Raw genomic sequence first — 72089 nt, 5'->3', positions numbered from 1 at the left:
AAGTTCCCCCTTGCTGGTTCTTCTTGCTTTCCTGCTGACACCATTTGTCATCTGATGAGGATTTGTGCTGAACAGTGCAGAGGTTCAGATCTGGGGGAAGAAACAGTCACAATGATGGTGCATGTATTGCTATTTCTCCATCAGGGTGCATCCTGAACTTGAACTTCCTGATGCTCTCAGAATGACCTCAGGACTAACTAGCCTCTCCTGCCTTGAAATCAGCACCCTTTGTTTACCACTATTATACTTACTGAAGTAAACTCTCCTTTGTTTTTCTCTAGGTCCTTGGAGAGTCCCTTAGAGAACCTTCCAATCACTTGCTGTATGCTATCAGAATCAGATGTGATGTACCTGTCCCAGTGTGTAAGCATCAATCAGCTCACACACCTGGACCTGAGTGGTGTCAGCTTTTTAAATTTAAGTCATCAACTTCTAGGAAGACTGCTAGAGAGACTGCTAGATACACTGCAGACATTAAATCTGAAGGGTTGTATGCTAATGGATTTCCAAGTAGGTGTCCTCCTCCCTGTCCTGAGCCAGTGTTCCCATCTGGTTGAGGTGAATTTTGTGAGGAACTTCCTGTCTCTGTCCAGCCTTAAGAAGTTGCTGCAGAACACTGCCAACCTGAGACAGCTGGCTCTGGCGACATACCCTGCTCCTGAAGAAGTCTATGATGGCATCGGTAATGTCGAGCCAGACAGATTTGCCCAACATTGTTCAGCGCTCACAGAAACACTAAGGGTTGTAAGAGAGCCCAAAGAAGTCTACTTTGTGAGTAGGAGGTGTCTAGATTGCCATGGATTCTGTGTCTATGATCTGGAAGCCTCCCTATGTTTCTATTAGGAATGAATGAGGAGATTACTGCTGGGTTCTGAGAAATGAAAGCCAGGACTCAAGTGCCTTATTAGAGACATGAGTTTGTCTGTTCAAGGTGATTTGGATTTATCTGGAAGCAATATTGTCCCATTGACTCAGACTAGAGAGAGAAACTTTGACCTGGGGATTCAGAGACTCCTGCTCTGCTGAGTGAAGGCCCAGCCTGAGACAGGAAAAGAGATTGGAAAATCGTAGGGCCTGCTTCCCAGCACAGTCAGGGTAGGAGTGTCTAGACACCGGGAGGGATAAACACGGTGAGAGTACACAGAGCATAATGGACTGGATGACTTGTGCTCCAGGTCTCTATCTTTGTTTGGCCTCCATCTTCTCCCTTTCCACCTAACATAAATATTTCCAAAATCTGCACATATATTTCTTTTCTGAACTACAACGTTGACTGAAGGATGTACTGGTGCTGAGCATGCAGAATTCTCACTACTCAGGTGTGAACTCTCTTACTCGGGACATTACTTCCCCCTCCATCCTTAGCATTACAATTTCCAGCAAGTTCAACTAACACCGTTGCATGAGAGAATGTGTTTCATACTTTCAATTTATTGAGTCAGCTCATTGACCATCTCATACTTGTTCGCTGTGATTACTGTGTTTGCACACTCTTGTGTCTCCTTGTCTCTACACCTTCTGCATCCTAGAACCTTCAGAGAAAATAATGATCCAACATGCCATGCTCTTGGCTATTTTCTGCACCTCAGCTTCATGTAATCACAGACAGAAAGATAGACAAGAGTCTCTTGGAGAAATGGCTCGAGGTTAAGGGTACTTACTGGTCCTTCTGGGGACCAGTGTTTGATTTCAGCAGTTTACACTTGGAACAGTTCCAGGTTATCTGACATTTATTTCTGGTTTCTGGGAGCCCTTTAGGTCGTCTCTACCTCTACAGATAATGCCCACATGGCCTCTAATATATATAATTCAAAATGAGCTAGAATACAGTATGAAATAAATGTATAGAATTAAACCTGAAGCCCCTCTAGAGATTGATAAACCCACTGGGCTTGACACATCAAGTATGAAAAGGCAAAAGGCAGGAGTACTGATGTTGCCCATGTGTGATCTCCATAGCAGAGGATAAAGGCAGATTATGGCATGTTTGTGGTGAAGGCCTGTGGTTCCAACTATATGGGTAATACTTACCATGTATGAAGGAAAGCATTGATCCCAGCTCTTTGCCATCGAAACCTCCCTCAAGATACTAAAGCTTCACAGCCATGTTGTCAGGACACGTCTTTTCTTTCATTTATTATCATGGAGTGTGTCTGTGAGTCTGTTTGTAGTCCTTTGTGCCATTGTAACAATGTGGGGGTCACAAGACGCTCTTCTCTCCCTCCCTCCCTCTTCCCCCACCTTTCTCTCATTCTCTCCCCCTCCCTCTCTTTCTCTCTTTCTCTCTGTTTCCCCCTCAGTCCCTCCTTCTGCCCCTCCCACCCTCCCTCCCCCTCTGTCTCTCTGAACTGGCCTTACTACACAATTCAGGTTGTCCTTGAACTCACTATGTTCACCAGGATGGATTTGAACTCACAGAAATCCACATGCCCCTGCCTACCTTGAGCTAGAATTAAAGGTACTTGCCACCATTCTTGACCTCACAGGATAACCTTCAAGGTTCAGTTTCTCTTTGCACAGGATATTCTGGGGATCACAGTAAGGTTTTTGTACTTGTCTAGCAAATTCTCTTCCCTTGAGCCACCCCAGTGGCTCTGACTTTCTTTCTAAGCCCAAGGATAGAGGAAGCATCTCCCAGCCAGCACTCTGCATGCTGTGGCCACATGTCATTAATTCTCAGTCCAAGCTCATGCACTGGGTTATCACTGTGCTCCTGGATTCCCCATATCCCTAACACCCACCGCTTAATGATGGCACATTTGACACTGTCAGTTCCATGGGTCGTCTAGGTCTCCATGTGGATGACCAGGTGGAGACTGAGAAAACTTATCCCTTGCACCCTGGGACTGGAAAGCAGTGGATGAACAGGGTGACCATGCATCGCAAAGTCCAGGTCCAGTTAGTGTTAAGAGGCACCAACACTCTAGAGGCTGAGCTAGGGAGATCTAGATTTGGGGTACATGGTCAAACCTAGGATCAAAATCAAAATAGAAGGAACCCAAACCCAGGTCCTGGAAATTCCACAAACACTAGCAGAGTGAGCATATTCTACACAGGCCATTCCAACTGATTTTCTTATATAGTGGTAGCAGGCCGGGTGAGCATTGGAATTGAAGATTTGGAATGTGGCTGAGGAGGGTGAGCGCTTTCCTAATACACAGCAGGACTTGGTTGGATCCACAGAAAGGCAGGGACCAGGTGGTAGCCGTTTGGATGTAATTGGCCTCCATAAGCTCGTAAGGAGGAACACTTTTGGGAGGTTAGGCTTTGTTGAGGTAGGTGTGGCCTTGCTGAAGGAAGTGTGTCACTGTGGGGCTGGCTTTGGGTCTTCTTTGTTTAAGCATCACTCAGTGTCATAATTAACCTATTTCTAACACATACAGGACTGCCATCTACTTCTCCAACATCATGTCTGTTTGTCTGGTACCAAGTCCAGCCATGATGATTATGGAATGAACCAATGAAAATGAAAATGAGCCACCTCTATGAAAGGTTTTCCCTTATTAGAGTTGCCCTGAAGACAGGCATAGGACCTTTCGTCCCAGCACTCGACAGGCAGAGGCTAGTGGATCTCTGTGGGTTCAAGACCAGCCTGTTGCACAAGAGCTAGTTCCAGGACAGCCTCCAAACACACAGAGAAACCCTGTGTCTAAACTAAAAAAAAAAAAAAAAAAAAAGCAGATCCTGGCTGGGCTTTAGTACCATCTCAGGGTCTTTTCCCACTCTGAAATAATAACATACTTTCCTCCCAATTCTTCTTCCCAGCTCTATCATTCAACCAATAACTGCCATCTGATTGGATGCTTGAGTCCCAAAAGATGACTTTTTTATCACTGTCTAAATGGACATTATTCCTTTTGTGAAAAAAATCAGAAAACCCAAGACTAGCCTGAATGTCACTAGCTTTTATTTTACTTTTTTATGTTTCCATTTGTGTTCCTAGTTTGGATTAATTTGGTGTGTACATGTGCTCACAGATCTCTAGGAGTTTAAGCAGACACTCTAGCCTCTAGGATTCTGAGATTCGCTATTGTTTCTCTGAAATTTACTCCTGCTTGCTCGCCTACTTGATTTTGTGTGTATAGTTTCCCTATAGGACTGGCAGTCAAGTTTCTCAGGCTAGCAGTTAACAGACAATGTAACTGAAGGTGACCTTGAACATTAGGCTCCTCCTGCTCTCCCAAATGCAAGAATTGCAGGTTTTTACCACCATGACTCACAATGTCCAATAAACCTTTCTATGCCTTCCAGTCCTGATCAGATCCCTGAGTGGCCACCCAGCTCATCCTCCAGATTCCTGGATAGTATGGGACTGATGCATGCTACGTGTCATCATGAGGTGGAAGGAAGTGGAGACGGGGTGAAGGGAAGGAGAATGCAATGTCCTTATTCCTTAACCTGCCACATCGAACACCCCATCTTTTTAAATAATAAGTAGAGGTGGGAATGAAAGGTTCAGGCTTTGCTGATCCACTCTACTGCCTTCAGAGCAGGCCCCGCCCCCTGTCAACTGTCCGGGCAGGCAGTTTGCTGGGAAAACTTCTGTCAACTGTCAGGGCAGGAAAACTTCCGCATGCCCAGAGTCTTCAGCAGGCCATAATGCATGGTGGGTGATGTGGCGATGACTTAGCAAGTTTTCCAGTGCCTGCCCCGACTGTTGTCACTGGTCGGGGTACGTCTCTTAAGGCGGTAGAGCCATCAGCAAAGCCTGAACATTTCACATAACTCTTCCGGGAAAGAACTTAGACTAGAGCAACAGTTACACTGCCATTCATTTTTGTTTGTTTGTTTGTTTTGAGACAGGAGCTCACTATGTAGCTCTGGCTGTCCTGGAGTAGACTAGGTACCAGGCTGACTTGACCTCATTGAAACCTTCCAGCCCCTGGCTTGGAGTACTGGGCTCAAGTTCCTTTCCACCATGTCTGCTTAATTTAAGGCTTTAAAAGTACATGAATAGCTGGACATTGGTGGCTCATGCCTTTAATCTCAGAACTCTGAATTCATACCCAGCCTGATCTACAGAATGAGTTTCAGGTTGGTCAGGTCTACAGAGAGAAACTGTGTGAAAAACCAATGCATGCGTGTGGTGTGTGTGTGTGTCAGTAGCCTCCAGGTAGTAACCGATCTGGACATCATCATTATAACATGCCTCAAAGCAGGAAGAAAAGGCTGGTGTGAGTTCAGGTTAGTCCAGTTCCTGTGCAGCATATATGTATCTGGTCTGTGGATTGCTTCTAAGCCCGCCTTAAAACTGGAGCCTGGGGCTGGAGAGATGGCTCAGAGGTTAAGAGCACTGGCTGCTCTTCCAGTGTACCCGAGTTCAATTCCCTGCAACCACATGGTGGCTCACAACCATCTGTAATGAGATCAGGTGCCCACTTCTGGTGTGCAAGCATGCATGCAGATATAAAAAATTAAAATCTTAAAAAAAAAAACCAAAACTGGAGCCTGTCCTGGAAGCCTGTATGCCAGCACTAGGAGGCTTAGTGGATTGAAGCAGATGAGATGGATACTTGCTGGGTGATGCTGCAGTTCAAGACAACATGAGATCTTACAAAATGGAAAAAGAGACAGGATGCAGAAGAGCAGAAGAGGGGGAGGAGTAGGAATCAGGACAGTGTGTGACACACAAACCTGTAAGCCCAGAACTCTGGACACTGAAGACGGAAGAAGCTGTGCAGGTCGAGCATGGCTGGAGTTCATCTTGTCTTTAAAAGGCCAATAGAAGGGGCTGGGGTATTGCTCAGTGGTTGAGCACTTACCTGGCAAGTCCAAGGCCCAGATTCCCATTTCCAAACCACAAGTGCTCACTAAAGAAATAGAGATATGGCTGTAAAGAAGAGACTGAAGCCGGCAGTAGGCAGGCATAGGCAGGCAGATCTCTGTGAGTTTAAGATCAATGTCGTCCACAGAACGAGTTCCAAGACAACCTCCAAAGCAATACAGAGAAACCCTGTCTTGGGAAAGAAAGAATGGAAGAAAGGAAGCATAAGACCCCCGGAAAGCTCAGGCTTCCAGGATCTTAGTCCAGGACCCCAGCACTGCAATCACAGAATGGAGGGGAAAGCTTGATGAAAGTTGCATGAGGCTTTATTGTAGTTTAACGAGCTAACCCCATGTTACCTCAGGTCATGGATCCACCTGCCAGGTAGGATGGCTAGCAAAGACAGTTCTAAGCTGTTGGGTACAGATCATTATAGGGCAGCATTAGGGGAGTGTCTTGGGGTATGCACAGAATCAGGATCGGTGTGCCTCCAGGCTTGGAGGGTTTGCCTTGTGTTGATTGGTCAACTGGTTGTTATGACCCATAGGCCCTCCCAGGGTGGTTGTTATGCTCTGTGTGTCATTGCTGTGCGCTTGTCCATAAAGCACACCCAGAGCTGTAAAGCATAGCGCCACCAGCTAACTTCTGATTGGTTCCTTGCCAGGAGGCAGGCATCTGACCTCTAAGTGACCAAGGCAAGCATGGGTTCCGCTGTTATGGCTGCCGAAATGGGGAGCTGGCCCCTTCAAAAGAAAGGGAGAAAGAAGGAAAAGGGACTGAAAATACAAAGAGGAAAATGTAAAACCAGAATGAAGAATTCCCTTAAAACTTTGGGAGATTACACCCTGAATATGGCATTGCAAACTAGGAATTTAAAGTATTTGTGTTTTGTTGAGACAAGGTCTTCTTTTGATCCAAATGGCCATAACGATCCAAGGTGGCTGAAGGTGGCCATTCTTGCCTTAACTTGCCACATGTTAGAATAAAAGGTACAGCCAGGCAGTGATGGTGCATGCCCCTTTATTGCCACCACTCTGGAGCAGAGGAAGGCAGATCTCTGAGTTGAGGGCTAGCCTGATTTACTGAGTGAGTTCCCAAATAGCAGGACTACATAGAGAAATCCACTCTTGAAGAAACAACAACAGAAAAGAGAGTTATGGCTGGTGTTGGTGGTACATGTCTTTAATCTCAACACTCAAGAGGCTGAGATAGGTGGATCTCTGTGAGTTCAAGGCCAGCCTGGTCTACAGAGTGATTTCCAGGACTGCCTCCAAAACAATACAGAGAAACCCTGTCATGAAAAAAAAGACACTGGGTTCCTTCCTGGTCTGTCTCTTGGGTGGTCCCCACACCCTGCCACACCCCTGGTTCCATTCCTCTTCTCCACCCTGGTTGCAGTCTGATCTTTATCTAACATTCTTGCCCCCTGGGGAACTAAGGGTGGCTTCTACCTCAAGCCTCTGCTGTTTGTTTTTACTTAAGTTTAGATAAAAGAATTTTCATTAGCTCAGGCTGTCCTAAACTTGCTGGGTAGGGGAGGATGACCTTGAACTGTTCCTTCCCCAGTCTCAAACCTCCATCTTCCCCGACCTGCCACAGTAGATGACTGACAGAGAAAGCAGCTCAGCCTTGAACTCCAGAACACAGTCGGTTATGACAGTAAGAATTTCTCCTTGTTTTCTTACTTTTTGTCTATTATCAGACAAAGATAAATCCTGAGCTGACTCTTACTCAGAACAATGTGGGGCACACATGAATAAATTCAGCCAGCTGAAGGAAGGATGAGGCAGGAGGATTGTGTAGATTCCAACACAAGATCATCTGCAAAGTAAAAGTCCTTCTGAGAAGTAATTCATGAGCCAAGTGCATAAATAAGTAAATGAATGAATTTAAAAAGTAAGTGAACTGAGTGTTGTAAAGCAAATCCATACATGCACTCCTGATATTCATCCTAGGGTCTGAATTTTCCTTGTTTTCCTTTTTTTTTCTTCCCCCCTTGAAGCTTTAGTTAAAGAGCTTTAAGGCCGGACAGTGGCTCACGCCTTTAATCTCAGCACTCGGGAGGCAGTGGCACGGCAATCTCTGTCAGTTCAAAACAAGCCTGGTCTACAAGAGCTAGTTCCAGGATAGACTCCAAAGCCACAGAGAAACCCTGTCTCGAAAAACAAAAACAGGCCGGGCATTGGTGGCACACGCCTTTAATCCCAGCACTCGGGAGGCAGAGGCAGGTGGATCTCTGTTTCAAAACCAAAAAAACAAAAAAAAAAAAAAAAAAAGACAAAACAAAACAAAAAATAGAGCATTAAGAAGGAAGTTCCCTAGAAGATTAAATGGGTGGAGCAAAATCATCCAATCAGATGGCAGCTATTGGTGGAGGTGCAGCTGCTAAGGAGAAAGTCCTATAAAGGTGTCATTGGAGCCAGAGAAGACACTCCAGCTTCAGAGACTGTCATCAGTGACCAGATCAGGTAAGTCCTTTACCCCCATCAGGACACCCTTACTGCTTCAGAGACATTTTAGACACAAGAGAGCCCAGGGCATCCTGCAATCTGTCTCTTCATCAACAGACAGAAGACACTGGGCTTCAAAACCCAAGGTCTGCTTTCTTCTCCATGTCCTCTGTGTTTGTTTGGTTTGTTTTCATCTGTTGAGTCCAGGCTTCACTGTCCAGACTCTGCTAGACCTGGCTAGGCTGCTGCACTGGGTTGGGGATCAGGATCTGCCTGCCTCAGTCTTCTGAGTGCTGGAATGGCCGGCATGCTCTACCTTGTTCTGCTTCGTATCATGTAATTATCTTGTATGTGGTTCTTTTGAGACCAGGCCTCCTCACTCTGGAAACCATGAACCTCTGAATCCTTGGCATGGCTTCTGCTTCAGCCTCCCAACATCTGGGATTCCTGTTGGGAGATAATCTGTCTTCATTGATGCTTTGCTAGGTGCACATAGAAAACTTTGTCTTTGCTTTTGAAATAGTTTGGTTCTGTAGTCCATGTTAGACTCAGACCTGCGGCAAGTCACTGACCTGATCCTCCTGAGTGTGGAGATCAAAAGGCTGAATGTATTTTCAAATTCCTCTTAGTTTTTGGAGACAAGGTTACAATACAGAATAAATTGGCCTAGAGAGCATATGTGACACAGGATGGCCTTGAACTATCTTGCTGCCTCCACTTCCCAATTATGATCATGGAAGATAATGTGCTTTAGTTGCTGTCAGGGACACATGCCTTTAATCCCAGCATAATAGCAGGCAGAGGCAGGAGGATCTCCATGAGTTCAAGGTCAGCCTGCTGTACAGAACTATGTCGAGGACAGCAAAGGTAAACAAAGAGGCCCTGAGTCAAAAAGAAAAACAAGCAGGTGTTCATTTTTAAAAGATAACAATATTATTTGTGATAGAATTCTATTAGGTCATGAACTCTAACTCAGGCTACTGGAACTGGCAATCATCTTTAATGCACCTCACAAAAGGTGCAATATAGGTCCCAGACCTGTTTCTTCATATCCAGCTCTGAAAGTTTCATTTTTTGAGACATAACCTCAAGGATGACCTTCCATGTTTTCTTACCAAGTGAAAGTGTTCAGGTTCGGGTTCCAGGTGGTTTTTATTTATTTATTATTTTATTATTTTTTTTTTATGGTTTTTCGAGACTGGGTTTCTCTGTAGCTTTGGAGCCTATCCTGGCACTTGCTCTGGAGACCAGGCTGGCCTCGAACTCACAGAGATCTGCTTGCCTCTTTGTCCCGAGTGCTGGGATTAAAGGCTTGCGCCATCAACGCCGAGCTGGGTTCCAGGTGTTTTGCAGTTTAATCCAGCCTGGAATAGAACTCGGAGACCCTTGCATTCTAGGCAGGCACTCTGAGTAACTCAGCTACATGTACGACCGGGCTTTACAATTCTCTCCAGGGACTGGAGAGATAGCAAAGCTGATGGGACACCACTCTGGCTGTTCTTCTGTAACCTGGGTTCCATTCTCAGGACCCCCATGGCAGATCACAGACACTTGTAAGGCATCTAAAGCCCTCTGTTGAGCTGGGCACTTCATGCAAAAAATGCACATGCATACATATGTGCAGGCCCAGTAGCCATACACCAAAACCTATATTTTTTACACGTAAAATTCCTTCAAGAGGCTGGCTGGATAAATTTTGTTTATATGTTAGTCTTGATTTAGTTAGGTTTCTTGTTTGCTTGATTTTTAGAGACAGGGTTTTTCTGTTGCCCTGGCTGTCCTGGAACTCACACTGTAGACTAGGCTGGCCTTGAACTCACAGAGATCTACCTGCATTTGCCTCCAGAATGCTGGGATTAAAGGCGTGCACCACCATCCCCCAGTGATTTACGTGGGTTTCTACTGAGAAACAAATGACAGACTGTAATTTATGTTTAGGTTGTTCTGTTTTGTTCAGGGCCTTTGAGATGAGACACGGTTTCAGAGCTGGGCTGCTTTTATACCTATGCCTTTCTAGCTCTGTCTCTGCTTCCTCGATATGTTTTTTTCAGTGAAAGTCTCCTTTGGTTTTTCCAGGTAGGGTTTCAATGTCACAATCCTGGATGTTACTCTGGAGACCACGCTGGCCTTGAACTCATCTGCCTACCTCTGCCTTCCAAAGCTGAGATTAAAGGCATGTCCAACAGCTCCCTTGTGGTCTAATGGTTGTTATATGTGTTTGTAATACCAGGAATGATACTTCATGGACTGCAATTTAATGGTTGAATTGAAATAGAATTTTTTTTTTTTAAACATGGTTTCTCTGTTTAGCCCTGACTATCATAGAACTGACTCAGTAAACCAGGCTCGTTAGCCTCTGCTTCTCAAGCTTGGGGTTAAAGGCATGTGCCACCACTTCCATCTAATTGAAGGAATTTGTGTACATATCTTGCTTACATTTTTTTTTGTATGTAACTTGAAAACATACCTGGCGATGGTTTTGCTAAGAGGGGTCACAAGACACAGTGATTCTTGGGACAGTGTCTATTGAAAAACAATGGTTTAGGCCTGTTCAAGCTGACATAAAAAGAAACCAGGAGAAGCGAGGGAACAAGTCCCTGTTCTAGGACAGCCTGGGGTCCATGAGTGACTCTGACTCTGTCAAATAAAAGGCAATGATGGATTTGAGTGCAGCTCAGTGGTAGAGCACTTGTCTACCATGGGTGAGCATCAAATCAGAGCCCAGTGCCAAACAACCTCAGGCAAAACCAAAGGGATTTGTTGGCCCCCGCCTTTAATCCCTGCACTCTGAAGGCAGAGGCAGGCAGATCTCTGAGGATGATATCAGTCTGGTCTACAAGAACTAGTACCAGGTCAACCTCCAAAGCCACAGAGAATGGAGCTCAGATTTTTCCTTCCTGGATTCATCCTTCCAAAGGGGTATGAGATTCAGAGTAAAATGACTGTATTGAACAAACCCAAATCTCCAAGGCCAGAGAGATGAGAGATGCTCACTGTGAGGAGGAGAAAGCTTCCTAAGAAAGATTGTGACAATATGTTTTCTCCTAAATTCTGCCCAGCCAGGATCATCTGCCTAAACTCATCAGAATGAGTTTCAAAGAACCACTCACACTCCTTCAGCTGGCAGTGCAAAGCTTAATAAGGAATGATACTTTGGCGAACTCTACCCTGCAGGACCTGCCAAATGATCTCTTTCCCCCGCTGCTCAAGGAGGCCAACACTCAGAGAAAAGCAAATTTTATTAAGATCCTGGTGGCAGAGTGGCCCTACCCTCACCTTCCAGTTGGGTGGCTGATGAACAACCCCACCTTGGAGACCCACCAGGCTATGTTGGATGGAGTAGACACATGGCTTAGACGAAGGTTTTGCCCCAGGTAAGCAATAACCATACAATGCCAAATACCACACTCTGGGGTATATGGAAGGAACATCTGGGCTGAGTGAGTATGGGGCCAAAGGTGGATGTGGCTACAGAGACCTTGGCAGCTGTTGAGTCCAATGAGTAAATATCAATTAAGTATGAGATATCTCTTGAAGCAGATGTCCCGAAAAGATGATGAGCTTGTCCATGTGTCTACACCAGTTAATGGAAATAGGAGCTGACAGAAATCCAGAGCTACTGAATGTAGGGAAACAGGACAGGCCTTCAAATGCAGCTCAGGCTAAGAGCTCTACCGTGGCCCGCTTGAGGGTCTGGGTTGGAGAGCCAGCACTGAAAACCACAAATAGGAAGAAGACAGAGAGAGGAAAAACACCATCAGATTAGGAGAAAACAGTCTTGGGTCTCAACTTAACCTCCTGTCATTTCTCTTGTATCCACAGAGGGCAGAAGCTTCAAGTGGTTGACTTGAGGAAGGTTCCAGTGCAGAAGGGCCATTGTTTATCAACACTGAAGCATCGTTTAAAGATCATCACTGAATTTCGCCTCCCCCTGGATCAATGCCAGGCACAGCTGTTGGAGTGGGTGGAGGAGAGAAGGCCTTCCCTGGAGCTGTGCTGTGTGAAGCTGATGGTTGGGACATTACCAATCCACAGGGTCAAGAATGTCTTCAAAATTTTACAACCAGAGCTTATCGAAGAGTTGGAACTGTATCCAGTGTGGAGTCTCTCCACATTGGCAAAATTTGTACCTACCTTGAGAAGGATGAGGAATCTTCAAAAAATGGTGCTGATGCATGCCTTCCAAGGAAGGACTGCCACTGCTGGAGAGGTGAAGCATGTCACCTCAGTCATTTCTCTCTTTTCAAAACTCAGCTGTCTGCAGCATCTCATCATACAGGATATCTATTTCCTAAATGATCACATGAATCAGTTGCTTAGGTAAGAAGATGGAGAGCAGACCTTCTTTCCTACACCAGAGTAGAGGGCCCCTGGGTTCTGCAGACCGCCGTGCATTTCTTTCCCGAGGAATATGTGAGGATGGTCTTCTTCCCTGGGAAATGACTCAAGGGCGCTCATGACCTCACATCGCTGAGCAATGAAGTGTGATGGGTTGTGTGGAGGGAGCTGCCGTGGTTGAAGGACAACACTGTAGGTTAGATCTCGTGAGGGTGGAAATCTGTGCAGTTTCCTCCAGAGCAATCCTGTCACATCTAATGTGAGGAACAGGACAAAGAAGAGGGCACTGCATAGGGAGGGGAGGACTCAGACACGCACAGTTTCCCAGGCGAGCCCTGTGTTTAGATCTGGGAGAACCCGTCCCAGGCTGCCCCAAATTCCCAAACAGTGTGAGGCTCTATTGAGCAGGAGTGGGCTAAGTGGACAGCAAATGGAAAAGCTGAAGAGTGAACAAGTGTAGAGCCTGTGACAGGGAGGCAGTGATTCTTCAGGAGGCAGCCTGACATGTGACCATGTAGGTCCCTTCTTTCTCTTCCTGTGGGCCCTCTAGCCTAGTGGTATCCATCACAACTGTAGGTGGCTGCTTATCACTGAAGAATAGGAAAGGTAGCTGTGTAATGCGCCAGTCCTACCATGAAGGAGATGCCCCAGGGTGGAAGGGGTGTGACCTGAGTAAGCAGAGTCCAAAGGCTTGACTGCTCATTGCAAACCCATGGTCACACTCACCCTGGCTACATGGTCCCCTCTACCTCTACCATAAACCCACCAGTATGTTTCGAAATAACCCTTGGTCTCTCCTTAGGTGCCTGAAGACCCCCTTGGAGTGCCTGTCCATCTCTCTGTTCAAGTTCTCACAGTCAGACTTGGATTCCTTTGCCCGGTGGAGTCACTCTGGGCTGAAACATCTGTACTTGAGAGGAGTCATTTTACGTGATTTGGATTTTATTTCTCTCAGGATTTTCTTAGAGAGTGTTGCAGACACTCTGCAGACCCTGAAAATAAAAGACTGTGGGATGCAGGATGCTGATATCAGGATTCTTCTCCCTGCCCTGAGCCAATTCTCCCAGCTCACCATCATCAATCTCATAGACAATGATTTCTCCACAGACACTCTGAAAGAACTTCTGCGCCACACTGCCAACCTAAGGCAGCTGACCAAGGAGCGGTACCCTGCTCCCAAGGAGGTCTATGATCACTATGGGTACACCCAAGTAGAGGAATTTTCCCAACGTTGTGCTGAGCTCAAGGACACACTCATCTCTATAAGGGAGTTCAAGTCACTCCACTTTAAGAGCACGGCCTGCTATGACTGTCTCAAGCGTTATATCTATGGACTGTACACCATACACTGTGAGTGCTCCCTCTAATGCCTCTAATAAGACATGAATGCATAAGACAGGCTTCTCATCCCGAGGACCTCAGAAGATGAGGTTTTGGGCATTACTCAGTGTGATGGAAAGAAAACCATGTGTACAGTAGAGACCGAACAAGAGCCTGGAATTGCAGAGCACATCGGTTCAGTCAGGTTGCCTGTCTTGTGGAGAGAGAAAGAAAGAGTTCTCCATTTCCAAATGGAGCACCTCTCAGGATTGCCTCTGCAGGGCCTTTCTCCAGCATACAAAGTGATGCTGAGATGATATTCTCTCTGTTGTGTATCCCGGTCATTATCCTGCTTCTGAAGGTCGGGGTCCTTCAAAGTAGCAATGGAGGCAAAGGCAAGGTTTGAGGAAGGCAGTTGCCATAAATGAGCATCAGACTGCAATCCAGGGTACTCAGGCTAGGAGGGGCTGTGGGGCCCTCAAAGATGACCTAAGAAAGACAAAAGGCAAAGGATTAGGGGATGGACAGGCTGACCAGATTCTCCTCATCCACTTCCTGTCACTTACAGATGAATGGGGTCTGCAACAGACTTCAGCAAACCCAGGTGATTGTAGGTCACCTGTCTATAGTTCAGGGTTCCCGACTCTGACTGGCTACCTGTACATTAAGACCTCCAGGAGATGAACAAAGGTCCATGTCCTGTCCTAAAGTATTGCCAGTCCCTAGGATCTGCATAAGAAATTCCCATTAATAAATTCCCAGTGTGCCTCTATTTATTTTAGTTTATTTCTTTGGTTTTGTATGACAAGGTTTCTCTGAATAGCCTTGGCTGTCCAGAAACTAACTCTATGGTCCAGGCTGCCCTCAACTCACAGAGATCCACCTCGTTAATGAGTGTCTGAGCAGAGCCATTGGTTTGTTTGTATCTGTATAAGCAGGCAGCAATAAAGAATATTGTGTCACAGCTTTTGTTTTTTCTTTATTGTTATTTATTGTTTTTCTATATTATAAGATATGGGTTGTCAAGATTGCTCAATGGGTAAAGGGTACCTGGGGCCAGCCTCGGCTATCTGAGTTTGAATCAGAGACCAGCCTGGTCTACAAGAGCTACTTCCAGGACAGCCTCCAAAGCCGCAGAGCTACCCTGTATCAAAAATAACACCCATTTAATGGAATGGGCAGGCTGACTCCAACATTGACCTCAATCCTACACAAACAGGTAATGGCAAGAATGTAGTGTCACAATGGGGTGGAACAGACTCTGAAGACCCCTTACAGAAGGCCTCACCTCTTTGGGGAGCAGAAAGGGTATGGAATAGGTACAGTGTTAGTTGGGGAGGGGCAGGAGAGGAGGGGAAGGAGAGGGACTTAGGATTGACATTTATAATCATTTTAGTAACATAAAAATTTTGAAAAGGAATGTTGTGTCATGGGCAAGCACACCCAAGATGAACTTGCTGCAATGATCCCATGATTCAATACTGTGAATGGATCCTGAATTGCATAGAACATAACTGAGGAACTTTCACCAATTACATATTTTCTTTTTAGATTCTTTAATAGAATCACACATTTCTCCCATCTCTTAAATACCATGCGTATCGCTCATTGCTGTTCAAACACATGATCTTTTTTTAATGGGTATTACGTGCGCATATACATATGTACACTATATGTACATGTGTAAATATTCCTAAATATATCCTGCTTCATCTGTACAGTGTCACATGTATGCATGCCTTCTATTAGAATCTGAACAAAAGTAGAAATGTCCTGAGAAGAGAGCTAGAGAGACAGCTGAGAAGTTCGAAAAGGACTTGTTATTTATTTATTTTTTATTAATTTTTTCTAGACAGTGTTTCTCTGTGAAGCTTGGACCCTGTCTTGGCACTCTCTCTGGAGACCAGGCTGGCCAAGAACTCACAGAGATGCTTCTGCCTCTCAAGGTGTAGGATTAAAGGGGTGTACCCTGCATGTTATTTTAAGGGACTTAGGATAGGTTCTCAGTAACCATGTGGTGACTCAGAACCTGCTGTAATAGGGATCAGACATAATTTATGACCTTCACAGACAGGCACTGCTCTTAACCACTGAGCCATCTCTCCTGCCCCCTCTTTCTTTCTTTCTTTTTTTTTTTTTTTGAGACAGGGTTTCTCTGTGTAGCTTTGGAGCCTATCCTGGCACTTGCTCTGGAGACCAGGTTGGCCTCGAACTAACAGGGATCCGCCTGCCTCTGCCTCTGCCTCACAAGTGCTGGGATTAAAGGCATGCTCCACCAATGCCCATCTGGGTTTTTTTTTTTTTTTTGAGACAGTGTTTTTTGGGTATGTAGCTTTAGAGCTTTTCCTGGCCCTGAATTCAATGAGATACCCTGCTTGTACCTTCCACCTGCCAGGATTAAAGGCATACACCTCTACCACCCAGCTAAATTAGCACTTCCCTTATGCGTGTTTGCTGTGCTGTGTACATACTGATGACCTTGTGGCCTCACTTGACTCCATAACATAGTCAGCTGTGCCTAGATATGGGAACCTCCCAATTCTAATGGCCAGAGAAGTGGCCATTATTCATGAAGAGGAGAAAGAAGGAACAAAGTCAACACCTGCTAGGAAATCAGAGTGAGCTCAATGCCACTATCAGAAATTTAGGAGAGATGGTGACCCATGGGAAAATGTGAAGTTATCTGTGAGATGGGCGTGGCATCACAGCCTGGGAGGTGCATAGGGGCGCTCACAGCTATCCATCCAGGAAAGACAATGGCCTGAGACCTGGTTGAGGCAATGTCTGTAATCACCTTGTGGGGATTCAAGATGTGTATGTTTGAGAATTGTCTAAATTAGGCAAGGCTCTTCTTGAACTCCAGATCATTCTGGATCTATAGAGATACTTGGACCCATTTTAGATTTGCAGTTAGAATCTGCTCTGTAATTTAAACCCTTAGCATTCCCTTCAATAAGGCTTCACAGATCACGGTTCTGCTATTGTTTGAATTATCATTTCGCTGAACTGTAGCTTACAAGTTGTTCTGGGATGTACTAGTAGCTGTCTGATGACAGCCCCATGTCACAGCTGAGCTGAGAACTCATCTTTAGCAATGTGGTTGCTTCAGCCTTGAGAATTTTACTTGACATTGTCTGACAGTATCATCTCAAAAAATGAAGGATCCAGGAAGCACATACAAGACACACCTGGGAACTAGAATTAAGTCCTGAACAGAGAAGATCACAGAACCAGGATAGACATCCCTGTCTGAAGAATCATGCGTCTACCTTAATTTAAACCAAAACAGATAGATGATCTGGGAATGTGGTTCAAACTCACAGCACTTGTATATAGGGCTCCAAACCCCACAACCAACCACTTATATCAACACATAACATATCTTTTTTTTCCTTATTTGTCATTAGTTCAAATAGGAATAAGGTTGCTTCACCTGTCAATCTGTTTTCCCTCTCCCTTCCCTCCCCCCAACCCTCCCACCCAGTCCCCTAGCTGCCCCCCACCCCTTCCATACTCTACTCCCCAGGCAGGATAGGGCCCTTGACTGTACTTCCCGAAGTCCACCACATCATCTTGGGCGGGGCCTAGGCCCTCCCCCATGTGTCCAAGCAAGAGTGCATCCCTTGACTTGGGATGGGCTCTCAAAGTCCCTCCTTACACCAGGGAAAAAGACTAATCCACTACCAGGGGTGCCCTAGAGTGCAGAGGCCTCCTCATTGACATCCATGTTCTGGGATCTGGATCAGTCCTGTAGTGGCCTCCCAGACAGCAGTCTGGGGTCCATGTGCTTCCCCTTGTTCAGGCCAGCTGTTTCTGTGGGTTTCACCAGCCTGGTACTGACCACTTTGATCTTCATTCCTCCCTCTCTGCAACTAGATTCCAGAGTTCAGTTCAGGGTTTATCTGTGGCTGTCTGCCTCTGCATCCATCAGCCACTGGATGAGGGTCTCTAGGGTGGCATAAAAAGCAGTCATCAGTTTCATTAGGGGAAGGGCATTTTGGGTAGCCTCTCCATTGCCTAGATTATCAGTTGTGTCTTCCTTGTAGATCTCTGGAAATCTCCCTTGTGCCAGATCTTTCTTTGGTCCTATAATGGCTCCCTCTGATAAGGTATCTCTCATCCTGCTCTCCTCTATGCTTCCCCCAACTCAGTATTTCTGCTCAATATTTCTGCTCATCCATTTTCTCCTCTCCTCTCCTCTTCTCCTCTCATTCTGGCAGCTCTCTCTCCCCTACCCTCCCAATTAGCTCAGGAGTTTCTGCCCCTTCCCATTCTCTGGGGTCCATGCATTTTTCCCTTAGAGTCTTTCTCGTTTCCTAGTTTCTTTGGTGAAGAAATACTTTTAATACTTTGCTCTATGTCTAAAATTCATATATGAGTGAGTACATACCATGTTTGGCTTTTTGTGACTCGGTTACCTCACTCAGGATGGTTTCTTCTAGTTCGATCCATGTGCCTGCTAATATCAAGTTTCCATTGCTTTTTTCTGTTGAGTAGTACTCCATTGTGTAAATGGACCACATTTTCTCTATCCATTTTTCACTTGAGGAACACCTAGGTTGCTTCCAGGTTCTGGTTATTACAAACAATGCTGCTATGAACATGGTTGAACATATGTCCTTGTTGTATGAATGTGCATTGTTTGGGTATATGCCCAAGAGAGGAATTGCTGAATCTTGAGTTAGACTGATTCCCATTTTTCTGAGCAAACACCATACTGATTTTCAAAGTGGTCTTACAAGTTTGCACTCCCACCAGCATTGGAGGAGTGTTCTTTTTTCTCCTCATCCTATCCAACATAGATTGTCATTGGTGTTTTTGATTTTAGCCATTCTGCCCTGTCTAAGATGGTATCTCAGAGTTGTTTTGAGTTACATTTCACTGATGGCCAAGGATTTTGAGCACTTTCTTAAGTGTCTTTCAGCCATTTCAGATTCCTCTGTTGACCATTCCCTATTTAGTTCTGTACTCCAATTTTTTTTTCTTGGTTTTTCGAGACAGGGTTTCTCCATGTAGCTTTGCAGCCTATCCTGGCAGTCGCTCTGTAGACCAGGCTTGCCTCGAACTCACAGAGATCCGCCTGCCTCTGTCTCCTGAGTGCTGAGATTAAAGGCATGCACCACCAACCCCCAGCGAAACCCTATCTTGAAAAAAAAAAGATACTGGGATCCTTACACCTCTGTCTCCCGGGGGGTCCCCCACACCCTCCCCCACCCATAGTTACTTTCCTCTTCTCCACCCAGGTTGCAGTCTGATCTTTGTCTAACATTCTTGCCCCCTGGGGAACTAAGGGTGGCTCCTCCCAAGCAAGCCACTGCTGTTTGTTTTTACTTAATTTTAGATAAAGAGATTTTCCATTAGCTCAGGCTGTCCTAAACTTGCTGGGTAGTGGAGGATGACCTTGAACTGTTCCTTCCCCAGCCTCAAACCTCCCTCTTCTCATACCTAACACTGTAGATGACTGACAGAGAAAGCAGCTCAGCCTTGAACTCCAGAACACACTCCGTTATGACAGTAAGAATTTCTCCTTGTTGTCTTACTTTTTGTCTATTATCAGACAAGGTAAATCCTGAGCTGACTCTTACTCAGAACAATATGGAGCTCAAGGAAGGATGAGGCAGGAGGATTGTGTAGATTCCAACACAAGATCATCTGCAAAGTAAAAGTCCTTCTGAGAAGTATTTCATGACCCAAGTGCATAAATAAGCAAATGAATACAGTTTAAAAAGTAAGTGAATTGAGTGTTGTAAAGTGAATCCATACATAGAGTCCTGATATTCATCCTAGGATCTGAATTTCCTTTGTTTTTTTATCCCCCCTGGGAGCTTTGATTCAAAGAGAATTAAGAAAGAAGTTCCATAGAAAATTAAATGGGTGGAGAAAATCATCCAATCAGATGGCAGCTTTTCATGGTGGTGCAGCTAAGAAGAAAGTTCTATAAAGGTGTCATTGGAGCCAGAGAAGACACTCAGAGCTTCAGAGACAGTCATCAGTGACCAGATGAGGGAAGTCCTTTACCCCCATCAGGACACCCTTACTGCTTCAGAGACTTTTTAGACACAAGAGAGCCCAGGGCATCCTGCAATCTGTCTCTTCATGAACAGACAGAAAACACTGGGCTTCAAAACCCAAGGTCTGCTTTCTTCTCCATGTCCTCTGTGTTTGTTTGGTTTGATTTCAGCTGTTGAGACCAGGCTTCACTGTTTGCACAGAATCCTGGACCTGGCTAGGCTGCTGCACTGGGTTGGGGATCAGGATCTGCCTGCCTCAGTCTTCTGAGTGCTGGAATGGCCGGCATGCTCTACCTTGTTCTGCTTCATATCATGTAATTATCTTGTCTGCGGTTCTTTTGAGACCAGGCCTCACTCTGTAAATCATGAACCTCTAAATCCTTGGCATGGCTTCTGCTTCAGCCTCTGATCCGTCCAGCAGGCCAGGTTATTTGCAGGTCACGAGGGGGTTGTCACTTAAAGGGGACTATGGGGGCGAGAGAGAAATGGAGACCATGCGGCACAAGAAAGGACAAGAGACCGTCTGTGCAATGTCAAGGTCTCGATTTACTGAGCTTAGAGTGGGCTTAAATAGCCCTGCAACAATAGAATTCAGGGGGAATAATAGAAGGAACATCAGGTATTTGCTGGGACTGGATCATTCTTCTTGTCAGCCGGAACATCTAGTGGTCTTTCTTGGAACAGCGAACAGAAAAGCTCCAGACCCTTTCTCGGAACAGAAGCAGTTAGCAGTTCCTTTGGCCAAACCGTATCTAATTACAGGTTACAGGAGCCTCACAGAGCTGGCTTTAATCTGCAAACTTAAAGGTCATTAAAAGTCTTACAAAGGTGGGCTTTAAGCCGCATAGTTTTGGGCCCACGGCCCCTTACATCTCCCCCTTATTTTTTCCTTTACAAAGGAGGGAGGTGAGGACTAGGCCACAGGTAGCATTCTTAGGGGGTCTTTGTTCATGACTGTCTCTGTCTTAGGTTAGTTCGACCTTGCCACCTCACTGACTTTACCCGTCTTCGGGTGATATAAACCCGACATCCAGGGGTCCCATGTCTTAGGTTAAGTCAAGGAGGGAAGAAGTTGCCCATCTTTGAGGCGGCCATTTGTACCCAGGGCTACCAGTGTTGCATGCCTAGGGATGGCAAGTATGGCTCCAAAGCCTGTGACTAGACCTTTAACAGTTTAGAAAAATTAAGCCTCTCTTGATGGCCCAAGGGGTTGCCTGGTTCGCTCTGCTCGTTACGCTGCTCATCACCTGGGTTCTGGATTCGGTGATACTGTACGGAAACAAAATCTTGAGGGAGAAGTGAATCTATCTGACTTTTTATAAAGCGAGTCATTCTTTGGAGGGCCCACGGGCCAAAAGAAATCAGCAGCAATAGTCCTATAAGAGGTCCCAGGAGACATGGTAGCAAAGTAGAAAGCCAGGGGGAAGTTGAAAACCAATTTTTATACCAGGACTTTTGTTGCTCTCTTTGTTTCTTTCTCTCCTCTAGATTTTTCTTTATTTTTTCTATACTATCTTGTACTAACCCAGTTTTATCTTTGTAAAAACAGCACTCTTCTTTGAGAGCTGCACAGAATCCACCTTCTTTGAGGAAAATTAAATCCAGTCCTCTATTGTTTTGCAGTACCACTTCTGACAGGGAGACCAGAGAGTCCCTTAGAATTTGGAGTCCTGTTTGTAGTTCTTTTATATCTTTATCTACTGCTTGGGACAATTGAGTCAAATGTGCATATTGCTGTTTGGAAGTTATTAAGGAAGCTATTCCTGTTCTGGCTCCAGCTGCCCCTAAGCCCAGCATGACAGCTAAGGTGATGGCTGAAATGGGCTCTCTCTTATGACGGGGCCTTTCCTCCCAGCTGGGGAGCAGCTCCTCCGGGGCCTGTGCTGTTAGGCGGGGCAAAAGCCATACCAAAACGCAATAATCTTTACTCTCTAGAAACTGAAAGGTGGAAAAAAGGTGGTGAGTCCCTGAGAGCAAGCAAAATAAGTTCCATCAGGTGCAGCTACATATGTAGATGACTGGCTAATAATGATAGTTTGGTTGCACATTGGCTGTAAGGGTTCTGGGAAATGGAGTTCCGGTCCTCTAATACAGAAGCCTTTGCCTGAGACCTGACTTAAGGTCAAGCCCTCATGATTCACGGAATGCCATCTTAGTGAGGAAGTCTCATTAGTGAAGAGAAGATTTTTGAAAGTTAGCATGTCCTCATAGAAGGGCGGCCTAGGGGAAAAGCAAATCCAGCATTCCTGATAGCGAGAATTATTAAGGGACTGTAAGGCTAAAGCAGAAGCATTTACCATGGATTTAAGGCCTGAGAATTCCAGTCCTTTAGGAATGTGGGGGTTTTTATAGTCATCAGGCAGCTCAGAATCTAATGCCTCTAGGAGATGGTAGCGGACCAAAACCTGTTTTTTGAGGATGGCGTCAATCTGAGACTTAATGAATCTGGTTAGTTTTTGAAAAGGTAGAGGTGACTATTTAAGTAGTTAATCTAGTAGAACAGGCAAGGTAGGAATTAGTAAGTGCCTGCAATTCCCTGATAAAGGGGAGGGGTGGAAGAATAACAGACCCAACAGTCCTCTATAAGGGAGTGGTTGGCTTGATGAAGGGCCTAAACACTAGGGTTAATTAAGGAGAGAATAAGGTAAAAATGGTCAGGGGTTCCCTAGTCTGGAAAGGCCCCTAAGGCTAAAGCACATAAATCAATTATCAAGGGGGAATAGGAGGGGGTGGTCGTAATAGTTGTGGAAGCATTGGCAGCATCACTGGCTTAGTTGAGGATCATCCAGGTGTAGTTGTAGATCTGATAAGGGCTTCCAGCTGCAATGGCAATTGAAGGTGGGAACACACAAGTAGCCAGAAAGACAGCATCTTTTATCTAGAATTAAGCAAATTAGAAGGCTTCTCAGGGGCTACCCCTGGGTGGATTATTTAGTTTTAAAAGGCATTTAGGCAACCATCTAGCATTATTGGACTGAGTATCAAAATTCCATGTATGTCCTTTTCCCCAAATGAGGACTGGATCTGGTCTGTGCCATTTGTAAGTTAGGGGATCTTTCCATAAGGCTTGAGTATAATTTTGAGCCATTGATGGATGCCAGAGGCTATCCTCGGCTGATTAAGACAAGCCCCACCACTGCCTGGCTTGTGGGCTAGCCTCATGTCTGGCCGCTGCTACAGAAGCAAGGAGGCAGTCGTTTCACTCCCCCAAGTCAGCAGCATGCTGAGTCTCCAAAGGCCCAGCCATCCCTGCTGCTGCTACAGGCTCCGAGGCAGGTCGATGCACGCTGGGCGAGACTAGGCCACAAGGGCTGTCCAGGTAGCACCGGTCTCAGGAATTAAGCACAAAATTGCTGGAAAGCTTTGCTAGTATATCCAGACCCATTATCTGTTTTTATAACTTTTGGCATTCCCATGTAAGCAAAACATCTTAAACAGTGACTTATAACATGCCTGGTGGCTTCTCCTGTTTGTGGAGTGGCACATTTTTAACTTGCCAAACTCTGTAATGTGAGTCACATCCATTCGCCATAAATGGTTGGGGAGCAGGCCTTGAGGATTCATCCTTAAATTAGCCATAGCCATATTGTGGACATATTCCACATTGTTTGATGATTTGACCAGCAGTCTCTCTGGTTAAGCCAAATTTCTTACTTAGACTTTTGCTATTATGAAGAAAGTTACAAGCCTGTCAAGCTTTTTCTATTTAAGGCAAATCAACTGATTTTGTTAATCAGTTAATTCATTCCATTTGGCCAGTAATCAGGGAAAGGCCTATTTAATAGGTTCCCATTGTGACCCATAAACATGATAATTCTCTTAGGTGAATAACATTTTGAATTTGCTCAAATTAATCTAATATTGGATCCTATGTATGGCATTGTCTCTATTACCATAAGATCCTTGAAGACATAGTGACTGTCAGTATATAAATTAAATGAATTATTTACCAGGATTTAAAAGACCATTATAACAGCTTGCAGTTAATTATTTGAGCTGAAGCCAGAGCTGTCTGCTCTATCTATTTCTTTCTATTAATAACCTATATAAGTGACTCTCCCAATAGAACCACTGGTAAAAAAAAATTAACATAGCATATTTTTATAGGACTGCTTTTTACAATTTTGGAAATACAAAACTGTATTAGTGCAAACTGTAACAGTTCATGAGCTAGAAACTGATTATTAATTCTTCCTGAAAACTGAGGAAAGACAATCACCCATAAATCATTGTTCTGAAACCATCAATTAAACTGTTGCTTAGAGTAGGAGACATGTATCATACTTCGTTCTCTTCTGAAATACTTTCTAAAACATTGAACAAATGCGCATATGGGTGTCAGTAATATCGGGAAGCTGCACACCCCAGCAAGGGTTACAGGCTCCTTATACAGAAAAAAACCACAGATCAGCATACAGGCAAGGGGCATAAAGTGATTGATTACAAAGTATGATCTCATGTTAGAGTGGTCACCCAGGTGTGACTTGCTTTTCTACAAAGGAAACACCATAGAATGTACCCTGGGAAGTCCTTGATTGTCTGTTGGCCAGCCAGGTGTGACCCAAAGAGGATTGTCTTGGCGATTGCCCCGGTCTAAACCATAGGACGTGCCCGGGGTTGGGCCCAACCCCCTTGTAATGGGCCAAGGCCTGTGGGAAACTTTTTCTCTCTGTGAACTAAAATCTTTTAAAACTTTTTTTTTCTCAGCAAACTAAAATATTTCATTCCCCCATCTTTTTTTGTGAGGTTTTAATCCTAAAACCCATGGTCCTGCTTATTGCCTGAGAGCCTGATATTGCTGATTAAGAACTAGGGCTTGGGTTATGGATAAGCATTCTTTAATAAATCGGAGTAGGTGATTAAGAATGTATAGCCCAAAAGTAAGCAGCAGTAAAAGAATAAGTAGGGGTCCTAAGAGGGTGGAGATTCCTTTAAACCAGCCTTGTTGGAACTCCCGTTCCTTTCACCGATGGTTGAGTCTTTCTCTGAGCTTGGCCATGGAATCCCTAATAACTCCAGAATGGTTAACATAGAAACAGCACTCCTCTTTTAGGGCCGCATAGAGCAATCATGGAATTGTCGTCCCTCCAGCGTCCCCATCAGGGAGTGAGAGATATGAACTTGTCTACCTTTCTAGTTCGTTGTTTAGGTATATCTGGATCATTATCTCCTTATTGAATTTTACTTAAAGGATTTAAATCAGCATTAGATGTTCAAAAAAATACTTAACCAATGAATATTTTATAACAATTTCTAAAAAACTCATTTAAAAGATTTTTAAATTATCTTTTCTAATTGTTATCTATTAAGCCCCAATTTCTTTAGAATATAACATATGTCTTTAACAGTTCTCTAGATTTATTTAGAGTTTTTGAGTAGCCTTTTCTAATCTAATCTTTGAGGCTGACAAGCTGATAAGACCTCACTTGCATGTTAGCTGACCTGCCAAGCTGTGAATCTAACAGGTTGGCTCTTTTTTGAGGCTTCTCATAAATCCTTCTCAAAATCATGCATCAACCCTTATTTTCTAGATGTCCTTTATTAACCATAAAATTTTAGTAAGACCTACATCCTCTCATCTGCCAAATTTTATAGTATCATAGATTCCTCATATCTCCAAGCTAATGCTATAAACTTTTGCTAACTTTTTAACTGACAATCTCCTAGGGCTCAAATCATAATTTTTCCTGTTAAGACATTGACTCATTAACTGGATGCTCTTTTTGACTCTATTAAAGTGATTTTGATATTTTTTAAACAATATCCAAGGCAATGTAAATATCTCTAATCATATCCAAGGCAATTTAGGCATTTCCATTCATCCGCATTCATAAATTCACAATCACATCACGCATCCATGTGTGGCCACACCGTTCATTCATAACTTGCATACGTCTCACATTTCTCCTTTTGCCTAGGCTATGATCAGCTTGTAGAAAAGAAAAATCCTAATTGAAATTTTTCACATTGTGGCTTATAGTCAATCACTGAAATATGAGCATCCAAAATTTGAACAATTCTAAGCTTAAATATGTTGCCTTTTCTATAAGTCTCAAAAACAGTTTCAGTCTGGCTGTATCAATAGCATTTATATACATTAATTAGCCATCAACCATGGTGGCATCTCCCAAGGCTGTAAGTTGCAGCCCCCAAGCTTGACCGCCTCTAAGAAATGCTGCCAGCAATGAGCAGACCAGTGAGTCCTCAGTGGCTTGCAAGTATGCAGAGCCCCGGGAGGGTGAGAGCACAGGCTGAGGGAATGGGGGAAAGTCAGTCATTGGCTTCTGTACATGACAATGGTCACGACTTCTGAAGGAAGTCTTTAACAGTCAGCAAGAGGCGAGACCTCTCACCAACGAGTTCAGGGCTCTGAATGGTGTCCCTGAGAAGAGCCCAATAATTAAGAATAACTTCAGGAACATTTATTTTTGGGGGGTTTAACTCATACATCTTACCTAAATCTCTCCCAACCTTTTCCCAGGTCTGGGGAGCTTTGTCTGGTCCCATTAATATCAAACATAGACAAGCTTTATTAATAAAACAGAAAAAATGGACTAAATCTTTCTTTTTAACTCATTTCTTTTTATCTTCTTTTTAATTCTTACTCCTTTTTATCTTTCTTTTTAACTCTTATTCCTCTCTCCCTTAGACTACTCTTTACTTCTCTGATAAAGAGGGACTCCTTAGAGGCTGTTTTGCCCATGACTAAAATGGGACAGCAGTACTTACCTCGAGACGGTCTGGTGCATGAGCGATGCAGGGCGTCTCCACTTTGGGTAGACTAGTCTCTTCTTCTCTTGGTGGTATCCGGAGACCACCATACCTCGAGCCCCACGTTGGGCGCCACTTGACCTGTCCAGCAGGCCAGGGTATTTGTGGGTCTCGAGGGGGTACCACCTACGAGTCAAATGGGGGCAAGAGAGGAGGGAGACCAAGGGGCTCAAGAAAGGACAAGAGTCCGTCTGTGCAATGTCAAGGTCTCGATTTATTGGGACTTAGAATGGGCTTAAATAGCCCTGCAACAATAGAATTGGGGGGAATAATAGAAGGAACATCAGGTATTTGCTGGGACTGGAACATTCTTCTTGTCAGCCAGAACATCTAGTGATCTTTCTTGGAACAGCGAACAGAAAAGCTCCAGACCCTTTCTCGGAACAGAAGCAGTTAGCAGTTCTGCTTGGCCAAACCGTATCTAATTACAGGTTACAGGAGGCTCACAGAGCTGGCTTTAAGCCGCAAACTTAAAGGTCATTAAAAACTTACAAAGGTGGGCTTTAAGCCGCATAGTTTTGGGCCCATGGTCCCTTACACATGGTAAGGAGATTGTTTCTAAGACACTGCTACTTTGGTAGTCTCTGTCTGTCTCCCTTTTTTTTTTTATGGTTTTTCGATACTGGGTTTCTCTGTGTAGCTTTGGAGCCTATCCTGGCACTTGCTCTGGAGAACAGGCTGACCTCGAACTCAGTGATCGCCTGCCTCTGCCTCCCGAGTGCTGGGATTAAAGGCGTGCACCAACAACGCCCGGCATGTTGGCAGTCTCTTATTTTCAGATTGTTCCAAGACTATAGACAGGTGACCTACAATCACCTGGGTTTGCTGACGTCTGTTGCAGACCCCATTCATCTGTAAGTGACAGGAAGTGGATGAGGAGTCTCTGGTCAGCCTGTTCATCCCCTAATCCTTTGCCTTTTGTCTTTCTTAGGTCATCTTTGAGGGCCCCACAGCCCCTCCTAGCCTGAGTGCCCTGGATTGCAGTCTGATGCTCATTTATCACAACTGCCTTCCTCAAACCTTGCCTTTGCTTCCATTGCTACTTTGAAGGACCCCCACCTTCAGAAGCAGGATAATGACTGGAATACACAGCAGAGAGAATATCCGGTTCGCAGGATCTCAGCATCACTTTGTATGCTGGAGAAAGGCCCTGCAGAGGCAATCCTGAGAGGTGCTCCATTTGGAAATGGAGAACTCTTTTTTCTCTCACCACAAGACAGGCAACTTGACTGAACCGATGTGCTCGGCAATGCCAGCCTCTTTGTTCTGTCTCTACTGTACACATGGTTTTCTTTCCATCACACTGAGTAATGTCCAAAACCTCATCTTCCTAGGTCCTCGGGATGAGAAGCCTGTCTTATGCATTCATGTCTTATTACCCAGAAGGCATTAGAGGGAGCACTCACAGAGTATGGTGTCCAGTTCATAGATATAACACTTGCCACAGTCATAGCAGGCCGTGCTCTTAAAGTGGAGTGACTTGAACTCCCTTATAGAGATCAGTGTGTCCTTGAGCTCAGCACAACGTTGGGAAAATTCCTCTACTTGTGTGTAACCAAAGTGATCATAGACCTCCTTGGGAGCAGGGTACTGCTCCTTGGTCAGCTGCCTTAGGTTGGCAGAATGGCACATAAGTCCATGTTAGACTCAGACCTGCGGCAAGTCACTGACCTGATCCTCCTGAGTGTGGAGATCAAAAGCCTAAATGTATTTTCAAATTCCTCTTAGTTTTTGGAGACAAGGTAACAATACAGAATAAATTGGCTTAGACAGCATATGTGACACAGGATGGCCTTGAACTATCTTGCTGCCTCTACATCCCAATTATGATCATGGAATATAATGTGCTTTAGCAGGTGGCAGGGACACATGCCTTTAATCCCAGCATAATAGCAGGCAGAGGCAGGAGATTCTCCATGAGTTAAAGGTCAGCTTGCTCTACAGAGCTAGTTCCAGGACAGCCAAGGTAAACAAAGAAACCGTGATTCAAAAACAAAAACAAGCAGGTTTTTTTTTTTTTTTTTTTTTTTGGTTTTTCCGCACAGGGTTTCTGTGGCTTTGGAGGCTGTCCTGGAATTAGCTCTTGTAGAACAGGCTGTTCTCGAACTCCCAGAGATCTCCCTGCTTCTGCCTCCCGAGTGCTGGGATTAAAGGCGTGCGCAACCATCGCCCAGCCATTTTCAAAATTTGTATAATTTTACAGAAGCAGCCGCTGCCAAGATGGACGTGTTTCTCATGATCCGGCGCCACAAGACCACCATCTTCACGGATGCCAAGGAGTCGAGTACCGTGTCAGAGCTGAAGCCCTTCGTCCAAGGCTTCCTCAAGCAGGAGCCGTACAAGCAGCAGCTGTTCAAGGATGACAACCTCCTTTCTGACAGCAAAACTCTGGGAAAGAGTGGCTTCACTAGCCAAACAGCAGGGCCCCAGGCCCCAGCCACAGTGGGCCTGGCCTTCCTAGCAGGTGATGCCTTTGAAGACCTGCGCATTGAGCCCTTCTCCAGCCCTCCAGAGCTTCCACATGTGATGAAGCCACAGGATTCTGCATGCAGTGCCCATGAACAGGCTGTGCAGTGAGTGCCCCAGGCCCACAACCCCTCTAGATACCCACTTCCTCAATGAAGATTTGCATGCTGAAAAAATTGAATTTGTGGTAGAATTTTAATAGGTCATGAGCTCTCTGTAGCTCAGGCTGACTTTGAACGTGCAGTCTTCCTAAATGTCCCTCACAGGAGGTGGAAACGTAGGTCACACACCTGTTTCTTCATATCTCGTCTGGAAGCTTCATTTTTTGAGATGTAACCTCAAGGATGGCCTTCAATGTGATCCAAATGCAGGTGTTCAGGTTCCAAGTGTTTTCCATTTGAATCCAACAGACAGGGTTTCTCTGTTGCCCTGGCTCTCCTGGAACTCACACTGTAGACTAGGCTGCTCTTGAACTCACAGAAATCTACGTGCGTTTGCCTCCAGAATGCTGGGATTAAAGGCGTCCAACCCCCCCCACCCCCACCCCAGGGATTTAGGTGGGTTTCAATGAGAGAGAACTGATGGACTGTAATTTAGGTTTTAGGTTGTTCATTTCATTCAGGGCCTTTGAGACACGGTTTCACAGTTGGGCTGGTTTTATACGTGTACCTTTCTAGCTGTCTCTGATTCAATGCTATGCTGTTTTCAGTTGTAGTCTCCTTTCATTTTTCCTCGTAGTGGTTCTCTGGGTAACAATCCTGGATGTCATTCTGCAGACCAGGCTGGACTTGACCTCATGGAGATCTGGCTGCCTCAGCCTTCCAAGCTGGGATCAAAGGCATGTGCCAACAACTCACTTGTAGTGTCATGGTTGTTATATGTGTTTATAATCCCAGGAATGAAACTTCATGGACTGTAGTTTTGTGCTTGAATTGAAACAGAAATTTGTTTTGTTTTTTTGAGACAGGGATTCTCTGTTTAGCCCTGGCTATCACAGAACTGGCTCAGTAAACCAGGCTTGTCTGACTGCTTCTCAAGGTTGGGGTTAAAGGCATTTGCCACCACCCCCAGCTAATTGAAGGAATTTGAATCCCTATCTTGAAAACATACCTGGCATAGGTTTTTTAAGAGGAGCCACAAGACACAGTGATTCCTGGGTCAGTGCCTGTTGGAAAACAGTGCCTTCTGCCTGTTCAATTTGACAAGTTCACAACTCAAGCTGACATAAAAAGAAACCAGGAGAAGCGAGGGAACAAGTCCCTGTTCTAGGACAGCCTGGGGTCCATGAGTGACTCTGACTCTGTCAAATAAAAGGCAATGATGGATTTGAGTGCAGCTCAGTGGTAGAGCACTTGTCTACCATGAGTGAGCATCTAATCACAGCCCAATGCCAAACAACCTCTGTGAAAACCAAAGGGAGTTGGTGGCACCCGCCTTTAATCCCTGCACTCTGAAGGCAGAGGCAGGCAGATCTCTGAGGATGATGTCAGCCTGGTCTACAAGAACTATTAACTGGACAACCTCCAAAGCCAATGAAACCCTGTCTCGAAAAACAGAAAACAAACAACACACGAAAAAAGTATATCCTGCTTGCTTATTATTATTGTTTCTGAAACCGCTATTGCTTGCCTGGCCTCGAAAGCCAAGTACAAACTGGATTGAATGGGATCATCCTGCATCTGCCTCCAAGTAATGACGTTTTAGGTTCTTGCCAACCAGACTGACATGATGCAGGACTTGAAAGGAAGCACTTGAATGATAACATGCTGAGCAATGAGGTCACGTCAGTTTGGCTAGTGTACCATTCCAGGATCTTAGGGTGAGTTGAGTTTCTCCTGGACTACATAGCAGGCTGATGGCAACAGAGTGAAAACCTGTCTCAACAAAAACAAGTTGATACAAAGACATGGCCCATCAGCCCCCAAACACATACCAGTGCACTCTCTACTAGAGAGAAGTATGAGATAGCTAGGTGCCCAAAACCAGGCTCTAGATCTATGGAAATGAAAAGGAAGGACAAATTTCACTGATTCTCCCCAGTCTTTGCCAGGCAGGATCAGTTAGTTGAAAGCAGAATATTGGTAGGGTGGGCACATAGCATTCCCATTGTCCCTAAAACATGGTTAGCATCCTATTTGTCATAAGGAAGGGAGCTCAGATTTTTCCTTCCTGGATTCATCCTTCCAAAGGGGTCTGAGATTCAGAGTAAAATGACTGTAATGAATAAACCCAAAACTCCAAGGCCAGAGAGATGAGAGATGCTCACTGTGAGGAGGAGAAAGCTTCCTAAGAAAGATTGTGACAATATGTTTTCTCCTAAATTCTGCCCAGCCAGCATCATCTCCCTAAACTCATCAGAATGAGTTTCGAAGAACCACTCACACTCCTTCAGCTGGCAGTGCAAAGCTTAATAAGGAATGATACTTTGGCAAACTCTACCCTGCAGGACCTGCCAAATGATCTCTTTCCCCCGCTGCTCAAGGAGGCCAACACTCAGAGAAAAGCAAATTTTATTAAGATCCTGGTGGCAGAGTGGCCCTACCCTCACCTTCCAGTTGGGTGGCTGATGAACAACCCCACCTTGGAGACCCACCAGGCTATGTTGGATGGAGTAGACACATGGCTCAGACGAAGGTTTTGCCCTAAGTAAGCAATAACCATACAATGCCAAATGCCACAAGATTTGGGCAGAGTGAGTATGGGGCCAAAGGTGGATGAGGCTACAGAGGCCTTGGCAGCTGTTGAGTCCATAGATTAAATATCAATTAAGTATGAGATACCTCTTGAAGCAGATGTCCCGAAAAGATGATGAGCTTGTCCATGTGTCTACACCAGTTAATAGGTACGGTGTTTGTTGGGGGGGGGCAGGAGAGGAGGAGAGGGAGAGGGACTTAGGATTGACATGTAAAATAATCTTAGTAATATAAAAAATTTTGAAAAGGTATGTTGTGTCATAACCCGTCCAGCAGGCCAGGTTATTTGCGGATCTCGAGGGGGTTGTCTCCTAAGGGGGTCATGGGAGCGAGAGAGAAAAGGAGACCATGCGTTGTAAGAAAGGACAAGAGTCCGTCTGTACAATGTCAAGGTCTCGATTTACTGGGGCTTAGAGTGGGCTTAAATAGCCCTGCAACAATAGAATTGGGGGGAATAATAGAAGGAATATCAGGTATTTGCTGGGACTGGAACATTATTGTCAGCTGGAACATCTAGTGTTCTTTCATGGAACAGCGAACAGAAAAGCTCCAGACCCTTTCTTGGAACAGAAGCAGTTAGCAGTTCCGCTTGGTCAAACCTTATCTAATTACAGGTTACAGGAGGCTCACAGATCTGGCTTTAAGCCGCAAACTTAAAGGTCATTAAAAGTCTTACAAAGGTGGGCTTTAAGCCGCATAGTTTTGGGACCACGATCCCTTACAGTGTCATGGGCAAGCACACCCAAGATGAACGTGCTGCAATGATCCCATGATTAAATACTGTGAATGGATGCTGAATTGCATAGAACATAACTGAGGAACTTACACCAATTACATATTTTCTTTTTAGATTCTTTAATAGAATCACACATTTCTCCCATCTCTTAAATGCCACGCTTATCGCTCATTGCTATTCAAACACATGATCTTTTTTTAATGGGTATTACGTGCGCATATACATATGTACACTATATGCACATGTGTAAATATTCCTAAATACATCCTGCTTCATCTGTACAGTGTCACATGTATGCATGCCTTCTATTAGAACCTGAACAAAAATAGAAATCTCATGAGAAGAGTGCTAGAGAGACAGCTGAGAAGTTCGAAAAGTACTTATTTATTTTTTTTATATATTTATTTTCCAGACAGTGTTTCTCTGTGAAGCTTGGAGCCTGTCCTGGCACTCGCTCTGGAGACCAGGCTGGCCTGGAACTCACAGAGATGCTTCTGCCTCCCAAGTGCTGGGATTAAAGGGGTGTACCCCGCAAGGACTTTTTATTTTAAGGGACTTAGGATAGGTTCTCAGTAAATATGTGGTGACTCAGAACCCACTGTAATAGGGATCACACATAATTTATGACCTCCACAGGCACTGCATGAACTTGGTGCAAACACACACACACACACACACACACACACACACACACACACACACACACCTTCAAAAATGTAGTCAGTAGAGGCTTAGAGAGGTAGTACCTGAGTTTAGTTTCCAGAACCCTGGTCAGGTACGTTCACAACTTCATGTATCTCCAGCTCCAGTATCCACTTATTCTGGCTTCCTTGGGTACCTGTGCAAAGATGCTGCACACAGCCACAGACAAGCACATGTGCACATTAAATTTTTTTACATTGTTAGGCAGGCTGGTGTTTAATATCAACTTGACACAGGTTGGGGTTCTTCTGGAAGAGGGAGCTTTTTGTTTCTATGACAGAGATGATTTCTCTGTGCAAGTAGCCACCCTGGAAGTAGCTCTGTAGAGGAATCTAATCTCAAACTCAGATCTGCCTGCCTCTGCCTCCAAGTGCTGGGAATAAAGGCATGCTCCACCACTGCCCAGCTTGCAAGAGGGTACTTTTGATTGAGAAAATCATCCACCAAACTGGCTTGTGGACATTTTCTTGGTCAACATTGCTATGCGTGGACCCATCCAATGAAGGGCTGTGTGGTCCTGAATGGTATAAGAAAGCAGACTGAGTAAGCGAAGGGAACGAGCCCGTTAGCACTGTCCTTCAGACAGGTATGTTTCAGTTCCTGCCCCAGCTTCCCTTGAGTGATGGTCTTATAAGCTGCAAGGTGAAATAAACTCTTTATCCCACAAAAAAAAGTCTTGGACAATCTGAACATAAAAGACAGCCAACATGCCGGGCATTGTTGGTGCACGCCTTTAATCCCAGCACTCGGGAGGCATAAGCAGGCAGATCTCTGTGAGTTCGAGGCCAGCCTGGTCTCCAGAGCAAGTGCCAGGATAGGCTCCAAAGCTACACAGAGAAAACCTCTCTTGAAAAACCAAAAAAAAAAAAAAAAAGGGGAGAGAGAGAGACTGCCAAAGTAGCAGCGTCTCAGACACAATCTCCCTACCATGAATATCTGTTAGAAAGTGCTACACATGATTCACAACACAAAAGCCCCCTGAGGCCAAATATCACAAATTCATGCATGCATTTGTCATCTGATGAGGATTTGTGCTGAACAGTGCAGAGGTTCAGATATGGAGGAAGAAACAGTCACAATGATGGTGCATGTATTGTTATTTCTCCATCAGGGTGTATCATGAACTTGAACTTCCTGAAGCTCTCAGAATGACCTCAGGACTAACTAGCCTCTGCTGCCTTGAAGTCAGCACCCTTTGTTTACCACTATTATACTTACTGAAGTAAACTCTCCTTTGATTTTCTCTAGGTCCTTGGAGAGTCACTTAGAGAACCTTCCAATCACTTGCTGTATGCTATCAGAATCAGATGTGATGTACCTGTCCCAGTGTGTAAGCATCAATCAGCTCACACACCTGGACCTGAGTGGTGTCAGCTTTTTAAATTTAAGTCATCAACTTCTAGGAAGACTGCTAGAGAGACTGCTAGATACACTGCAGACATTAAATCTGAAGGTTTGTATGCTAACGGATTTCCAAGTAACAGATTTCCCTGTCCTGAGCCAGTGTTCCCATCTGGTTGAGGTGAATTTTGTGAGGAACTTCCTGTCTCTGTCCAGCCTTAAGAAGTTGCTGCAGAACACTACCAACCTGAGACAGCTGACTCTGGCGACATACCCTGCTCCTGAAGAAGTCTATGATGGCATTGGTAATGTGGTGCCGACAGATTAGCCCAACATTGTTCAGAGCTCACAGAAACACTAAGGGTTATAAGAGAGCCCAAAGAAGTCTACTTTGTGAGTAGGAGGTGTCTAGATTGCCATGGAATCTGTGTCTATGATCTGGAAGCCTCCCTATGTTTATATTAGGAATGAATGAGGAGATTACTGCTGGGTTCTGAGAAATGAAAGCCAGGATTCAAGTGACTTATTAGAGACATGAGTTTGTCTGTTCAAGGTGATTTGGATTTATCTGGAAGCAATATTGTCCCATTGACTCAGACTAGAGAGAGAACCTTTGACCTGGGGATTCAGGGACTCCTGCTCTGCTGAGTGAAGGCCCAGCCTGAGACAGGAAAAGAGATTGGAAAATCGTAGGGCCTGCTTCCCAGCACAGTCAGGGTAGGAGTGTCTAGACACCGGGAGGGGTAAACACGGTGAGAGTACACAGAGCATAATGGACTGGATGACTTGTGCTCCAGGTCTCTGTCTTTGTTTGGCCTCCATCTTCTCCCTTTCCACCTAACATAAATATTTCCAAAATCTGCACATATATTTCTTTTCTGAACTACAACGTTGACTGAAGAATGCACTGGTGTTGAGCATGCAGAATTCTCACTACTCAGGTGTGAACTCTCTTTCTCTGGACATTACTTCCCCCTCCATCCTTAGCATTACAATTTCCAGCAAGTTCAACTAACACCATTTGCATGAGAGAATGTGTTGCATACTTTCAATTTATTGAGTCAGCTCATTGACCATCTCATACTTGTTCGCTGTGATTACTGTGTTTGCACACTCTTGTGTCTCCTTGTCTCTACACCTTCTGCATCCTAGAACCTTCAGAGAAAATAATGATCCAACATGCCATGCTCTTGGCAATTTTCTACACCTCAGCTTCATGTAATCACAGACAGAAAGCTAGACAGAGTCTCTTGGAGAAATGGTTCAGAGTTTAAGGGTGCTTACAGGTCCTTCTGGGGACCAGTGTTTGATTTCAGCAAGCAGAAACACTTGGAATGGTTCCAGGTTATCTGACATTTATTTCTGGTTTCTGGGAGCCCTTTAGGTCATCTCCATCTCCACAGATAATGCCCACAAGCCCTCTAATATATATAATTAAAGATGAGCTAGAATACAGTATTAAATAAATGTATAGAATTAAACCTGAAGCCCCTCTAGAGGTTGATAAACCCACTGGGCTTGACACATCAAGTATAAAAAGGCAAAAGGCAGGTGTACTGATGTTGCCCATGTGTGATCTCCATAGCAGAGGATAAAGGCAGATTATGGCATGTTTGTGGTTAAGGCCTGTGGTTCCAACTATATGGGTAATACTTACCATGTATGAAGGAAAGCATTGATCCCAGCTCTTTGCCATCGAAACCTCCTTCAAGATACTAAAGCTTCACAGCCATGAGAATCAACATAGTAAAAATGGCAATCTTGTCAAAAGTAATCTACAGATTCAAAGCAGTCCCCATCAAAATCCCAACACAGTTCTTCCCAGACCTTGAAAGAACAATACTCAACTTTATTTGGAAAAACAAAAACCCCAGGATAGCCAAAACAACTCTGTACAATAAAGGATCTTCTTGAGGCATCACCACCCCTGACTTCAAGCTCTGTTATAGAGACATAGTTCTGAAAACAACTTGGTATTGGCACAGAAATAAACAGACGGACCAATGGAATTGAATTGAAAACCTGATATTAACCCACACACCTAAGAACAGCTTTTTTTTTTTTTTTACAAAGATGCTAAATCTATACAATGGAAGAAAGATAGCATCTTCAACAAATGGTGCTGGCACAACTGGATTCAGACATGCAGAAGATTGCAGATAGATCCATACCTGTCACCATGCACAAAACTTAAGTGCCAATGGACCCAAGATCTCAACATAAATCCAGCCACACTGAATCTTCTAGAAGAGAAAGTGGGGATACCCTTGAACGACTTGGCACAGGAGACTGCTTCCTGAACATTACACCAGTAGCACAGACATTGAGGTCTGCAATTAATAAATGGGACCTCCTGAAACTGAGAAGCTTCTGTAAGGCAAAGGACAGTCAGTAAGACAAAACGACAGCCCAGAGAATGGGAAAAGATCTTCACCAAGCCAACATCTGACAGAGGGCTGATTTCCAAAACATACAATGAACTCAAGAAGCTAGCCACCAAAACAGCAAATAATAAAATTAAAAAGGGGAGTGCAGAGCCAGGTTGGTTGTGCACACATTTAACCCCAGGACTCAGGAGGCAGAGGCAGGCAGATCTCTTTGAGTTCTAGTCCAGCCTGGTCTCCAGAGTGAGTGCCAGGATAGGCTCCAAAGCTACACAGAGAAACCTTGTCTCGAAAAATGAAAAAAAAAAAGGTGGAGTGCAGAACTAAATCGAGAATTCTCAACAGAGGAGTATGATATGGCTGGAAGACACTTAAGAAAGTGCCCAAATACCTTGGCCATCAGAGAAACATAACTCAAAACAACTCTGAGATACCATCTTACACGGGCCAGAATGGCTAAAATCAAAAACACCAATGACAATCTATGCTGGAGAGGATGTGGAGAAAAAGGAACACTCCTCCATTGTTGGTGGGAGTGCAAACTTGTAAGACCACTTTGAAAATCAGTATGGCATTTGCTCAGAAAAATGGGAATCAGTCTAACTCAAGATTCAGCAATTCCACTCTTGGCTATATACCCAAATAATGCACGTTCATACAACAAGGACATATGTTCAACCATGTTCATAGCAGCATTGTTTGTAATAACCAGAATCTGGAAGCAACCTAGGTGTTCCTCAAGTGAAGAATGGATAGAGAAAATGTGGTCCATTTACACAATGGAGTACTACTCAACAGAAAAAAGCAATGGAATCTTGAAATTCGCAGGCAAATGGATGGAACTAGAAGAAACCATCCTGAGTGGGGTAACCCAGTCACAAAAATCCAAACATGGTATGTACTCACACATATATGAATTTTAGACATAGAACAAAGTATTACCAGCCTATAATCCTCTTCACCAAAGAAACTAGGAAACAAGAAAGACTCTAAGAGAAAACTGTATGGACCCCAGAGAATGGGAAGGGGCAGGAACTCCTGAGCTAATTGGGAGCATGAGTGTAGGAGAGAGGGAGCTGCCAGAATGAGAGGAGGAGAAGGGGAGTGGAGAGGATGAAATGGAGGAGCAGAAATGTTGAGTTGGGGGAAGAATAGAGGAGAGCCGGACGAGAGATACCATATCAGAGGGAGCCATTATAGGTCCAAGGAGAGATCTGGCACTAGGGAGACTTCCAGAGATCTACAAGGATGACACAAACTGATAATCTAGGCAATGGTGGAGAGGATAACCTAAATGCCCTTCCCCTATAGTGAGACTGATGACTGTTTTTTTATGCCACCCTAGAGACCCTCATCCAGTGGCTGATGGAAACAGAGGCAGACACCCACAGATATACCCTGAACTGAACTCTGGAATCTAGTTGCAGAGAGGGAGAAATGAAGATCAAAGTGGTCAGTACCAGGCTGGTGAAACCCACAGAAACAGCTGGCCTGAACAAGGGGAAGCACATGGACCCCAGACTGCTGTCTGGGAGGCCACTACAGGACTGATCCAGATCCCTGAACATTGATGTCAATGAGGAGGCCTCTGCACTCTAGGGCACCCCTGGTAGTGGATTAGTCTTTTTCCCTGGTGTAAGGAGGGACTTTGAGAGCCCATCCCAAGTCAAGGGATGCACTCTTGCTTGGACACATGGGGGAGGGCCTAGGCCCGGCCCAAGATGATGTGGTGGACTTGGGGAGCTACGGTCAAGGGCCCTATCCTGCCTGGGGAGTGGAGTGTGGAAGGGGTGGGGGGCAGCTAGGGGACTGGGTGGGAGGGTTGGGGGGACGGGAGGGAATGGGAAAACAGATTGACAGGTGAAGCAACCTTGTTCCTAATTTGAACTAATGAAAAATAAGGAAAAAAAAGATATGTTATGTGTTGATATAGTGGTTGGTTGTTGGGTTTGGAGCCCTATATACAAGTGCTGTGAGTTTGAACCACATTCCCAGATCATCTATAAACACACTCCCAGATCATCTATCTGTTTTGGTTTAAATTAAGGGAGACACATGATTCTTCAAGCAGGGATGTCTATCCTGGATCTGTGATCTATTCTGTTCAGGACCTTAATTCTAGTTCCCAGGTGTATCTTGTATGTGCTTCCTGGATCCTTCATTTTCTATATGTCACTCTCAGATGATGTTAAGTAAAATACTCAAGGCTGAAGCAACCACATTGCTGAAGATTAGTTCTCAGCTCAGCTGCTTCATGGGGCTGGTTATCAGAAAGCTACTAGCATATCCAAGAACAACTTGTAAGCTACAGTTCAGGCAAATTATAATTCAAACAGTAGCAGAACCGTGATCTGTGAAGCCTTATTGAAGGGTTGCTAAGGGTTTAAATTACAGAGCAGATTCTAACTGCAATTCTAAAATGGGTCCAAGTATCTCTATAGATCCAGAATGATCTGGAGTTCAAGAAGAGCCTTGCCTATTTTAGACAGTTCTCAAACATACTCATCTTGAATCCCCCCAAGGGTGATTACAGACATTGCCTCAACCAGGTCTCAGTCCATTGTCTTTCCTGGATGGATAGCTGTGAGCGCCCCTATGCACCTCCCAGGCTGTGATGCCATGCCCATCTCACAGATCACTTCACATTTTCCCATGGGTCACCATCTCTCCTAAATTTCTGATAGTGGCATTGAGCTCACTCTGATTTCTAAGCGGTGTTGACTTTGTTCCTTCTTTCTCCTCTTCGTGAATAATGGCCACTTCTCTGGCCATCAGAATTGGGAGGTTCCCAGATCTAGGCACAGCTGACTATGTTATGGAGTCAAGTGAGGCCACAAGGTCATCAGCCTGTACACAGCACAGCAAGCAAGCATAAGGGAAGTGCTAATTTAGCTGGGTGGTAGAGGTTTATGCCTTTAATCCTAGCATGTGGGAGGCACAAGCAGGGTATCTCATTGATCAGGGCTAGGAAAATCTCTAAAGCTACACACCCAAAAAACACTGTGTCAAAAAAACAATAAAAAATAAACCTAGATGGGCGTTGGTGGTGCACACCTTTAATCCCAGCAGTTGGGAGGCAGAGGCAGGGGGATCTCTCTGAGTTCCAGGCCAGCCTGGTCTCCAGAGCAAGTGCCAGGATAGTCTCCGAATATACACAGAGAAACCCTGTCTGGAAAAAAAAAGAAAGAAAAGAAATCATAATTTGGCCAGGTGGTTGTGGCACATTCCTGTGGTGAAATATTGTTCAGGAGTTATTAAGATTCTCCTTTACTACAAGAGCCTGTTTTGTCTTTGATCAGTCCTGTTTCTAGGACCACAAGGCCAGACTTTGCCTTTGTTTTTATGTAGGATAAGTGTTCTCTTGAGAATGCAAGCCTAGTGTGAGCAGTGTGCCTACACTGTGTCCATCCTGGATTGCATACAATAAATGGGTTGAGGTTTTGGGTTGATAGTGTATCTCCATCAAAGCACACAGCCCCCTGCTTCCCAGCATTTCAATACAAGTGTCCTTCTCCATCTCACTGCTCAGGTCAGTCTTAAAGTTATACAGGTCATGGCATCTTAGTCTCTCATCTCGAGGATCTATCGCACATGGCTTCACAGTGTTAAACATATTGGATAGAAAATGGTGAACAAATGTTTGAGATCACAGACATAGGTTGACATGGAGAAAAATGGAAAGAGGGCACAGGAGACTGATGGCGTCATACACTCATGCATTTCCAAGAGATGGTTTGGCATCAGAGAGACAAGTATAGACTCCTAAATATTGATTTGGGAGCTGGTAAGGTACATTGAATGGGTCCCCGGGAACCTGGAGCAGTAAAGTCTGGTGTCTTTCATGATGAGTCATTTTTGGGGACACAGAACAGAGGTCCTTATATTCACAGTATTAAGAATGCCAGGAATTATAATCACACAGTGTTGCCTCCTCAATGGAGATACAAGTCGGTAACTACATTCCATCTAGAAAATGTGGGGAAAGTTGTTGGTCCCCAGACCCCTTGGAGTCTCTTGAGTTGCTTGGCAGTGAATAACCCCAGATGCATGCTGTTTTCTAGTCCTGGCTTACAGCCCCCTCCTTGCCTCACTGGCATAAAACATACCAGCCCTTACACTGAGATTTTTCCTCTTTGCTGTATGTCTGTATATAAGGCTGCTCCCTTCCTTGAATAAGGATGGAGACACACACAGTCTCATAGCAAATGACCAGTCGTCTCTGCTTTTAACTAAATTTCCAGGCTTTCACCTGCTACCTTGGTCTTGCTCGTGGTAGAGGCACCATAATAAACCCAGAGTGGATTTTGTTAGGACCTGGTGAGCTGTTGTTAACTGTGGAGGCAGACCAGCTTCAAGCAAACTTCCCACAATGATTTTCCCAGATTCTTCTCTCCCTTGACCATTACCTCTCTATAAAGGGGACATTACATTTACTTGGACTGTGGCCAGTTCCATACCTGTGCTCTGGGGAAATGGCTCCGGAATTAAAACTTAAGAGATAACTTTACTTCTCACTTTTCCCCCTTGAGATGTGTCCTGACAGTACCAGTTTATATTGGGATGTCTTAACCATCAGCTTAATGATACCCAGATAGGAATTATCAGTTAGTTAAGGCAAGAGTGATGAAAGAGGCCCCAGAAATTAGCAGAAGCAGAAGGGCCAAAGGCACTGTACTGGCTAACATCAGAGTTGCTATCTTTGAAGGAACCAGTATATGAGAATGGGCACCAGCTAGTTACTTAATCTGAGGTCCACTTATGCAGCAATGTGTAGGGAGACACCCTAGCCTCGCCCAATAGTCCTGGGACAGGTACCAGGTGGACCCAGGACTCGCCCATAAGGGCATGGTGAAGGAAAGCCGGGGTGACGTAAGGGAGCTTCTTTATTACACACCTACTGGAGGTGATGGCAGTTATGGGCATACCGGCACAGATAAAAACTGACAATGCTCCAGCATATGTCTCCACAAAAATGGAACAGTTCTTCAAATATTATAACATTAAGCATGTCACAGGTATACCACACAACCCTACAGGACAAGCAGTCGTTGAAAGGTCCAACAGGACACTTAAGGAGATGCTCCATAGGCAAGCTGGTAAGTCGAAACCCCCCAAACATAGATTACATAATGCTTTATTAACGTTAAACTTTCTTAATGCCAATGACACTGGGCAGACAGCTGCGGAAAGACACTGGACTACGGAAAAAATTGCTGAACTGAACCCACCAGTGTATTTCAAAGATGTGCTGACCTCGGTATGGAAACCTGGACATGTGTTACGTTGGGGTAGGGGTTTCTAATTTGTCTCCACAGGAGAAGAAAATCTTTGGATACCATCAAAATTGATCAAGATTGGCGTTGAGGGAGACAACCCCCTCGACAAGGATGACTGACAGGTATTTTCTGAGGAACCGCCCTCTAGAAGTCAAAGGATACTACATGTTTGGATACTTAAGGAAAGAACGTAGCTATAAACATCGAACAAAAGGAACGTGCCATACGGTATAATTTACAGCTGTCTCTCGAATAACTCTATGTCTATTCATTTCCTAGTCCCTATTCAACTAAATCGAGGCTGGATTTAGAGTTGGATTTGGCTTTCCTACTCTAAAATCCAAGCATGTTATTTAACAACATTTAAAAGTTTCTGTGTTGTATCAAGAAGCCAATTGCTGTAATACAGAATAAATGAAGAATAAGAGGACTATCTTTGTCTTTTCTTGGCTTTTTCTTTCACACCCTCTCATAATCGTTGTTCGTCAAGGTTCGTCAAGGTACCTTTCCCGGTACACATACATGAACAAGCGAACATTTCTCTGATGACACTTATGTTTGAGTCCCATACAGCCAACAAGACCCAGCCTGACAGCAATCCCTGCATGCTCCGGAAAAGGAATTGGACTACACCTCCCCGACTGCACTGGATTCAACTCACTCCGTTTCGACTGACACTCCAACCAGAATCTCGAGTAATGACTTCAATCAAGTTGAGGATTTCAACGTAAATCTTCAATCAAACAAATCTCATCTAACATGGACTAGACATAACTCATTAGAGACTTTCCCTGTACTGGCATTTTTTTTTCCACAGGGCCCCCACATGACTATCATTGTCCCATTTCAGCAGATAGTAACCTAGAAGATGCTATGCCCCCGTTCCCCATTATTGTGTATTAGGGTAGTGTAAGTCTAGTTAAGAATGACCTTCTTATTGTTTAGAATTGGGATTGGAAGAAGGTGTCCAAGTTAGACACTTTTTCCACATGACTTTAAGACTTAGCTAGAATAGACATAGGATGTACCATAGCAGATTATTGTATCTTCTTGTATTTCACCCTTATGATTGTTAGTTTTGGATATTTTACACTATTAAGTTTTAATCCTCTTTTAGACTAAAAGGGGAATTGTAGGGAGACACCCTAGCCTCGCCCAATTGTCCTGGGACAGGTACCAGGTGGACCCGGGACTCGCCCATAAGGGCGTGGTGAAGGAAAGCGGGGGTGACTTAAGGGAGCTTCTTAAGGGGCTGCACTTTGGACCCTGGCCCTTTTGTTATGGCTGCACTTGCTGGGTTCTATAACCTAGCTCTGGTCGGTGTTTTGGTTTGGTGTCTTCTTGAATAAAGAGACTTTAATCATACAGCAATGTACATTCAAGTTTTTAGTTATTTCTTTCTCTCTCTCTCTCCCTCTCTCTCTCTGCCTCTCTCTCTCTCTCTCTCTCTCTCTCTCTCTCTCTCTCTCTCTCTCTTTTTTCCGAGACAGGGTTTCTCTGTGGCTTTGGAGGCTGTCCTGGAACCAGCTCTTGTAGATCAGGCTTGTCTCGAACTCACAGAGATCCACCTGACTCTGTGGGGGGTGCCACCATCGCCCACGTTCAAGTTCTTTATAATAATTTCTGAGTAATTTCTATAGAAAAAAACAATTTTCTCATAAAGCTACACAATAACCTCTGTGATTTGTATAGAGCAGGTTGAGTGCCCTATCATACTACAGAACTGTTTCAGCTAATGACTCTTCTGTTGGCAGGCCTGGTTCTACTTGGCTTTAACTGGTACCTTTCCCAGAATGCTAATAGGCACTATAGGTAGCTATTTTGTCCTCTATGCCAGGGGATTTCCTTTTGATCTAACATTCCAGCCCTATGTGGGACAAGGGGCACTACACACCCTTCTATACTACTTTAAGCTGAAACTAGGACTCTTTTGTCAGGGCCCAGGGAGGCTGGCATGCTAGGCAGAGGCAAGGAGGGAATTCAGCTACTGGGCCTCCATCCGAAATATCTGGTTCACTACCCAGCTGAAGAGACTGGGAGCAATGGCATGGACTTGGCAGGTCCCCATCAGCTTTCAGCAAGTCCAGGGCTACCAGCTGTTTGGAGTAAGTTGTAGTCAGCAGCAGATGCTTGGAGGTGTCTGCCAACCAAATGGGGAGCAGCTGAGACAGATGTGGACTAGGGACAAAAGTCAAAATTTAGAAACTTAAAGGAAAATATTACATTTAGAGCTTTCAGGCCCATAGTCCTAGTAATTGGGTAAGGGGACTAGTCCCAAGACAAGGAGAGAGAAAGAGATGCTATCTTTAGGAATGGACCTGTGGGGAAAATCTTGAGTCCTTTTGACCTGTGGTATGTGGATCTCAGTAGTCTACATAATCTGTAGGGGAAGCTGTAGCCACGCCTACTTAGGGGCTGGCTACAGCTTTTCCTCCAATTCCCCTTTTAGTCTAAATAATCTTTTTTGGCAGTTCATAAAAATATATAAAAGTCTTAAGCTATATTAGCAATGGAACTCTGTACTAAAATCTACATTATGAAAACAGCAAGTAACGTGTTTGCAAAACAGTTGGGGTAGACTCACACCTTTCAGGGCTAGCAAAAGCTGCAGATATGGGTTAAGAGGCATGAACAGTGATTCCTCTATGCAGAGAGAGAGTTAGGTCTAGATGGACAGCGATGTCCTTACCCCAATGAGGAGCATCGTTAAGTTCATACTGAGAAGACAATCAGAAAACTTCTAAACCTTGAGCTCCTGACTGAAGAGTAAGTATTCAGTGTTCTACCAGGTTATCAGTAATATACTGATCAGTATTAAATCTCTGAACTTTTCCTGGGCGGTGGTGGTGCCCGGATTTAATCCCAGCAGTTGGGGGGGCAGAGTCGGGAGGTTTTCTGTGGGGTCAAGGCCAGTCTGATCTACTGAGTGAGTTCCGGGACAGCCAGGACTGTTTCACAGAGACCCTGCCAAAAAAAAAAAAAAACAAAAAAAAACAAAAAGAAAGAAAGAAGGAAACAAACAAACAAACAAACAAAAAAACAGAACAAGAAAACCTCCAAAATTTTAAACTCTTAGTGTAACAAAACATAGAAGGGAAAAGAAATCTGAAATATTTCTCATTTTCACTTTTCTTATGTCACTTATGCATAACTATTTTTTGAGACAGAGTTTCTCCTTGGCTATGGAGGCTGGTAACTAGCACTATAGACCAGGTTGATCTCCAACTCACCGAGATCCGCCTGCCTCTGCCTCCTGAGTGCTGGGATTAAAGGTGTGCGCCAACACCACCTGGTGCATAACTTTATAAATTGCATTGACATCTTAAATAATTTTATGGGACCCTCAGAACTTACTTAAGCTTTCATACCATCAGACCTTTATATACATCAAATCGTTGTCTTAGATCCTCAAACCTTGCACCTCTGAGGACACCAACTGGGTTAGGACTGACAGGTTGAGTTCACCCATATGCCCACTCATAAAAGGCCCCTTTACCTCTTCACTCTTGTCCTTGCCTTTACAGGATGGATGCCCTCCCAACCTCCAGGGACACAGCAGCTGTGATGGCTCCTCTACTCCTGGAAGACTTCATGCCTCTAATTGTCATGTCACTTCCATAAGCCCCTGGAACATTGGTGCTGGTACCACCCCTCCCGACTCAAGGGCATATCTGCTCTTTCATCTGGCTCATTCATCCTTGCTTCTGAAAGACCCCTGCCCTTTCTTTCTCAAGTTTGTCTCCTCCTCCTCCTGTTGGCAGCTTCCCCGATCCCCACCCCCGGCGGCCTCCACTTCCCCCGCCACCCGCCGCACGCCCGGCACGAGGGCGAGCACCAGGTGGGCCGGCACGAGAACGAACACCAAGTGAGCCAGCCTGGAGCCCTGCCCCTGAGCCCCCGCCCGATGAGAAACACTCCGTCCCAAGGTCTCCGCCCCCAAGGTCAGCCATCAGGAAGCGGAGGGGGGGAATTGAGTCTGTTGTACCAGACACCAGACACCAGACCTTGAGAATATGCTGATCTGGAATGGCTCTGTGTCTCATTTGAACCATCCAATAGAAATGATTCTGTATTTCGCCTCATTTGAAAGACTCTGTGTTTCACCTCATTTGAATAACTCTGTACTGCGCCTCATTTGAATAACCCTGTATAGCGCCTCATTTACATTGACCAATGGGAATAGCTCTGTACAATGCCTCATTAGAATTATCCAATAGAATCCCTGCTCCTAGCTTGCGCCTTTTTCCCTATATAAGGACCCCTTTCCCTTGGCTCGGGGCGCTTGGCCTCACAGAAGCTAAGTCGCCCGGGTACCCGTATCTCCAATAAAGCCTCTTGCAGTTTGCATCCAAGTTCGTGGTCTCGCTGATTCCTGGGTGCGGGTCTCCTTCTACGAAAGTACCTCTTCGGGGGTCTTTCACTTCTTCTGTCCAATCAGGGAAGGTCTCTATTTCATTCTTTTCCCCTGACTAGCCCCATTCACAGGGCTGATGATACCAATCTATTTTGGCATCAAGCTGAAAGGAAATCATTTCTGACACTGGCTTCCCCTTGCCTCTCACTGTTTGGTGACTTGGTGGGTTTTATGCACAGAATTGTCAAACCCAACCAAGCGGTGTAGAGCTGATCTCCAATAAGGAAGGTTGGGAATGGCTGGGGATAACAACCCAGCAGGATGGTTTAGGAGATTGTGTCTACACATCAAAGATGGCAGAGGCATCCTTCCCTAGAGACTGACTGTACCTAAGAGCTGGGTGGTACCCAGCATGAAATCCTGTACAGGATGGTAGATGATGTCTCTTTATATACTACATATCTTAATTTTGTTTAATTGATAATTTGCATTTACTTGATGAAGAAATTGCTCACTGATTAAGAGTAATTTTTTCCATGCATGAGACCCAGGTTTTATTACTAGCTTCAAGTCATCCCTACCTTTAATTCCAGGGAGTGCCTCCAAATTTAAACAAAACTTTAATTTTTCTGAGGACTTTTGTGAGTGTCTCACATGTGTGTTTGTGGTACCCTCAATATGCCTGGTGCCTATGGAGGCTGCAAAGAGGTGGATCAGATCCCATGGAACTGGAGCTACCTGTAGTTAGAAGCTGCTGCGTGGGTACTGGAAACTATTTGTTCTCTGCAAAAGCAAGTGTTCTTAGCTGGGTAGGGTGGTGCATGCCTGCACGTGGATCTGAATTACTGACCGGCCATTGCTGCAGAGTGAGAGAGACCCTAGCTAATTTATATAAATTTGTGTGAGAAGAGTCCAGAAGAAGGGTATTGGATACCTTGTAGCTGGGTTACAGGTGGTTGTGGGCAGTCTGAGGGTGCTGGGGCTGAATTAGTGTCCTCTGGAAGAACAACTTGTCTTGACTACTAAGCCATCTCCAAGTCCCCACATTTTACTTTTTAGTCACAATTTTTTTAATGGTAGTCTGTACTACAATAATGGAGGAACACAGAAGAAATGGGGTTCTCTTATTCAATTATCTGGTTCCTGGGAATCAAAGTCAGATGTCAACCTTGATGGCCAGTGTCTTTACCAGATGAATCACCTCACTGGACCTGGTTTGAGCTTTTGCTTTTCCTGTTATGGTGCTTTAGTTTTTGGGGGGTGGGTTGGGGTGTGGGGAGTTGTTATCTGCTGACTGAAACATGCTACGTAGATTACCCTGGTCTCAAAACTCCAGCAACCCTTGCTTCAGTTTCCAAATGACAGGAGGCAACAGCTCCTTTAACACTTTGAATCTCTCATTCTGACAGAATCCAACTATGGTAGCATCACAATCCTGCCTCTTTTTCTATTTTTATTTTTATTTTTTTTTGGTTTTTGGAGACAGTTTCTCTGGCTTTGGAGGCTGTCCTGGATCTAGCTCTTGTAGACCAGACTGGTCTTGAACCCACAGAGATTCACCTCCTGAGTGCTGGGATCAAAGGTCTGCACCACCAAGGCCCGCCTCTGCCTTTCCTCTTCTTGGATGAGTGAACCATCACATGAAGTTGCACCTTTTAGTTTCTTTTTTTCCCCCCTGTTTTTTTTTTGTTTGTTTGTTTTTGTTTTTGTTTTTCGAGATAGGGTTCCTCTGTGGTTTTGGAGGCTGTCCTGGAACTAGCTCTTGTAGACCATGCTGGTCTCGAACTCACAGAGATTCACCTGCCTCTGCCTCTGCCTCCAGAGTGCTGGGATTAAAGGCATGCGCCACCAATGCCTGGCTTTTCCCTTTTATTTTAACACTTAATTACACAGTAATCCCAGTTCCCTCTCCCATCCTTCCACTTTCCCTACCTTCCCACCCCAACCCCTCTCCACTCAGAGAGGGTGGATAGTAGACACAGAGAAAAGGATAACCAGCCAACAACCCACAAACCCAGAGAAGCTAAGAAACAAGGAGGACTCTGAGACACATGGGCTCCCCTGGAAGGGGAGAGGGACAAGATCTGAGTAAATTTGGGGCATGGGGAGAAGGTAGGAGAAAGAGAAACGGGGAGGGATCAGGAAGGTCAAGTTGGGGAACAGAGGAGAGCAAGGAAAGAGATCCATTAATATAGGGATCTATATCACCATGGGCTCAACAAGAAACCTGGCACTAGGGAAATTTCCAGAATCCACAAGGACACCCATAAGGATCTAAGCAATAGTGGAGAGGCTCCCTGAAATGCCCTTGCCCTATAATGAGATAGAGCCTTCATCCAGTAGCTGATGGAAGCAGAAGCAGAGATTCACAGCCAAGCACTGAGCAGAATGCCTGGAATCCAGTTGCAAAGAGGGAGGACTGATGAGCAAAGGGGTCAAGACCAGGCTGGGGAAACCCACAGCAACAGCTGACCTGAGCAAGTGGGAGCTCATGGATTCCAGACCAACAACTGGGGAACCTGCATAAGATCAAACTAGGCCCTCTCAATGTGGGTGACAGTTGGGTGGCTTGGACAGTTTGTGGGGATACTAGCAGGGGAACCAGTATTTATCCCAGGTGCATGGCTTTTTGGAGCCGTTCCCAATGCAGAGATTGCTTTGCTTAGCCTAGAAACAGTGGTGAGGGCCTTGGTCCCTGCCTCCAGTGATGCACCTTTCATCTTAAGATTTATTTTTAAGCCAGGCGTTGGTGCCCCACACCTTTAATCCCAGTACTCGGGAGGCAGAGGCAGGCAGATCTCTGTGAGTTCGAGGCTAGCCTGGTCTCCAGAGTGAATGTCAGGATAGGCTCCAAAGCTACACAGAGAAACCCTGTCTCGAAAAACAAAACTATATATATATATATATATATATATAAATATAATATATATATATATTCATTCTATCTGTGGGCGGGAGCAGAGGTATGAGTGTGCATGTGTCAGTGCCCTCAAGACCCAGAAGATACCAGAGTTGGCCTTACAGGCGCTTGGGAGCCACCTGTGTGGGAGCTGGAAGCCAAACTCTAGTCCTCTGCAAGAGCAGCTAGTGCTTTAACAGCTCTGCGGTCTCTCCATTCCCCCCACTAAATCCTTTAGTATCTAAACTCCATTCAGGAGAGTTTATTCACTTGTTCATGGGCGGGTATTTGTGGCCATAGTATGTCTATGGAGGTCAGAGGACAACCTGGAGGAGGTGGGGTTTTTTGGTTTTTTGATTTTTTTCCCATGATGTATGTCATGGGGATTGAAACAAGTCATTAGTGTAGACAACAAGCACCTTCCTGGCCCACACATCTTTTAAAAATAATACACACACACACACACACACACACACACACACACACACACACACGCATGTGCAAGCACGAACATATATATGTTTATAAAGCCCATAGCTCCAGGCACACACAAGAAACACATTTTGTACAGAGAAAACATTTTGTACAGAGAAAACACAAAGTATGAGTGTGAATAGTGTGACCTAAAAGAGCTTTTGTGTGGCGCCACCCATTGGATCACAGGTAACCAGACTTCAAAGAAAACAAGTCTGCTCTCTCCTGCAACCATCATGCCAGTAGTTCATCAGTTAAGAGTGGGCCTTACAAGCCCCTCCCCTGTCTATATGGCAATCTCACTGGCTTGATCTTGTGCACAATAGCCATATGCCTGCATTTCACAGCACTCTTTCTGACTTTCTGGGTCTGGCGTTCACTCCACCTCTCCTGTCATGTTCTTGAGGGCAGGAGTGTGATGGACATATGCCATTTAGGCCTAAGCATTTTGACCAGTTGAGTCTCATATTAACATCTGCCCCCTGCAAAGAGAAGCTTCTCTGACTGAGTTTGAGAGCAGCACTATTGTAGGGTATAAAAATCCTTAGGACAGCTGTTCTCCATTTTCACAATGCTGTGACCCTTTAAACAGTTCTCATGCTGTGGTGACCCCAACCATAATATTTTTTTGTCTTTGTTTTTTGAGACAGGGTTTCACTGTGACTTTCACAGGCTGTCCTGGATCTAGCTCTTATAGACCAGGCTGGTCTCGAACTCACAGACCATTACCACCTGACTCTGCCTCCAGAGTGCTGGGATTAAAGGCGTGTGCCACCACTGCCGGCTATAAAATTAGTTTTGTTGCTACTTCATAACTGTAATTTTGCTACTGTCTTTTTTTTAAAGACTTTATTTATTTATTATGTATACAGTTTTCTTCTACCTGCATGCCATCAGAGGGCACCAGATGTCATTCGAGGTGGTTGGGAGCCACCATGTGGTTGCTGGGAATTGAACTCAGAACCTCTGAAAGAACAGTCAGTGCTCTTAACTGCTGAGCCATCTCTCCAGCCCCAATTTTGCTACTCTTATGAATTGTAATGCGAATATCAGTGTTTTCCTATGGTCTCAGGCGACCCTCCTAAATGTGGCAAGACACACAGATTGAGAAACACTGGTTTATGGGCTGAGGGAATTTCTCAATGTTTAGAGTATAGTCATTTCTATTATTATTACTGGGTTTCTTTTTTAGACAGGGTTTCTCTGTAGCTTTGGAAGCTGTCCTGGAACTTGTCCTGTAGACCAAGCTGGCCTTGAACTCACAGAGATCTACCTCTGTCTCCCTCCAGAGTTCTGTGTTGAAAGGCATGCACCACCACTGCCCAGCTGAGCATAGTCATTTCTTATAGAGGACCAGTGTTTGGTTCCTAGCTACCACATAAGGTGGTTCACAGTGGCCTCTAACTACAGTTCCAGGAGATCTCATGTCCCTTTCTGTCCTCAAAAGGCACCTACAGCCACCCCCACACATAAATAAGTGAATCTTTAAAAAATAAGCCTTTATGGCCGGGAGTTGGTGGCACACGCCTTTAATCCCAGCACTCGTGAGGCAGAGGCGGGAGGATCTCCGTGAGTTCGAGGCCAGCCTGGTCTCCAGAGCTAGTACCAGGATAGGCTCCAAGCTTTACACAGAGAAACCCTGTCTCGAAAAACCAAACCAAAACAAAACAAACCAAACCCAAACAAAACAAAACGAAACAAAAGCCTATGGGGCTGGTGAGATGGCTTAGGGCTTAGGAGCACTGGCTGCTTCCAGAGGTCTCAAGTTCAATACCCAGCCACCACAAGGTGGCTCACAACCATCTGTAATGAGATCTGGCGCCCTCTTCTGGAACGTATATGCATAATAAATAAATAGAATTAAAAATATGCCATTTGACCAGAGGACCATTTACTGAAGCAGTAACTACCCCGGCCTGTGACCTCTGGAGCTTTAGGCTTTTGACCAGCTGTGCAGCATCCAGCTTACATTTCCTCTGGAGCAGGACTCAAGTCCAATCGGAAAGGGGACAATTCCCCCATAATGGTCAGGTTACTATTGCACCAGAGTGTACATCTTCCAGGGAGGATTGTAGCATTCAGGATTTACAGTCCTGAATACCATTGCTGTCTTTCAGCAGCCCGCATATTGTGTTCTGGAGCTGTGGAAACTAGCCAACAGGAAGTTCCCCAAAGCCAGACAGATTTCTCTCTGCCCTCTAACCATCATTGTATTGTCTTCTGCAATAAATGTCAGAGGATTTCAGAATACCCAGTTATGATGGACACTTGGCTTGCTACAGATGTTTTACTCTAGTGTTTTGGAGATCCGTCTATGCCCCGTTCCGTTATTTGCTGTCTAGTTATGATGGACAGTAGCAATAGCCTGTGTTGATTTGGGGGCCCTCTTGACCATTACTTTTGGAAGCTGTGTGGCACCGAGGTTTTTTTTTTTCATTTGTACCTTCTGCTGCTGGGCCTGTTGACTCAAGCAAGACATATCAACTTTTCATCCATCCATCTATCTATCTATCTATCTATCTATCTATCTATCTATCTATCCATCCATTTGTTGAAGTCTACTTCATGAGCTCTTTATGTATGTTAGTTATTAACCCTCTGTTGGATGTTGGATGCCTTTTTGACCTACTGACAGTATAATTTGCCTTACAGAAACTTTTCAGATCCGTGAAGTCCCATTCTTTTAATTGTTGATCTGGGTGCCTGTGCTATTGTTGTGTTTAGGAAGTTTTGTCTTCTGCTAAGGTGTTCAAGGCTATTCCCTACTTTCTCTTCTGTCGGGTTCAGTGTGTCTGGTATAATGTTGAGGTCTTTGATCCACTTGGACTTGAGTTTTGTGTGGGGTAATAAATGTGTATCTGTTTGCATTCTTTTTCATGCAGGAATTCAGTTAGACCAGCACCACTTGTTGAAGATGCATTCTTTTTTTTCTCTGTGTATTTCTGGCCTAATAAAAATCTGGTGTCCAAGCCCGGTCTACAAGAACTAGTTCCAGGACAGCCTCCAAAGCCACAGTGAAACTCTGTCTCAAAAAACAAAAACAAAACAAAACAAAATCTGGTGTCCAGCTGTGTGTTGGTGGCACAAGCCTTTATTATTAGCACTCAGGAGTCAGAGGCAGGTCGATCTCTGTGAGTTCGAGGCTAGCTTGGTCTACAGAGAGTTCCAGGACAGGCTCCAAAGCTATAGAGAGAAACCCTGTCTTGCAAAGCAAATAAACAAACAAACAAAAATCTAGTGCCCATAGGTATTTGGATTTATGTCTGGAGACGACAAACTTCTTTTTTTTCTCTTCGAGACAGGGTTTCTCTGTGGCTTTGGAGGCTGAACTAGCTCTTGTAGACCAGGCTGGTCTCAAACTCACAGAGATCCACCTGCCTCTGCCTCCCAAGTGCTGAGATTAAAGGCGTGTGCCACAAACGCCCAGTGAGAAGACATACTTCTAATGCAGATGTTTAAGGGAAGATTTATCTTTAGTCCAGGTCTTTTGCGGCTGCAAAGTCCACCTTTACGCTGGGCACCACCTTCTGCTGGCAGGCTGAATAAAGGACATGGAAGAAGGCAGCTTCTTTTCTCTTTGCACCCTGTTCCTGCTCTTGCTAGCAAATGAGCTCTTTCACTGGCATTCGAGCTACATTTTGGGGATTACAGCATATACTGAAGAATACCTGAGGCTGGATACTTTATGGAATGAACAACTACTGACTCTTAGAACTGCAGTTGGAAAACTGTCATTTTTGGATTATCTGGACCTCAGCCTTTAAGCCATTCTAAAAAATCTCCTCCACATACCTCCAGGGCCCTGGCTGTCCTGAAACCCCCTATGTTAGACCAGGGTGTCCTCTAACTCACAGATTCATCTTCATCTGCCTCAAATTAGGGGTTAAAAGTGTGCACCAACATGCCTGGCATAAACCCCTTTTCTTCATTAAATTCTATTTTCAGTTAATCAGTTAATTTTTTTTTTTGAAACAGGATTTCTTTTGTAGTCCTGGCTGTTGTGGAACTCACTCTGTAGACCAGGCTGGCCTTGAACTCACATAAATCTGACTGTCTTTGGGATTAAAGTTGTATGCCACTACCTCCTGGTGTTAAAGTTCTATATTCATTTATCTTCGACACAGGGTTTCTCTGGGGCTTTGGAAACTGTCTTGGAATTCTCTCTGTAGACCCGGCTAGTCTCGAACACACAGAGATCTGCCTACCTCTGCCTCCTGAATGCTGGTATTAAAGGTGTGAGTCACCAATGTCCGGCCCCAAATCTTATTTTGGTTTTATTTTTATTCGAGCATGTTCTTGAACTCCTGATTCTAGATTATGGGTATGTGTCACTATGCTTGGCTTGCTATTGCTGTTTAACTGTGATGTTTTTTGAGATCAGTCTGTACCCTGTTCTGTTATTTGGTCTTATATAATATGGTAGCTTTCAGCCGAGAGTGACTCTTTTTATTTTGTTTGTTTGCTTGTTTGTTTGTTTTTGGTTTTTTTTGAGACAGGGTTTCTCTGGGTAGCTTTGAAGCCTATCCTGACACTCGCTCTGGAGATCAGGCTGACCTCGAACTCACAGAGATCCGCCTGCTTCCCGAGTGCTGGGATTAAAGGCATGTGCCACCACCGCCTGGCTGAGTGACTCTATTTTGTAACAGCGGTTTCTCTGTTTCCATTCAAATACTAAGACTGAATAGCTGGTCTCATCTGTGATGAAACAAACACCTGCAGTCTGGCATTGCCCTGCAAAAACAGATGCATGGATGATGCATGGATGAATCATGTCCCCCCCACCTCCGGGAAAACACTGCCATGCATGAGCTCAGCAACCTGAATCAGAATCTTATGGACTGGCTAACCCCCCATAGATGGGCTTTAAGCAGTCAAGTGCACTTTTCTTATTTTTGCTGTTTGAGGCAGAGTTGTAGTAGAATATTGTTTTAAGGTGTGTGACTTTGGTTTATGCTGCATTTGTTTAACTCTGGGAAGCTGTGTTAAAACACAGCTTGTGTTTAAGACAGCTTATGCCTGTCTAAAACACCTGATGGTCTAATAAAGAGATGAAAGGCCAATAATGAGGCAGGAGCAGGACACGTGGGGATGGCAGGCAGAGAGGATCAATAGAAGGAAGAAAAGCAGAGAGAGAAGAAAAGAAGGACACCAGGGGTCAGCCACCCAGTCACCCAGCCAGCCATGGAGTAAGAAGGAAAGTAAGCTACACAGAAGTAAGAAAGATAAAAGCCCAGAGGAAAAAGGTAGGCAGGTTAGTTTAAGTTAAGAAAAGCTGTCAAGAAACAAGCCACGCTAAGGCTAAGCATTGATAGCGAAGAATAAGCCTCCATGTGTGATTTATTTGGGAGCTGGGTAGTGGACCCCCCGCAAAAGGTCAAAGAGTAAAACATCGAACTACACTGAGGTCTGGCTATGTAACCAAGGGTGGCCTGGAACAATGTAGGTCCTGTTGGCCTCAAACTCAACGATCCCTCTGCCTCTGCCTACGCGGTGGGATTGAAGACATAGACCTCCACATCAGGCTCATGCATACTTTTATTATAAATTTCATTAATTATTAATTTAAAAGCTCAAAACATCAAGCACTACAGATTTTAGCATATTATCTTATTTAGCCGGAGATCTCATGTAGCCCTGGCTGGTCTCAAACTTAACGAGGTAGCCAATAATGATCTTAACTCCTGGTTTCGCTGCCTCTCCCTCTCATGTGGCACTTTGTCCAGCCTTTGCAATTTTTCTCAATATTCCTGTTCAAAAGGATGATCAGATAAGAAAGGGTCAGGAGAGTTGGCTGAGTTGATGAAAGAACTTGCCATACAAGCCTGAAGGACTTGAGTTTGATCCCTAGAACCCACTGTGGAAAAGGAGAAACAATTCCCAAATGATGTCCTCTGACCTCGACACACATACACTCTGTGGCATGTACACACCTGTAATCACAATGCAGTAAACACACACAAACACACACCACACTCAACACCCCTTTCACTGTGTGGAAGTCAAATGACTATTTTCAAAAAAGTTCTAAAGGTGGCTGGTTCAGCCGCAATTCATGAAACTCCATTTTCAGAAGACAACAGCAACTACTCAAGGGCAGGATGTCTGTAAGCACTAAAGAAAACACCGTGTACACATAATCAAACCATCATTCCTACTTCTCAAACAGTTCCCACATCAGGCAGTGTAAAGCATTATCAACACCAGATCAGACAGCCGTCACTAAGCAGTGATCTGTGGAGGTTGAAGAGTTGGCTTGGGAATTAAGAGCACTGGCTTCACACCGGGTGGTAATTAAGAGCACTGAGTACTTTAATCCCAGTATTCAGGAGGCAGAGGCAGGCAGATCTCTGTGAGTTCAAGTCCAGCCTGGGCTAAAAGAGCTAGTTCCAGGACAGCCTCCAAAGCCACAGAGAAACCCTGTCTTGAATGCCCCCCCCCAAAAAAAAGAGCACTGGTTGCTCTTCCAGAGGACTGCAGTTCCATTCTCAGCCCCTACATTTAATTGGAGTTAAAGATTAACCATCTGTAACTCCAATTCCAGGGGATCCAACACCCTCTTCAAGCCTCTGTAGGAACATGGAACCCACATGGTCTATCTAGACACATACAGAAAACATATACATTAATAAAACTAAATGTATATATCTCTATATGGCACAGATATACATCTATGTACATAGACATATACGGGGGCTGATAATGGCTTAGCAGGTAACACGAGTCCTGTTCAAACATAAAGATTTGAGTTCAGATTCTGCAGCATCCAGGTAAACACTGGTACCTGCGATGGGGGAGTATATCTGCAAACCGTGTGCTTTGGTTGGGTACGGATGTAGCAGACAGTGGACAGAATCTGGGAGGATGCTGCTCAGCCAGTCTACCCAAAGAAGCGAGCACCAGGTTCTCCAAACAACTTAGGTGAAGTCATGGTGACCTGTGGACTTCACACAGACATTCACAGGCATGCACCCTGAACACAAACTAGCACCCCTCTTCCAACACAGGAGAGGAGGATCATGCAAGACAGAACTGAGCAGCAAAGAAGATGGACCAGAGCTGGGAGGTGGTGGTGCATGCTTTTGATCCCAGCACTTGTAGGCAGAGGCAGGCGGATCTCTGTGAGTTCGAGGACAGCCTTGTCTACAGAGTGCAGGATAGCCTCCAGAGCTACAGAGAGGAACCCTGTCTCCAAAAACCAAACCAAACAAACAGGAAAAGATGATGGACTGTGTCTGCCTTACAGTTCAAAGTGTATTCGTGAGATCAGACGAAATCGAACAAATCTGTCTACTTGGATGGCATAACCCATAACGTAGCACTCCAGAGGGGCAGGGAACAGCTCCAGGATTAGCTGGCTCAGGTTGGCTGTGTGATACAGAAGGCCCTTTAGGACTGCCATGGAGATGTCATTGTCATAGAAACTGACCCTAGTGAGCTGATAGCACGAGCTCAGAGCAGGTAAAAGAGCACTGAGCTGCGAGTCCTTCATCCTACAATGTTCTGATTCCAAGGCCTGCAGAGTGTTTACAACACTCTAGGAAAACTCCAAGAGGCACAGGACTCAGAGCAGATAAAACAACACTTCCCAATTCCAGATGCTTGAAATGATTGGAGGCTCTGACAGTGGACAAAACACTAGTCTGGCCAGGTGGTGGTGGCTCAAGCCTTTAATCCCAGCACTTTTGAGGCAGACACAGATGGATCTCTGTGAGTTCAAGGCTAAGCTGGGCTACTGGGTGAGTTCCAGGACAGCCTCCAAAGCTACAGAGAAAACCTGTCTCAAACCCTCCCTCCTTCTCCCTCCCGGCACACACACACACACAAAATGTCTCCAAGTCTGACTGTGAGAACTTTTGGAGAGAGATGGACAGGGGCTCCAAGGGGATCTTCAGATACCTAAGGAGAGACCAAGGGGTTAGTTTGGCACATAGTGATGGGTAGCCAGGGCCAGTGTGACCATGGCATAGCAGTGAGCACCCAGTACAGCCTGCTCACTCAAATCACACCATTCTAGGCTGCAGCCAGTCACCATCATGGTAAGACACGACCATTATTGTGAAATTTGCTGTGACTGGTGGTCAGACGTCAAGTCGCACTAGTCTATACCAGAAAAGGGGACTATTCATTGTGGTAGCAGAAAGAGCTCTCGCTGCTTCCTTACCTGAACAACTGACAGATGTGGCCACTGAGAAGGTAGGCACCAACCATGGGGAGATGCTGGAGACAGCTGAGTTTGGAGAACTGAAAAATGAACTCGGTGCCTATCTTCTCTATGTCTGTTCACTGTATTTACAAGACTGAAGAGGTTATCATGGGGTAGGATTACAGAGAGTTTGTGAAGCTGGGCAGTGGTGGTTCACATCTGTAATCCCAACACGCAGGAGGCAGAGGCAGGAGAATCTCTGTGAGGTCAAGGCCATCCTGGTCTACAGAGAGTTCCAGGACAGGCTCCAAAGCCACAGAGAAACCCTGTCTCAAAATAAAAAAGAATGAGAAAGAGAAGGGGGGAGGAGAGAAAGGAAGGAAGGAGGGAAAAAAGGAAGAAAGGAGGGAAAGAAGGAAGGAAGGAAGGAAGGAAGGAAGGAAGGAAGGAGGGAAGGTTTTGTGAAGATTTTTCATCTGACCAAGGCAAAGGGAAAAACGTGCCAGTGTGAACAGACTCCAGCCTGTTTCTCAGTTCCAACTCCTTCACACAATCTGGCTGGAAAGTCTTCAAGACCTTGACAGTGTACACAGACAATCCCCAAAGCTGCATTTCCCACAGCACGGCTGCAGGGAACCTCTTCTCTCCTGGGTCCACTGTAACAGTGATGTTTGGTGTTCATCCAGACTGAACCCAAGGCAAAGGTCCATGACCACCTTCAAATGCCACCTTCAAGTGTATCTAGAAAGGTGTTTTGCTCTTCACTTTTCACACACAGTGTCTTCTGAGCAGTCTCCATCCTGTCTCTCAGCCCATGTGCACCAGAAATCGTGGTGCACATTCCCAGGTTGAGCATCTGAAGCTTCTGCCTCCTGTGAGTAAAACAGGTAGAAACGTGAGGAGGTTCAAAAGACCGAACCTAGAGCCAGCATTTCCTAGGCGTCTCCAGCGTCAGCAAGTCCCTGCTCTGCTGTGTTCTCTGCTTTTTAAAGTGCTGGGTCCCCATGCAGCAACTCACGATTGCCAGGCAAGGGCTCTGTGCCTTCGCTGAATCTGGAGACCTGTCCAGCTCCCTCCATTCATTACTCTATACTTGTGCTGTCATTATTTCTATGAACTGGTGGAGACACAGGGACAGACTCATTCTCCTGTAGCTCCATCAGCTCCAAGCTGTTTCACAGACTTAACATACATTTGCTACGAGGCCCCAACCGCTGTCCGGGACTCTGCAATTCTCCAAGATGATCCCACCAGGAGCCTCTGCCCCACCTTTGACCCCATTCTCCAGGAGTCCAGATGCACCTTCCCCATATCCAGAGGTGTGCCATTTGCCATTCCATGGTTATCGCTTACTCTAGGGAATGTTTCCTGTCAGCTGCATGTCTACACCATGCAGCACAGCTTGCGATACCCTTACATCAGGGAATTTCATCAGCCCTCCCACAGGGAGGCAGGGAGAGAGCAGGTGCTGCTGAACACCGCTAAAGCTTCACAGCCATTTTCAGGACAGGCCTGTAATTTATTTTCTCTATTATCATCGAGCGTGTATGTGAGTCTGTATGTAGGTCCTTCTCGGCCACAGTAACAATGTGGAGGACTCTCTCTCTCTCTCTCTCTCTCTCTCTCTCTCTCTCTCTCTCTCAGAGCTGGCCTATGTTCACCAGGATAGATTTGAACTCACAGAAATCCACATGCCCCTGCCTACCTTGAGCTAGAATTAAAGGTATTTTCCACCATTCTGGCCTCATAGGATAACCTTCAAGGTTCTGTTTTCTTTTTGCACAGGAAATTCTGGGGATCACTGTAAGGTATTTGCGCTTGTTTAGCAATCTCTCTTCCCTTGAGCCACCCCAGTGTTTCTCAATCTGACTTTCTCTGTAAGCCTAAGGATAGATGAAGCATCTCCCAGCCAGCACTCTGCATGCTGTGGCCACATGTCATTAATTCTCAGTCCAAGCTCATGGACTGGGTTATCACTGTGCTCCTGGATTCCCCATATCCCTAACACCCACCGCTTAATGATGGTACATTTGACACTGTCACTTCCATGGATACTCTAGGTCTCCACGTGGATGACCAGCTGGAGACTGAGAAAACTTATCTCTTGCATCCTGGGACTGGAATGCAGTGGATGCTCAGGGTGACCATGCATTGCAAAGTCGGGGTTCAGTTAGTGTTAAGAGGCACCAACACTCTAGAGGCTGAGCTACGGAGATGTAGATTTGGGGTACATGGTCAAACCTAGGATCAAAATCAAAATAGAAGGAACCCATACCCAGGTCCTGGAAATTCCACAAACACTAGCAGAGTGAGCATATTCTACACAGGCCATTCCAACTGATTTTCTTATATAATGGTAGCAGGCAGGGTGAACACTGGAATTGAAGATTTGGAATGTGGCTGAGGAGGGTGAGCGCTTACCTAATACACAGCAGGACTTGGTTGGATCTACAGAAAGGCAGGGACCAGGTGGTCATTGTTTGAATGTAATTGGCCCCCATAAGCTCATAAGGAGAAACACTTTTGAGAGTTGTGGCCTTGTTGATGTAGGTGGGGCCTTTCTGAAGGAAGTGTGTCACTGTGGGGGTCTGGCTTTGGGTCTTCTTTGTTTAAGCATCACTCAGTGTCATAATTAACCTATTTCTGACACATATAGGACTACTATCTACTTTTCCAACATCATGTCTGTTTGTCTGGTACCAAGTCCAGCCATGATGATAAGGGAATGAACCAATGAAAATGAAAATGAGCCACCTCTGTGAAAGGTTTTACCTTATTAGAGTTGCCCTGAAGACAGGCATAGGACCTTTCCTCCCAGCACTCGAGAGGCAGAGGCAAGTGGATCTCTGTGATTTCAAGACCACTCTGGTGTACAAGAGCCTCCAAACACACAGAGAAACCCTGTGTCAAAACAACAACAACAACAACAACAAAAAGGCAGATCCTGCCTGGGGTTTAGTACCCTCTCAGGCTCTCAGGGTCTTTTCCACTCTGAAATAATAACATTCTTTCCTCCCAATTCTTCTTCCCAGCTCTACCTTCCAAACAATAACTGCCATCTGGTTGGATGCTTGAGGCCCAAAAGATGACTTTTTTATCACTGTCTAAATGGACATTATTTCTTTTGCGAAAAAAAAATAAGAAAACCCAAGACTAGCCTGAATGTCACTAGCTTTTATTTTACTTTTTTATGTTTCCATTTGTGTACCTAGTTTGGATTAATTTGGTGTGTACATGTGCTCACAGATCTCTAGGAGTTTAAGCAGACACTCTAGCCTCTAGGATTCTGAGATTCGCTATTGTTTCTCTGAAATTTATTCCTGCTTGCTCACCTACTTGATTTTGTGTGTAAAGTTTCCCTATAGGACTGGCAGTCAAGTTTCTCAGGCTAGCAGTTAACAGACAATGTAACTGAAGGTGACCATGAACTTTAGGCTCCCCATGCCCTGCCAAATGACAGATTTCCATGTTTTTACCACCATGACTCAACTGTGTCACAATGTCCAATACCCCTTTCTAAAAGTGCCTTCCAGTCCTGATCTGATCCCTGAGTGGCCACCCAGCTCATCCTCCAGATTCCTGGATAGTATGGGACTGAGGCATGCTACGTGTCATCATGAGGTGGAAGGAAGTGGAGACGGGGTGAAGGGAAGGAGCTCATTCATGCCCCACCCCATGAGCACTGACTGGGGTGCCGACACTTAGCCCCAGGAACACAGATTGGGAGGGGAAGAGCTGACCAGGATACAGGAAACCATGTCTCATGGATGATACTTTACATTCTCTAATGGACTGAGGCACAAATTCGGTGGCTACAATCAGCTGAGGCAGAGGCTCATGTCTCAGATGCAGGTTCTTCAGCCCAAGCTGGACTGGAAGAGATGAGACAGAGGTGGGGTGGACAGGATTCCCTCAGAAGGGAATGTCCTCATGGCCATGTTCCTACCTGAGCCATTCTATTGTCCTGAAGATCTTTGGTATTGCATGAAGGTGGGGTCCCAGCTTAGAGCTTGGCGTGAAGATCCTGGTTCGTGTCCCTGTCTCTCTACAGGTGAATTTGACCAAATAACAGGCCTAAGAGGATACTTGATTCCTTATGAGAGCCACTGGTACTTTATCAATTTAGGAGACTCAATGCATCTGGGGCTGACATTAGAAGGAACACCTGTTTGGAAATGTAGCAGAGAAGTGTGATCCAGGCAGGAAGTTATATAGCAAGGAGACTCATATTGAAGCAAAGGAGAAACAGGAAGGGTCTCTCTTCCCCTCCGCTCCTGCTCCAGCAGTACAGTGATTCACCAGCAAGGATGGACGCCAATAAGGAGTCCGATAAGGTAAGTCTTGTAAAATACATAGGTTTATGACAGTTAAGACTGAGTTAAGAGATGAGAAATCCTAGTCATGGGCCAAGCAGCACTGAACCTAATACAAGTTTCTGTGTGTTCATTTGGGCCTAACTCGGGCAGGCGGCTGGCGTAAAGCACACACGTGGCAGTGGGGCTCAGGCAGCTGTTAGCGGAAAGATTTATCGTAACACAACTTCTTCAGTGTCAAAATACGTAACATTACAGAATGCATGATTGTGATATTTGGACTCAGGGGGCTTTTGTGTTGTGAATCATGTGTAGCACTTTCTAGCAGATATTCATTGACCCGTCCAGCAGGGACTTCTCTTTAGGGAGAAGTGAATCTATCTGATTTTTTATAAAGCGAGTCATTCTTTGGAGGGCCCACGGGCCAAAAGAAATCAGCAGCAATAGTCCTATAAGAGGTCCCAGGAGACATGGTAGCAAAGTAGAAAGCCAGGGGGAGGTTGAAAACCAATTTTTATACCAGGACTCTTGTTGCTCTCTTTGTTTCTTTCTCTCCTCTAGATTTTTCTTTATTTTTTCTATACTATCTTGTATTAACCCAGTTTTATCTTTGTAAAAACAGCACTCCTCTTTAAGAGCTGCACAGAGTCCACCTTCTTTGAGGAAAATTAAATCCAGTCCTCTCCTGTTTTGCAGTACCACTTCTAACAGGGAGACCAGAGGGTCCTTTAGATTTTTGGAGTCCTGTTTGTAGTTCTTTTATATCTTTATCTACTGCTTGGGACAATTGAGTCAAATGTGCATATTGCTGTTTGGAAGTTATTAGGGAAGCTATTCCTGTTCTGGCTCCAGCTGCCCCTAAGCCCAGCATGACAGCTAAGGTGATGGCTGAAATGGGCTCTGTCTTATGACGGGGCCTTTCCTCCCAGCTAGGGAGCAGCTCCTCAGGGTCCTGTGCTGTTAGGCGGGGCAAAAGCCATACCAAAATGCAATAATCTTTACTCTCTAGAAACTGAAAGGTGGAAAAAAGGTGGTGAGTCCCTGAGAGCAAGCAAAATAAGTTCCATCAGGTGCAGCTACATATGTAGATGACTGGCTAATAATGATAGTTTGGCTGCACATTGGCTGTAAGAGTTCTGGGAAATGGAGTTCCGGTCCTCTAATACAGAGGCCTTTGCCTGAGACCTGACTTAAGGTCAAGCCCTCATGATTCATGGAATGCCATCTTAGTGAGGAAGTCTCATTAGTGAAGAGAAGATTTTTGAAAGTTAGCATGCCATCATAGAAGGGCGGCCGAGGGGAAAAGCAAATCCAGCATTCCTGATAGCGAGAATTATTAAGGGACTGTAAGGCTAAAGCAGAAGCATTTACCATGGATTTAAGGCCTGAGAATTCCAGTCCTTTAGGACTGTGGGGGTTTTTATAGTCATCAGGCAGCTCAGAATCTAATGCCTCTAGGAGATGGTAGTGGACCAAAACCTGTTTTTTGAGGATGGCGTCAATCTGAGACTTAATGAATCTGGTTAGTTTTTGAAAAGGTAGAGGTGACTATTTAAGTAGTTAATCTAGTAGAACAGGCAAGGTAGGAATTAATAAGTGCCTGCAATTCCCTGATAAAGGGGAGGGGTGGAAGAATAACAGACCCAACAGTCCTCTATAAGGGAGTGGTTGGCTTGATGAAGGGCCTAAACACTAGGGTTAATTAAGGAGAGAATAAGGTAAAAATGATCAGGGGTTCCCTAGTCTGGAAAGGCCCCTAGGGCTAAAACACATAAATCAATTATCAAGGGGGAATAGGAGGGGGTGGTCGTAATAGTTGTGGAAGCATTGGCAGCATCACTGGCTTAGTTGAGGATCATCCAGGGGTAGTTGTAGATCTGATAAGGGCTTCCAGCTGCAATGGAAATTGAAGGTGGGAAACGCAAGACAGCATCTTTTATCTAGAATTAAGCAGAATTAGAAGGCTTCTCAGGGGCTTCCCCTGGGTGGATTATTTAGTTTTAAAAGGCATTTAGGCAACCATCTAGCCCCATTGGCCTGAGTATCAAAATTCCATGCATGTCCTTTTCCCCAAATGAGGACTGGATCTGGTCCATGCCATTTGTAAGTTAGGGGATCTTTCCATAAGGCTTGAGTATAATTTTGAGCCATTGATGGAAGCCAGAGGCTATCCTTGGCTGATTAAGGCGAGCCCCACCACTGCCTGGCTTGTGGGCTAGCCTCATGTCTCGCCGCTGCTACAGAAGCAAGGAGGCAGGCATTTCACTTCGCCAAGTCAGCGGCATGCTGTGTCCCCAAAGGCCCAAAGGCCCAGCCATGCCCATCGCCATTGGCTCGGCAGGCAGGTCCATGCATGCCTGGCGGGACTAGGCCACAAGGGCTGTCCAGGTAGCACCGGTCTCAGGAATTAAGCACAAAATTGCTGGAAAGCTTTGTTAGTATATCCAGACCCATTATCTGTTTTTATAACTTTTGGCATTCCCATGTAAGCAAAACATCTTAAACAGTGACTTATAACATGCCTGGTGGCTTCTCCTGTTTGTGGAGTGGCACAGTTTTAACTTGCCAAACTCTGTAATGTGAGTCACATCCATTCGCCATAAATGGTTGGGGAGCAGGTCTTGAGGATTCATCCTTAAATTAGCCATAGCCATATTGTGGACCTATTTTATATTGTTTGATTTGACCAGCAGTCTCTCTGGTTAAGCCAAATTTCTTACTTAGACTTTTGCTATTATGAAGAAAGTTACAAGCCTGTTGAGCTTTTTCTATTTGAGGCAAATCAGCTGATTTTGTTAAGCAGTTAATTCATTCCATTTGGCTAGTAATCAGGGAAAGGCCTATTTAATAGGTTCCCATTGTGACCCATAAACATGATAATTCTCTTAGGTGAATAACATTTTGAATTTGCTCAAATTAATCTAATATTGGATCCTATGTATGGAATTTTCTCTATTACCATAAGATCCTTGAAGACATAGTGACTGTCAGTATATAAATTAAATGAATTATTTACCAGGATTTAAAAGACCATCATAACCGCTTGCAATTTAAATATGTGAGCTGAAGTCAGAGCTGTCTGCTCTATTTCTTTGTATTAATAACCTATATAAGTGACTCTCCCAATAGAACCATTGGTAAAAATTAACATAGCATATTTTTATAGGACTGCTTTTTACAATTTTGGAAATACAAAAGATGCATTAGTGCAAACTGTAACAGTTCATGAGCTAGAAACTGATTATTAATTCTTCCAGAAAACTGGGCAAAGACAATCGCCCATAAATCATTGTTCTGAAACCATCAATTAAACGGTTGCTTCGAGTAGGAGACATGTATCATACTTGGTTCTCTTTTAAAATACTTTCTAAAACATTGAACGAATGCTCATTCAGGTGTCAGCAATATCGGGGAAGCTGCACACCCCAGCAAGGGTTACAGGCTCCTTATACAGAAAAAAACCACAGATCAGCATACAGGCAAGGGGCATAAAGTGATTGATTACAAAGTATGATCTCATGTTAGAGTGGTCACCCAGGTGTGACTTGCTTTTCTACAGAGGAAAAACCATAGAATGTACCCTGGGAAGTCCTTGATTGTCTGTTGGCCAGCCAGGTGTGACCCAAAGAGGATTGTCTTGGCGATTGCCCCCGGTCTAAACCATAGGACGTGCCCGGGGTTGGGGCCAAACCCCTTGTAATGGGCCAAGGCCTGTGGGAAACTTTTTCTCTCTGTGAACTAAAATCTTTTAAAACTTTTTCTCTCAGCAAACTAAAATATTTCATTCCCCCATCTTTTTTTGTGAGGTTTTAATCCTAAAACCCATGGTCCTGCTTATTGCCTGAGAGCCTGATATTGCTGATTAAGAACTAGGGCTTGGGTTATGGATAAGCATTCTTTAATAAATCGGAGTAGGTGATTAAGAATGTATAGCCCAAAAGTAAGCAGCAGTAAAAGAATAAGTAGGGGTCCTAAGAGGGTGGAGATTCCTTTAAACCAGCCTTGTTGGAACTCCCGTTCCTTTCACCGATGGTTGAGTCTTTCTCTGAGCTTGGCCATGGAATCCCTAATAACTCCAGAATGGTTAACATAGAAATAGCACTCCTCTTTTAGGGCCGCATAGAGCAATCATGGAATTGTCGTCCCTCCAGCGTCCCCATCAGGGAGTGAGAGATATGAACTTGTCTACCTTTCTAGTTCGTTGTTTAGGTATATCTGGATCATTATCTCCTTATCGAATTTTGCTTAAAGGATTTAAATCAGCATTAGATGTTCAAAAAAAATACTTAACCAATGAATATTTTATAACAATTTCTAAAAAACTCATTTAAAAGATTTTTAAATTATCTTTTCTAATTGTTATCTATTAAGCCCCAATTTCTTTAGAATATAACATATGTCTTTAACAGTTCTCTAGATTTATTTAGAGTTTTTGAGTAGCCTTTTCTAATCTAATCTTTGAGGCTGACAAGCTGATAAGACCTCACTTGCATGTTAGCTGACCTGCCAAGCTGTGAATCTAACAGGTTGGCTCTTTTTTGAGGCTTCTCATAAATCCTTCTCAAAATCATGCATCAACCCTTATTTTCTAGATGTCCATTTTTAACCATAAAATTTTAGTAAGACCTACATCCTCTCATCTGCCAAATTTTATAGTATCATAGATTCCTCATATCTCCAAGCTAATGGTATAAACTTTTGCTAACTTTTTAACTGACTATCTCCTAGGGCTCAAATCATAATTTTTCCTGTTAAGACATTGACTCATTAACTGGATGCTCTTTTGGACTCTATTAAAGTGATTTTGATATTTTTAAAACAATATCCAAGGCAATGTAAATATCTCTAATCATATCCAAGGCAATTTAGGCATTTCCATTCATCTGCATTCATAAATTCACAATCACATCACGCATCCATGTGTGGCCACACCGTTCATTCATAACTTGCATACGTCTCACATTTCTCCTTTTGCCTAGGCTATGATCAGCTTGTAGAAAAGAAAAATCCTAATTGAAATTTTTCACACTGTAGCTTATAGTCAATCACTGAAATATGAGCATCCAAAATTTGAACTATTCTAAGCTTAAATATGTTGCCTTTTCTTTTCTATAAGTCTCAAAAACAGTTTCTGTCTGGCTGTATCAATAGTATTTATATACGTTAATTAGCCATCAACCATGGTGGCATCTCCCAAGGCTGTAAGGTGCAGCCCCCAAGCTTGACCGCCTCTAAGAAATGCTGCCAGCAATGAGCAGACCAGTGAGTCCTCAGTGGCTTGCAAGTATGCAGAGCCCCGGGAGGGTGAGAGCACAGGCTGAGGGAATGGGGGAAGGTCAGTCATTGGCTTCTGTACCTGAAATGGTCACGACTTCTGAAGGAAGTCTTTAACAGTCAGCAAGAGGCGAGACCTCTCACCGATGAGTTCAGGGCTCTGAATGACGTCCCTGAGAAGAGCCCAATAATTAAGAATAACTTCAGGAACATTTATTTTTTGGGGGTTTAACTCATACATCTTACCTAAATCTCTCCCAACCTTTTCCCAGGTCTGGGGAGCTATGTCTGGTCCCATTAAAATCAAACATAGACAAGCTTTATTAATAAAACAGAAAAAATGGACTAAATCTTTCTTTTTAACTCATTTCTTTTTATCTTCTCCTTTTTAATTCTTACTCCTTTTTATCTTTCTTTTTAACTCTTATTCCTCTCTCCCTTAGACTACACTTTACTTCTCTGATAAAGAGGGCCTCCTTAGAGGCTGTTTTGCCCATGACTATAATGGGACAGCAGTACTTACCTCGAGACGGTCTGGTGCACGAGCGATGCAGGGCGTCTCCACTTTGGGTCGACTAGTCTCTTCTTCTCTTGGTACTGTCCGGCGACCACCATACCTCGAGCCCCACGTGGGGCGCCACTTGACCTGTCCAGCAGGCCAGGTTATTTGTGGGTCTCGAGGGGGTACCACCTACGAGTCAAATAGGAGCGAGAGAGGAGGGAGACCAAGCGGCTCAAGAAAGGACAAGAGTCCATCTGTGCAATGTCAAGGTCTCGATTTATTGGGGCTTAGAGTGGGCTTAAATAGCCCTGCAACAATAGAATTAGGGGGAATAATAGAAGGACCATCAGGTATTTGCTGGGACTGGAACATTCTTCTTGTCAGCCGGAACAACTAGTGGTCTTTCTTGGAACAGTGAACAGAAAAGCTCCAGACCCTTTCTTGGAACAGAAGCAGTTAGCAGTTAGCAGTTCCTCTTGGCCAAACCGTATCTAATTACAGGTTGCAGGAGGCTCACAGAGCTGGCTTTAAGCTGCAAACTTAAAGGTCATTAAATGTCTTACAAAGGTGGGCTTTAAGCTGCATAGTTTTAGGCCCACGGCCCCTTACACAAGGTAAGGAGATTGTGTCTGAGACGCTGCTACTTTGGTATTCTCTCTCTCTCTCCCTTTTTTTTTTTGCTTTTTTGAGACAGGGTTTCTCTGTGTAGCTTTGGAGCCTATCCTGTATCCTGGCACTTGCTCTGGAGATCAGGCTGACCTCGAACTCACAGAGATCTGCCTGCCTCTGCCTCCCGAGTGCTGGGATTAAAGGCGTGCACCAACAACGCCCGGCATGTTGGCTGTCTTTTATGTTCAGATTGTCCAAGACTTTTTTCATTTGTGGGATAAAGAGTTTATTTCACCTTGCAGCTTATAAGACCATCACTAAAGGGAAGCTGGGGCAGGAACTGAAACATCCCTGTCTGAAGGACAGTGCTAACTAGCTCATCCCCCATCGCTTACTCAGTCTGCTGTCTTATACCATTCAGGACCACAATGCCCTTCATTGGATGGGTCCACCCATAGTAATGTTGATCAAGAAAATGCCCACAGGCCAGTTTGGTGGATGATTTTCTCAATCAAAAGTACCCTCTTGCAAGCTGGGTAGTGGTGGAGCATGCCTTTATTCCCAGCACTTGGAGGCAGAGGCAGGAGGATCTGAGTTTGAGGATAGTCACACCTTCCACCCTGGGGCATCTCCTTCATGGTAGGACTGGTGCATTACACAGCTACCTTTCCTATTCTTCAGTGATAAGCAGCCACCTACAGTTGTGATGGATACCACTAGGCTAGAGGGCCCACAGGAAGAGAAAGAAGGGGCCTACATGGTCACATGTCAGGCTGCCTCCTGAAGAATCACTGCCTCCCTGTCACAGGCTCTACACTTGTTCACTCTTCAGCTTTTCCATTTGCTGTCCACTTAGCCCACTCCTGCTCAATAGAGCCTCACACTGTTTGGGAATTTGGGGCAGCCTGGGGCGGGTTCTCCCAGATCTAAACACAGGGCTCGCCTGGGAAACTGTGCGTGTCTGAGTCCTCCCCTCCCTATGCAGTGCCCTCTTCTTTGTCCTGTTCCTCACATTAGATCTGACAGGATTGCTCTGGAGGAAACTGCACAGATTTCCACCCTCACGAGATCTAACCTACAGTGTTGTCCTTCAACCACGGCAGCTCCCTCCACACAACCCATCACACTTCATTGCTCAGCGATGTGAGGTCATGAGGGCCCTTGAGTCATTTCCCAGGGAAGAAGACCATCCTCACATATTCCTCGGGAAAGAAATGCACGGCGGTCTGCAGAACCCAGGGGCCCTCTACTCTCTGGTGTAGGAAAGAAGGTCTGCTCTCCATCTTCTTACCTAAGCAACTGATTCATGTGATCCTTTAGGAAATAGACATCCTGTATGGTGAGATGCTGCAGACAGCTGAGTTTTGAAAAGTGAGAAATGACCGAGGTGACATGCTTCTCCTCTCCAGCAGTGGCAGTCCTTCCTTGGAAGGCACACACTAGCAGCTTTTTTGAAAATTCCATATCCTTCTCAAATAGGTACAAATTTTGCCAATGTGGAGAGACTCCCCACTGTATTCAGTTCCAACTCTTCGATGAACTCTGGTTTAAAATTTTGAAGACATTCTTGACCCTGTGGAATGGCAATGTCCCAACCTTCAGCTTCACACAGCACAGCTTCAGGGAAGGCCTTCTCTCCTCCACCACTCCAACAGCTGTGCCTGGTATTGATCCTGGGGGAGGCGAAATTCAGTGATGATCTTTAAACGATGCTTCAGTGTTGATAAACAATGGCCCTTCTGCTCTGGAACATTCCTCAAGTCAACCACTTGAAGCTTCTGCCCTCTGTGGATACAAGAGAAATGACAGGAGGTAAGTTGAGACCCAAGACTGTTTTCTCCTAATCTGATGGTGTTTTTCCTCTCTCTGTCTTCTTCCTATTTGTGGTTTTCAGTGCTGGCTCTCCCACCTGTAACCAGAAAATGCCAATGTCCTTGTATATTTATGAGAGTTAATTGGGTCATTTGTGATTTCTATAGTTTAGTTCAGTGAGAGTATGCTAAGAATGTCAGGGTGACCTTGAACTCAAGTTTATTCAGGCCATTATGACAAATAAGTCACTCAAATACCTTGACAGAGCTGATCGTTTTCAATCTAGAGCGGGCATTTTTGTGCACACTTTAATCCTAGCACTAGGCGGCAGAGGCAGGATGTTCTCTGAGTGTGAGTCCAGCTTAGACTACACAGTGAGCTCCAATCCAGGAGGTGTTGGTAGGCTATTTAATCACAGCAGGGGAGAGACAGAGAAAGTATCTAAAGGACGTGCTAAATTTCCAGTGGTTAATGGTATCTTTGCTTCCATGCTTTCCCAGGATATTTATTCCTGCAAGCCAGTCATAATGGGAGACCACGGCCCCCCACCACTCCAGCAGCTTGCAAAGAGAGCATAATGAAGAAGGAGGCCTTGTTCATTTCGGCTCTGGACGTCCTACCCAGGTTGCCACCCCAAGCAATGTTTGGGTTGGCCTTCAAGAACATACTTACAAACATGCTGAGAGCTACGGTACCAGACTGGCCCTTCCCATGGCCTCCTGCTGGATTTATTTATTTATTTATTCATTTGGTTTTTTGAGACAGGGTTTCTGTGTGTAGATTTGGAGCTTATCCTGGCACTGGCTCTGGAGACCAGGCTGGCCTAGAACTCACAGAGATCCACCTACCTCTGCCTCCCAAGTGCTGGAATTAAAGGCGTGTGCCACCAACGCCCCGCAGGAGATCTGATCTTAATCCACCTGGATACCTTGTGTATCAAAAAGGGAGAGTTGGATGGAGCCTCAATTATTCAGTCAGATTACAGTCTTTGGCTGGCAAGTGCAGGGCTATAAAGGAGAAGGAGGTTCTGTGGAAAGGTGTGTTTTGTGCAGAGCAATCAGAGTAACCTTCAGCATCTTGGTGTCTGGTGCCTCTTGGAGTCACTGCCTATCCCTGCTGGAATCTGGAGACCTGTTGCCAGTGTTCAAATCAGGTAAGTCCCTTAGCTCCATCAAGAAACCCCATCTCACCCAGCACAGTCTAGGCTTGGGTTGTCCTCATTGAACCTCTTATCTCACTTGTAGTTTCCTGGATATATATATATATATATATATATATATATATATATATATATATATATGAGCTTCAGATATAACCCTGCCTGGCCTGGATTTCACAGATTCTGCTCTGAATTTCAGAGCAGAATATCAAAGTCATTATTTAAGTCTGCAGTTTCCGTGTTTAGAGACAGCCCCACTATGAAAATCGGGGTGGCCATGAATCCAGGAAATTCTGGG

The 72089-nt window shown here is 44.8% G+C and overlaps 1 protein-coding gene and 1 pseudogene across 1 annotated transcript; both read left to right on the top strand.

Moving 5' to 3' along the window:
• The first annotated feature begins 28874 nt into the window (after nt 1–28874).
• Nucleotides 28875–29231, top strand: LOC113833831 (elongin-B-like). Its single transcript, XM_035438880.1, has one exon. It carries the CDS (start codon nt 28875–28877, stop codon nt 29229–29231), a length of 357 nt encoding a protein of 118 aa, XP_035294771.1.
• A 2660-nt stretch (nt 29232–31891) lies between these two features.
• Nucleotides 31892–35057, top strand: LOC113833893 (annotated as a pseudogene).
• Nucleotides 35058–72089: the final 37032 nt, after the last annotated feature.

The sequence above is a fragment of the Cricetulus griseus genome, chromosome 2 (assembly GCF_003668045.3).
Source record: "Cricetulus griseus strain 17A/GY chromosome 2, alternate assembly CriGri-PICRH-1.0, whole genome shotgun sequence".
NCBI lineage: Eukaryota > Metazoa > Chordata > Mammalia > Rodentia > Cricetidae > Cricetulus > Cricetulus griseus.
The sequence above is the reverse complement of the archived record's forward strand: the minus strand, read 5'-3'. Positions and strand labels throughout refer to the sequence as shown.

Excerpts from the sequence above, each read along its gene's own strand:
- LOC113833831 (XM_035438880.1), top strand. The coding sequence starts at position 28,875 with ATGGACGTGTTTCTCATGATCCGGCGCCACAAGACCACCATCTTCACG.